The sequence below is a fragment of the Callithrix jacchus genome, chromosome 7, assembly GCF_049354715.1.
Source record: "Callithrix jacchus isolate 240 chromosome 7, calJac240_pri, whole genome shotgun sequence".
NCBI lineage: Eukaryota > Metazoa > Chordata > Mammalia > Primates > Cebidae > Callithrix > Callithrix jacchus.
Window position 1 is genome coordinate 512,159 of NC_133508.1, and position 72,089 is coordinate 584,247.

A 72,089-nucleotide genomic window follows, 5' to 3' on the forward strand; every position below is an offset into this window, starting at 1 on the left:
TCTAGGCGTTCCTACGTTATAAACAAAATTTCTCTGAATATAATCTGTCAGAAAAAATATACAATGCCCTTTCCTACTTTGTTTTGTAGTATATACACCAACTCAATATGCTCTCTCGTGTAAAATGGAGATATTCTAAATTTACATGAATCGAAAAAAATCTAAATATTATCTAGGCACCCCAATGTTAAAAGCAAAATTGCTCTGAATATAATCTGTCATAAAATGTATACAATGCCTTTTTCTACTTTGTTTTGGAGTATATGCACCAACTCAATATGCTCTTTCATTTAAAATACAGAAATTCTAATTATACGTGAATCGAAAAAAATCTAAATATTATCTAGGCGCCCCAAAGTTAATAGAAAATGGCTCTTAATATAGACTGTTAGAAAAAATATACAATGCCTTATATTACTCTGTTTTGGAGTATATACACCAACTCAGTATGCTCGCTCATGTAAAATACCGAAATTTTAATTTTACGTGAATCAAAAAAAATCTGAATAATATCTAGGCGCCCCAAAGTTAAAAGAAAATGGCTCTGAATATAGTCTGTTAGAGAAAATATACAATGTCTTATTCTACTTTGTTTTGCAGTATATACACCAACTCAGTATGCTCTATCATGTAAAATACAGAAATTCTAATTTTACCCAAATCGAAAAAATCTAAATATTATTTAGGCACCCCAATGTTAAAAACAAAATTGCTGTAAATATAATCTGTCAGATCAAATATACAATGCCCTATTCTAGTCTGTTTTTTGAGTATATACACCAATTCAATATGCTCTCTCATGTAAAATACAGAAATTCTATCGTTAAGCAAATCGAAAATATCTAAATATTAACTAGGCACCCCAATGTTAAAAACAAAATCGCTCTGAATATAATTTGTCAGAAAAAATATACATTGCCCTTTTCTACTCTATTTTTGAGTATATAAACACACTCCATATGCTCTCTCATGTAAAATACAGAAATTCTATATTTAAAAAAATAAAAAAAAATCTAAATATTATCTAGGCACCCCAATGTTAAAAAAAAATTTCCCTAAATATAATCTGTCAGAAAAAATATATAATGCCTTATTCTACTCTTTTTTGGAGTATATACACCAACTCCATTTGCTCTCTCATGTAAAATACAGAAATTCTATATTTAAGAGAATCAAAAAACTCTAAATATTATCTAGGCACCCCAATGTTAAAAACAAAATTGCTCTGAGTATAATCTGTCAGAAAAAAATATCCAATGCCTTATTATACTCTGTTTTGGAGTATATACACCAACTCCATATGGTCTCTCATACAAAATAGAGAAATTCTATATTTAAGCGAATTGAAAATAGTCTAAATATTATCTAGGCACCCCTATGTTAAAAGCAAAATTGCTCTGAATATAATCTGTCAGAAAAAATATACAATGCCCTTTTCTACTCTATTTTGGAGTATATACACCAATTCCATATGCTCTCTCATGTAAAATACAGAAATTCTACTTTTAAGGGAATCGAAAAAAATCTAAATAATATCTAGGTGCCGTAAAGTTAAAAGAAAATGGCTCTGAATAATATGTTAGAAAAAATATACAATGCCCTTTTCTACTCTGTTTTGGAGTATATACACCAACTCACTATGGTCTCTCGTGTAAAATACTGCAATCCTAATTTTACCTGAATCGAAAAAATCTAAATATTATCTAGGCACCCCAATGTATAAAGCAAAATTGCTCTTAATATAATCTGTCTGACAAAATATACAATGTTTTTGTCTACTTTGCTTTGGAGTGTATACACCAACTCAATATGCTCTCTAATGTAAAATACCGAAATTCTTATTTTATGCGAATCGAAAAAAATCTAAATAATATTTAGGCACCACAATGATAAAAAAAAATGCTCTGAATATAATCTGTCAGAAAAAATATGCAATGCCCTATTCTACTGTGTTTTGGAATATATAAAACAACTCCATATGCTCTCTCATATAAAATACAGTAATTCTATATTTAAGCGAATCAAAAACAATCTAAATATTATCTAGGCACCCTAGTGTTGAAAACAAAAATGCTCTGAATATAATCAGTCATAAAAAATGTACAATGCCCTATTCTACTCTGTTTTGGAGAATATACACCAACTCAATATGCTCTCTCATGTAAAATAGAAAAATTCTATATTTAAGCGATTCAAAGAAAATATAAGTATAATCTAGGCACCCCAATGTTAAAAGGAAAATTGCTCTGAATATAATCTGTCAGATAAAATATACAATGCCCTTTTCTACTCTGTTTTGGAGTATATACACCAACTCAATATGCCCTCTCTTGTAAAATAACGAAATTCTAATTTTACCCAAATCAAAATAATCTAAATATATTCTAGGCAACCCAATGTTAAAAGCAATATTACTCTGAATATAATCTGACAGAAAAAATATAAAATGTACTTTTCTACTCTCTTTTGTTGTATATACACCACCTCAATATGCTCTCTCACGTAAAATACAAAAATTCGAAATTTACGTGATTCGAAAAAAATCTAAATAATATCTAGGCGCCCCAAAGTTAAAAGAAAATTGCTCTGAATATAGTCTGTTAGAAAAAATATACAATGTCTTATTCTTCTCTGTTTTACAGTATATACACCAATTCAGTATGCTCTCTCATGTAAAATACCGAAATTATAATATTACCGGAATCGAAAATACCTAAATATTATTTAGGCACCGAAATGTTAAAAACAAAATGGCTCTGCATATAATCTCTCAGAAAAATTATAGAATTCCCTTTTCTACACTGTTTTAAACTATATACACCAACTCAATATGCTCTCTCATGTAAAATAGCGAAATTCAAATTTTACGTGAGTCGAAATTAATCTAAATAATATCTAGGTGCGACTCAGGGGCTGCTTAGTGAAAAGATAGGCAAGAGGAAAAAAAAGATAGCACCCAAGCAGCTAAGAGAGACAAAATATGACATGGCTATGTTAGCTTTAGATATTGGTAAAGAGATGGTAAAAATTAATTTTTAAAAATGTCCTCAGGGAGGGGACTCAAGATGGCGCTGTGAGAACAACCCAGGATTGGAGCCCGCGTTGAATTCGCAAACGGTGAGACAGTGCTGCATTTCCAGACTGATCTTTGTTGCCCACAGAACGGGGAAACTCCCAAGTATAAAAAGACACAGGACGCCAGGCAGTAGGTCTGCCTGGCGAAGCCGGCAGCCGGGGCGGCGGCGGCCGGCCCTAACCAGCAATCCCCACAGGGCGCGCTTGTCCGGGTGCCTTGTTGAACCGGCAACCTGAGACTTGAGAGGGCTGGACTTGAGACTGAACGAGACTTGCACAGTAGCCCAGCCCAGGGGATTGCAGAGACAGATCGTTTGGGATACCCAGTGGGACGAACAAAACCGCGATTTCAAACTATCCCGGGCAGACGGTCCGAGACGCTCTGTGGGGGAGGGGCGTCCACCACTACGGAGGCAACCTGCCCCAACTGATATACACGCCCACTGCTGAGGCAGCCAGCCGTTGCCGAGGCAACCCGCCCCAACTGAGATACACGCCCACTGCTGACGCAGCCAGCCGTTGCCGAGGCAACACGTCCCTACTGAGATACACGCCCACTGCTGACGCAGCCTGCCGTCGCTGAGGCAGCACGCTACAACGAAGAGACTCCGCCGCAGGGCGTGGCGGAGACCACAGCAGAGCCGGCAGGAACAGCGCGAATCACACAACAGCAGGGCGGAGCCTCGGCAGCCAAACAGTGGCTAGTCTGCCTTTGACCTGGGCAGGACACCTGATCGGACATCCAAAAATAAAGCCCAAACCCCTCAACACAGAGCATTTGAGAAAAAAAAAAGGGTTGTTTAATGAGCTGTGTTGCAGCAGAATCAAACATAGCAGCCTAACAGCCCTGAATGAACAACAGAGTGCACAGCTCAGCAATTAAACCCCTATAAAGTACAAACTGTCTCCTCAAGCAGCTCCCTGACCCCTCTATATCCAAAAGACTGTCATTAGGCAGGCATCATCCTGGGACAAAGAGAGCAGAAAAAGAAACTGGTAGCATCCCTCGCTGTGCCACGGCTACTAGAGGTGCACCCCAGACAAGCAGGGTAGGGAGCGGACCTCAACAGTCATACAGCGAAGGGGCTAGACTGGTAGAAGGAAAACCAAGCAACAGAAATACTTCATCATCAACATTCTGGGTGTCCACTCAGAGACCCAAACGAAAAGTCAGCAACTACGCAGACGACCAGCAGACAAATCCACAAAGATGGGAAGAAACCAGCACAAAAAGGAGGAAAACACCCGAAACCAGAACACATCGCCTCCTAGAAAGGACCAAGACTCCTCACCAGCAAGGGAACAAAGCTGGACGGAGAATGACTGTGACGAAATGACGGAATTAGACTTCAGAAGATGGATAATGAGAAACTTTTGTGAGCTAAAAGATCATGTATTAAATCAACGCAAAGAAACTAAGAACCTTGAAAAAAGATTTGAAAAAAGATTCGAGGAAATGATAACAAGAATGGATACCTTACAGAGGAATATGAATGAATTAAAGGAGCTGAAAAACACAATACGAGAACTTCACGAAGCAAACGCAAGTTTCAATAGCCGAATTGACCAAGCAGAAGAAAGAATATCTGAAGTCGAAGACCAACTCAATGAAATAAAACGAGAAACCAAGATCAGAGAAAAAAGCGCAAAAAGGAATGAACAAAGTCTCCAAGAAATGTGGGACTATGTGAAAAGACCTAACCTACGTTTGATAGGTGTACCAGAAGGGGACGAAGAGAATGAATCCCAGCTGGAAAATACTCTTCAGGACATCATCCAGGAAAATTTCCCCCACCTAGCAAGACAAGCCAACACTCAATTGCAGGAAATACAGAGAACACCACAAAGATATTCCGCAAGAAGAGCAACCCCAAGGCACATAATCGTCAGATTCAACAGGGTTGAAATAAAGGAGAGAATACTAAGGGCAGCCAGAGAGGAAGGTCGGGTCACCCACAAAGGGAAGCCCATCAGACTCACAGCAGATCTCTCGGCAGAAACACTACAAGCCAGAAGAGAGTGGGGGCCAATATTCAACATTCTTAAAGAAAAGAACTTTCAACCCAGAATTTCATATCCAGCCAAACTGAGCTTCAGAAGTGAAGGAAGAATAAAATCCTTTGCGAACAAGCAAGTACTCAGAGATTTTGTCACCACCAGGCCTGCTTTACAAGAGCTCCTAAAAGAGGCACTACACATAGAAAGGATCAATCAGTACCAGCCATTCCAAAATCACACTGAATGCTAAAGAGCTTCAACATAATGAAGAATCTACAACAACTAACAGGCAAAACAGCCACTTAGAATCAAAATGGCAGTATCAAATTCACACATAACAATATTAACCCTAAATGTAAATGGACTAAATGCACCAATCAAAAGACACAGACTGGCAAATTGGATAAAAATCCAAAACCCATCAGTGTGCTGTATCCAGGAAACCCATCTCACATGCAAGGATACACAAAGGCTCAAAATAAAGGGATGGAGGAAGATTTACCAAGCTAATGGAAAGCAAAAAAAAGCAGGAGTTGCAATTCTCATCTCTGATAAAATAGACTTTAAAGCAACAAAGATCAAAAGAGACAAAGAAGGCCATTACATAATGGTAAAAGGATCGATACAACAAGAAGAGCTAACGATCCTAAACATATATGGACCCAACACAGGAGCACCCAGATACATAAGGCAAGTTCTTAATGACTTACAGAAGGACTTAGACTCCCACACAATAATAGTGGGAGACTTTAACACTCCACTGTCAATACTAGACAGATCAACCAGACAGAAAATCAACAAGGATACCCAGGGCTTGAACTCAGACCTGGAGCAAGCAAACCTGGTGGACATTTACAGAACTCTCCACCCCAAATCCACAGAATACACATTCTTCTCAGCACCACATCACACCTACTCTAAAATTGACCACATAATTGGAAGTAAAGCACTGCTCAACAAATGCAAAACAACTGAAATCATAACAAACAGCCTCTCAGACCATAGTGCAATCAAGTTAGAACTCAGAATTCAGAAACCGACCCAGAACCGCACAGCTTCATGGAAACTGAACAACTGGCTCTTGAATGTTGACTGGGTAAACAACGAAATGAAGGCAGAAATAAAGAAGTTCTTCGAAACCAATGAGAATGAAGACACAACGTGCCAGAACCTCTGGGAAACATTTAAAGCAGTCTCTAGAGGAAAGTATATAGCAATAAGTGCCCATATGAGGAGAATGGAGAGATCCAAAATTGACACCCTATCGTCAAAATTGAAAGAGCTAGAGGAGCAAGATCAAAAAAACTCAAAACCCAGCAGAAGACAAGAAATTACTAAGATCAGAGCTGAGCTGAAGGAGATTGAGACACGTAAAACCCTTCAAAAAATCAATAAATCCAAGAGCTGGTTTTTTGAAAAGATCAACAAAATAGACAGACCACTAGCCAGATTGATTAAAAATAAAAGAGAGAACAACCAAATAGATGCAATAAAAAATGATAAAGGGGAAATCACCACAGATTCCACAGAAATTCAAACCATCATCAGAGAATATTACAAACAACTCTATGCACATACACTAGTAAAGCTGGAAGAAATGGATAAATTCCTGGACTCCTGTGTCCTCCCAAGCCTAAACCAGGAGGAAGCTGAAACTATGAATAGACCAATAACAAGGTCTGAAGTTGAGGCAGCAATTAAGAGCCTACCTCACAAAAAAAGCCCAGGTCCAGATGGGTTCACAGCCGAATTCTACCAGACACACAAGGAGGAGCTGGTACCATTCCTTCTAAAACTATTTCAAACAATCCAAAAAGAGGGAATCCTTCCCAAATCATTTTATGAGACCAACATCATCCTGATATCAAAACCCGGCAGAGACCCAACGAGAAAAGAAAACTTCAGGCCAATATCCATGATGAACATAGATGCAAAAATCTTCAATAAAATATTGGCAAGCCGATTGCAACAGCAAATCAAAAAAGTTATTCATCATGATCAAGTAGGATTCATCCCGGGGATGCAAGGCTGGTTCAACATACGCAAGTCTATCAACGTAATTCACCACATAAACAGAACCAAAAACAAAAACCACATGATTATCTCAATTGACGCAGAGAAGGCATTTGACAAAATTCAACAGCCCTTTATGCTAAAAACCCTCAATAAACTCGGTATCGATGGAACGTATCTCAAAGTAATAAAAGCTATTTATGACAAACCAACAGCCAATATCATACTGAATGGGGAAAAACTGGAAGCATTCCCTTTGAAATCTGGTACTAGACAAGGATGCCCTCTCTCACCACTCCTATTCAATATAGTACTGGAAGTTCTAGCCACAGCAATCAGGCAAGAAAAAGAAATAAAGGGTATTCAAATAGGAAAGGTGGAAGCCAAATTGTCTCTATTTGCAGACGACATGATAGGATACCTAGAAGACCCCATCGCCTCAGCCCAAAAACTCCTGAAACTGATAAACAACTTCAGCAAAGTCTCAGGATATAAAATCAATGTGCAAAAATCACAAGCATTCGTCTACACCAATAACAGACTTAAAGAAAGCCAAATCAAGAGCGAACTGCCATTCGCAATTGCTACAAAAAGAATAAAATACCTTGGAATACAACTCACAAGGAACGTAAGGGACCTCTTCAAGGAGAACTACAAACCACTGCTCAACGAAATCAGAGAGGACACAAACAGATGGAGAAACATTTCATGTTCATGGTTAGGAAGAATTAATATCGTGAAAATGGCTATACTGCCCAAAGTAATTTACAGAATCAACGCTATCCCCATCAAGCTACCATTGACTTTCTTCACAGAACTGGAAAAAACCACCATGAACTTCATATGGAACCAAAAGAGAGCCCGCATAGCCAAGTCAATTCTAAGCAAAAAGAACACAGCGGGGGGCATCACACTACCGGATTTCAAACTATACTACAAGGCTACAGTAATCAAAACAGCATGGTACTGGTACCAAAACAGAGATATAGACCAATGGAACAAAACAGAGGCACCGGAGGCAACACAACATACATACAACTATACAATCTTTGATAAACCAGACAAAAACAAGCAATGGGGCAAGGATTCCATGTTTAACAAATGGTGTTGGGAAAACTGGCTAGCCATGTGCAGAAAGCAGAAACTGGACCCCTTCCTGACACCTTACACTAAAATTAACTCCAGATGGATTAAAGACTTAAACATAAGACCTGGCACGATAAAAACCCTAGAAGGAAATCTAGGCAAAACTATCCAGGACATAGGAGTAGGCAAGGACTTCATGAACAAAACACCAAGAGCATTGGCAACAAAAGCCAAAATAGACAAATGGGACCTAATGAAACTCCACAGCTTCTGCACGGCAAAAGAAACAGTCACTAGAGTGGATCGGCAACCAACAGAATGGGAAAAAATTTTCGCAGTCTACCCATCTGACAAAGGGCTGATATCCAGAATTTACAAACAACTCAAGCAGATTTACAGGAAAAAAACAAACAAGCCCATTCAAAAGTGGGCAAAGGATATGAGCAGATACTTTACGAAAGAAGACATATATGAGGCCAACAATCATATGAAAAAATGCTCATCGTCACTGGTCATCAGAGAGATGCAAATCAAAACCACATTGAGATACCATCTCACGCCAGTTAGAATGGCGATCATTAAAAAATCTGGAGACAACAGATGCTGGAGAGGATGTGGAGAAAAAGGAACACTTTTACACTGTTGGTGGGAGTGTAAATTAGTTCAACCATTGTGGAAGTCGGTGTGGCGATTCCTCAAGGCCTTAGAAATAGAAATTCCATTTGACCCAGCAATCCCATTACTGGGTATATATCCAAAAGACTATAAATCGTTCTACTATAAGGACACATGTACACGAATGTTCATTGCAGCACTGTTTACAATAGCAAAGACCTGGAATCAACCCAAATGCCCATTGATAATAGACTGGATTGGAAAAATGTGGCACATATACACCATGGAATATTACGCAGCAATCAGAAATGATGAGTTTGTGTCGTTTGTAGGGACATGGATGAATCTGGAAAACATCATCCTCAGCAAACTGACACAAGAACAGAAAATGAAACACCGCATATTCTCACTCATAGGTGGGTGATGAAAAATGAGAACACATGGACACAGAGAGGGGAGTACTAAACACTGGGGTGTATTGGGGGGAAAAGGGGAGGGCCAGTGGGAGGGGGAGGTGGGGAGGGATAGCCTGGGGAGAAATGCCAAATGTGGGTGAAGGGGAGAAGAAAAGCAAAGCACACTGCCATGTGTGTACCTACGCAACTGTCTTGCATGCTCTGCTCATGTACCCCAAAACCTATAATCCAATAAAAAATTAAAAAAAAAAAATGTCCTCTAAAAATTAATAACTAAAGCTGTGCCTTTCCTCAGCATTGGGATCAAAAAGTTACATATAGGCATTGCGTTTCAAACTTGGGGAATTTAAAAGATGTGGAAAAGTCACTCATTCTTTCATCAAATAAAAGCAATATTCATATTAAAAAAAAATAATAATATCTAGGTGCCCCAAAGTTAAAATAAAATGGCTCTGAGTATAGTCTGTTAAAAAAAAAAAAAACAATGCGTGATTCTACTCTCTTTTGGAGTATATACACCAACTCATTATGCTCTCTCCCATAAAATAAAGAAATTCTTTATTTAAGCGAATCGAAAAAATTCTAAATATTATCTAGGCTTCCCAATGTTAAAAGCAAAATTGCTCTGAATATACTGTCAGAGAAAATATACAATGCCCTTTTCTACTCGGTTTTGGAGTATATACACCAACTCAATATGCTCTCTCTTGTAAAATAGCAAAAGTCTAATTTTATGTGAATCGAAAAATATCTAAATAATATCTAGGCGCCCCAAAGGTAAAAAAAAAGTCTCCGAATATATTCTGTTAGAAAAAATATACAATGCCTTATTCTACTCTGATTTCAAGTATATACACCAACTCTGTATGCTCTCACATGTAAAATACCGAAATTCAAATTTTACGTGAATCGAAAAAAATCTAAATGTTATCTAGGCACCCCAATATTAAAAGTCAAATGGCTCTAAATATAATCTGTCAGAAGAAATGTACAATACCCTTTTCTAATCTGTTATGGAGTATATACAACAACTCGATATGCTCTCTCATGTAATATACCGAAATTCTAATTTTACGAGAATAAAAAAAATCTAAATAATATCTAGGCATCCCTAAGTTAAAAGAAAATGGCTCTGAATATAGTCTGTTAGAAAAAATATACAATGCCTTATTCTACTCTGTTTTGGAGTATATAAACCAACTCAGTTTGTGCTCCCATGTAAAATACAGAAATTCTAATTTTACCCGAATCGAATAAATCTAAATAATATCTAGGCACCACAATGTTAAAAGCAAAATTGCTCTGAATATAATTTGTCAGAAAAAACATACAATGCCGTATTCTACCCTGTTTTGGAGTATATACACCAACTCCATATGCTCTCTCATGAAAAATACAGAAATTTTATATTTAAGCGAATTGAAAAAAATCTAAATATTATCTAGGCACCCCAATGTTAAAAGCAAAATTTCACTGAATATAATGGGTCAGAAAAAATATTCAATGTACTTTTCTACTATGTTTTTGAGTATGTACACCAACTCCATATGCTCTCTCATGTCAAATACTGAAATTCTATATTTAATTGAATCGAAACAAATCTAAATATTATCTAGGCACCCCAATGTTAAAAGCAAAATTGCTCTGAATATAATCTGTCAGAAAAAATATACAATGCCTTTTTCTACTCTGTTTTGAAGTATATACACCAACTCAATATGCTCTTTCATGTAAAATACGGAAATTCTAATTATACGTGAATCGAAAAAAATCTAAAAAATATCTAGGCGCCCCAAAGTTAATAGAATATGGCTCTTAATATAGACTGTTAGTAAAAATATACTATGCCTTATATTACTCTGTTTTAAAGTACATACACCAACTCAGTATGCTCTCCCATGTAAAATAACGAAATTCTAATTTTACACAAATCGAAAAAAATCTAAATAATATCTAGGCGGAACAAAGATAAAGAAAATTGCTCTGAATAGAGTCTGTTAGAGAAAATATTCAATGTCTTATTCTACTTTGTTTTGGAGTATATACACCAACTCAGTATGCTCTATCATGTAAAATACACAAATTCTAATTTTATTCAAATCGAAAAAATCTAAATATTGTCTAGGCAAACCAATGTTAAAAATAAAATTTCTCTGAATATAATCTGTCAGAGAAAATACACAATGCTTTATTCTACTATGTTTTGGTGTATATACACCAACTCCATATGCTCTCTCATGTAAAATACAGAAATTCTATATTTAAGCGAAGCGAAAAATATCTAAATATTATCTACGCACCCCAACGTTAAAAGCAAAAGTGATGTGAATATATTCAGTCAGAAAAAATATACAATGCCCTTTTCTACTCTGTTTTGTAGTATATACACCAACTCAATATGCTCTCTTATGTAAAATACAGAAATTATAGTTTTACCCGCATCGAAAATATCTAAATATAATCTAGGAACCACAATGCTAAAAGCAAAATTGTTGAATATAATCTGTCATAAAAATTATACAATGCCCTTTCTACTCTGTTTTGGAGAATATACACCAACTCCATATGCTCTCTAATATAAAATACAGAAATTCTATATTTGAGCAAATCAAAAAAAACTCAATATTATCTAGGCACTCCAATGTTAAAAACAAAATTGCTCTGAATATAATCTGTAAGAAAAAATATACAATGCCCTATTCTACTGTTTTAAAGTTTATACACCAACTCCATATTCTCTCTCATGTAAAATACAGAAATTCTATATTTAACCGAATCGAAAAAATTCTAGATAGTATCTAGGCACCCCAATGTGAAAAGCAAAATTGCGCCTAATATAATCTGTCAGATAAAATATACAATGCCCGTTACTTCTCTGTTTTGGAGTATATACACCAACTCAATATACTCTCTCATGTAAAATACAGAAATTCTAATTCTAGCCAAATCGAAAAAAATCTAAATATTATCTAGGCATCCTAATGTTAAAAACAAAATTGCGCTGAATATAATCTGTCAAAAAAAATATACAATGCCCTATTCTACTCTGTTTTGGAGTATATACACCAACTCCATATGCTCTCTCAGGTAAAATACAGAAATTCTATATTTATGTGAATCGAAAAAAATCTAAATATTATCTAGGCACCCCAATGTTAAAAGCAAACTTGCTCTGAATATAATCTGTCAAAAAAAATATACAATGCCCTATTCTACTCTGTTTTGGAGTATACACACCAACTCCATATGCTCTCTCATGTAAAATACAGAAATTCTATATTTAAGCGAATCGAAAAAAATCTAAATATTATCTAGGCACCGCAATGTTAAAAACAAAATTTCTCTGAATATAATCTGTCAGAAAAAATATACAACGCCCTATTCTACTCTATTTTGGAGTATATACACCAACTCCATATGCTCTCTCATATAAAAAGCAAAAATTCTATATTTATGCGATCGAAAAAAATCTAAATATTATCTAGGCACCCCAATGTTAAAAGCAAACTTGCTCTGAATATAATCTTTCAGAAAAAATATACAATGCCCTATTCTTCTCTGTTTTGGTGTATATACACCAACTCCATATGCTCTCTCATGTATAATACAGAAATTCTATATTTAAGCGAATTGAAAAAAATCTAAATATTATCTAGGCACCGAAATTTTAAAAGCAAAATCTCTCTGAGTATAATCTATCAGAAAAAATATACAATCCCCTATTCTACTTTATTTTGGAGTATATACACCAACTCAATATGCTCTCTCATGTAAAATACAGAAATTCTACATTTATGCGATCGAAAAAAATCTAAATATTATCTAGGCACCCCATTGTTAAAAGTAAAATTGCTCTGAATATAATCTGTCAGAAAAAATATACAATGCCCGATTCTACTCTGTCTTGGAATATATACACCAACTCCATATGCTCTCTCATATAAAATACCGAAATTCTAATTTTATGCGAATCGAAAAAAATCTAAATAATATCTAGGCGCCTCAAAGTTAAAAGAAAATGGCTCTGAATATAGTCTGTTAGAAAAAATATACAATGCCTTATTCTAATCTGTTTTGGAGTATATACACCAACGCAGGTTGCTCCCTCATGTAAAATACAAAAATTCTAATTCTACCCGAATCGAAAAAATATAAATATTGTCTAGGCATCCCAATGTTAAAAACAAAATTGCTCTGAATATAATCTGTCATAAAAAATATACAATGCCCTATTCTACTCTGTTTTGGAGTATATAAACGAACTCCATATGCTCCTCATGTAAAATACAGAAATTCTATATTTAATGGAATCGAAAAAAATCTAAATATTATCCTGGCACCCCAATGTTAAAATCAGTATCGCTCTGAATATAATCTGTCAGTAAAAATATACAATGGCCTTTTGTACTCTGTTTTGTTGTATATACACCAACACAGTATGGTAAGTCATGTAAAATACAAAGATTCTAATTTTACCCGAATTGAAAAAATCTAAATATTATTTAGGCAACCCAATGTTAAAAACAAAATATCTCTGAATATAATCTGTGAGAAAAAAATATACAATGCACTATTCTACTCTGTTTTGGAGTATATACACCAACTCCATATGCTCTATCATGTAAAATACAGAAATTCTATATTTAAGCAATTCGAAAAAAATCTAAATATTATCTAGGTACTCCAATGTTAAAAACAATATTACTCTGAATATAATCTCTGATAAAAAATATACAATGCCCTCTTCTACTCTGTTTTGAAGTATATACACCAACTCCATATGCTCTCTCAAGTACAATACAGAAATTCTAATTCTACCAGAATCGAAAAAATATAAATATAGTCTTGGCACTCCAATGTTAAAAACAAAATCGCTCTGAATATAATCTGTCACAAAAAAATATACAATGCCCTTTTCTACTATGTTTTGTAGTATATACACCAACTCAATATGGTCTCTCATGTAAAATACAGAAATTCTAATTTTATCCGAATCGAAAAAATCTAAATATTATGTAGGCACGCCAATGTTAAAGAAAAAATTGCTGTGAATATAATCTGTCAGAAAAAATATACAATGCCGTATTCTACTCTGTTTTCAAGTATATACACCTACTCAGTATGCTCTCTCATGTAAAATAACGAAATTCTAATTTTACCCAAATCAAAAAAATCAAAATATTATGTAGGCACCCCAATGTTAAGAACAAAATTGCTCTGAATATAATCTGTCATAAAAAATATATAATGCCCTATTCTACTCTGTTTTGGAGTATGTACACCAACTGAGTATGCCCTCTCATGTTAAATAACGAAATTCTAATTTTACGTGAATCGAAAAACATCTAAATATTATCTAGGCACTTCAATGATAAAAAAAACATTGCTCTGAATATAATCTTTCAGAAAAAATATACAATGCCCTATTCTACTCTGTTTTGGAGTATATACAGCAACTGGATATGCTCTCTCATGTAAAATACAGAAATTCTACTATTACGCAAATCGAAAAAAATCTAAATAATATCTAGGCGCCTCAACGTTCAACAAAAATGGCTCTGAATATAGTCTGTTAGAAAAAATATAAAATGCCTTATTCGACTTTGTTTTGGAGTATATACAGCAACTCCATATGCTCTCTCATGTAAAATACAGAAATTCTAATTCTATCAGAATCAAATAAATATAAATACTGTCTACGCACCCCAATGTTAAAAACAAAATTGCTATAAATATAATCTGTCCGAAAAAATATACAATGCCCTATTCTACTCTGTTTTGGAGTATATACACCAACTCAATATGCTCTCTCATATAAAATACTGAAATTCTACATATAAGGGAATCGAAAAAAATCTAAATATTATCTAGGCACCCCAATGTTAAAAGCAAAATTTCTCTGAATATAATATGTCAGAAAAAATATACAATGCCCTTTTCTATTCTGTTTTTTAGTATATACACCAACTCCATATGCTCTCTCATGTAAAATACAGAAACTCTAATTTTACCCGAATGGAAAAAATCTAAATATTATCTAGGCACCCCAATGTTAAAAGCAAAATTGCTCTGAATATAATTTTTCAGAAAAAATATACAATGCCCTATTCTACTCTGTTTTTGAGTATGTACACCAACTCAGTGTGCTCTCTCATGTAAAATACCGTGATTCAAATTTTACGTGAATCGAAAAAAATCTAAATATTATCTAGGCACCTTAATGTTAAAAGCAAAATTGCTCTGAATATAATCTGTCATAAAAAATATACAGTCTCCTTTTCTACTCTGTTTTGGAGTATATACACCAACTCAATAGGCTCTCTCATGTAAAATACAGAAATTCTAATTTTACAAGAATCGAAAGAATCTAAATAATATCTAGGCACCTCGAAGTTAAAAGAAAAGGGCTCTTAATATAGTCTGTTAGAAAAAATATACAATCCCTTATTCTACTCTGTTATGGAGTATATACACCAACTCAGTATGCTCTCTCATGTAAAATGCAGAAATTCTAATTTTACCTGAATCGAAAAAATCTCAATATTATTTAGGCAATCCAATGTTAAAAACAAAATTGCTCTGAATATAATCAGTCAGAAAAAATATACAATGCACTATTCTACTGTGTTTTAAAGTATATACATTAACTCCATATGCTCTATCATGTAAAATACAGAAATTCTATATTTAAGGGAATCGAAAACAATTTAAATATTATCTCGGAATGCCAACATTAAAAACAAAATTGCTCTGAATATAATCTGTCAGAACAAATATACAATGCCCTATTCTACTCTGTTCTGGAGTATATACACCAACTCCATATGCTCTATCATGTAAAATACAGAAATTCCATATTTAAGCAAATCGATAAAAATCTATATATCATCTAGGCACCCGAATGTTAAAATCAAAATTCCTCTGAATATAATGTGTCAGAAAAAATAAACAATGCCCTATTCTACTCTGTTTTGGAGTATGTACACCAACTCAGTGTGCTGTCTCATTTAAAATACAGAAATTCTAATTTTACGTTAATCGAAAAAAATGTAAATATTATATAGGCACCCCAATGTTAAAAGAAAAATTGCTCTGAATATAATCTGTCAGATAAAATATACAATGTCCGATTCTACTCTGTTTTGGTGTATATACACCAGGTCCATATGCTCTCTCATGTAAAATACAGAAATACTAATTTTATACGAATCGAAAAAAATCTAAATAATATCTAGGCGCCACAAACTTACAAGAAAATGGTTCTCAATATAGTCTGTTAGGGAAAATATACACTGTTTTATTCTACTCTGTTTTGGAGTATATACAGCAACTCAGTATGCTCTCTTATGTAAAATACAGAAATTCTAATTTTACCCGTATCGAAAAAGCCTTAATATTATTTAGTCAACCCAATGTTAAAAACAAAATTGCTCTGAATATAATCTGTCAGAAAAAATATTGTATGCCCTATTCTACTCTGTTTTTGAGTATATACACCGACTCCATATGCTCTCTCATCTAAAATACAAAAATTCTATATTTAAGTGAATCGAAAAATATCTAAATATTACCTAGGCACCCCAATGTTAGAAGCAAAATTGCTCTGAATATAATCTGTCAGAAAAAATATACCATGCCCTTTTCTACTCTGTTTTGGAGTATATACAGCAACTCAATATGGTATCTCACATAAAATACCTAAATTTTAATTTTACCCGAATTGAAAATATCTAAATATTATCTAGGCCCCCCAATGTTAAAAACAAAATTGCTCTGAATATAATCTGTCAGAAAAAATATACAATGCCCTATTCTCTGTTTTATAGTATATACACCAACTGAACTCAATATGCTCTCTCATGTAAAATACAGAAATTCTAATTTTACCCGAATCGAAAAAATCTAAATATTATCTAGGCCCCCCAATGTTAAAAACAAAATTGCTCTGAATATAATCTGTCCGAAAAAATATACAATGCCGTATTCTACTCTGTTTTGGAGTTTATACACCAACTCAGTGTGCTCTCTCATGTAAAATACCGAAATTCTAAATTTACGCGAATCAAAAAAAATCTAAATATTATTTAGGCACTCCAATGTTAAAAGCAAAATTGCTCTGAATATAATCTGTCAGAAAAAATATACAATGCCATTTTCTACTCTTTTTTGGAGTATATAAACCAAGTCAATATGCTCTCCAACGTAAAATAACGAAATTATAATTTTACGTGTATCGAAGAAAATCGAAATAATATCTAGGCACCCCAAAGGTAAAAAAAAATTGCCCTAATATAGTCTGTTATAAAAAATATACAATGCCTTATTCTACTCTGTTTTGGAGTATATACACCAACTCAGTATGCTCTCTCACGTAAAATACAGAAATTCAAATTTTACCCGAATCGGAAAAATCTAAATATCTAGGCACCCAAATGTTAAGAACAAAATTGCTCTGACTATAATCTGTCAGAAAAAATATACAATGCCCTATTCTACTTCGTTTTGGGGTATATACACCAACTCAGTATGCTCTCTCCTGTAAAATACCGAAATTCTAATTTAAGGTGAATCGAAAAAAATCTAAATATTATCTAGGCACCCCAATGTGAAAAACAAAATTTCTCTGAATATAATCTCTCAGAAAAAATATACGAAGCCTTATTCTACCCTGTTTTGGAGTATATACACCAATTCCATATGCTCTCTCATGTAAAATACAGAAATTCTATATTTAAGCGAATCAAAAAAAATCGAAATATTATCTAGGCACCCCAATGTTAAAAGCAAAATTGCTCTGAATATAATCTGTCAGAAAATATATACAATGCTCTTTTCTACTCTGTTATATAGTATATACACCAACTCAATATACTCTCTCATGTAAAAAACCGAAATTCAAATTTTACACTAATCGAATATAATCTAAATAATATAAAGGCGCACAAAAGTTAAAAGAAAATGGCTCTGAATATAGTCCCTTAGAAAAATCAGAAGTAATATACAATGCCATATTCTACCCTGATTTAAAGTACATACACCATCTCCATATGCCCCCTCATGTAAAATACAGAAATTCTATATTCAAGCGAATTGAAAAAAAATCTAAATATTATCTAGGCACCCCAATGTTAAAAGAAAAATTGCTCTGAATATAATCTGTCAGATTAAATATACAATGCCCTTTTCTACTCCATTTTGGAGTATATACACCAACTCAATATGCTCTCTCATGTAAAATACCAAAATTCTAATTTTACGTGAATCAAAAAAAATCTAAATAATATCTAGGCGCCCCAAAGTTAAAAGAAAATGGCTCTGAATACAGTCTCTTAAAAAAAATGTACAATGCCTTATTCTACTCTAATATGGAGTATATGCACCAACTAAATATGCTCTCTCATTTAAAATGCAGAAATTCTATGTTTAAGTGATTCTAAAAAAATCTATAAATATTATTTAGGCACCCTAATATGGAAAGCAAAATTGCTCTGAAAATAATCTCTCAAAATATATACAGTGCATTTTCTACTCTGTTTTGTAGTATATACATCAAGTCCATATGCTTTCTCATGTAAAATACCGAAATTGTAATTTTACGCATATCGAAAATAATCTAAATATTATCTAGGCACCCAATGTTAAAAGCAAAATTGCTCTGAATATAATCTATCAGAAAAAATATACAATGCCCTTTTCTACTCTGTTTTGTAGTATATACACCAACTCAATATGCTCCCTCATGTAAACTATAGAAATTTGAATTATACCCGAATCGAAAAAACCTAAATATTATCTAGGCTCCCCAATTGAAAAAAAAATTGCTCTGAATATAATCTGTCAGAGATAATATACAATGCCTTATTCTACTCTGTTTTGGAGTATATACACCAACTCCATATGCTCTCTCATGTAAAATACAGAAATTCTAATTTTACGTGAATCGAAAAAAATCTAAATATTATCTAGGCACCCCAATGTTAAAAGCAAAATTGCGCTAAATATAATCTGTCAGAAAAAATATACAATGCCCTATTCTACTCTGTTTTGGAGTATATACACCAACTCAATATGCTCTGTCATGTAAAATACCGAAATTCAAATTTTACGCAAATTGAAACCAATCTAAATAATATCTAGGCGCCAAAAAGTTAAAAGAAAATGGCTCTGTATATAATCTGTTAGAAAAAATATACAATGCCTTATTCTACGCTGTTTTGGAGTATAAACACCAACTCAGTATGCTCTCTCATGTAAAATACAGAAATTCTAATTTTACCCGAATCAAAAAATTCTAAATATTATCTAGTCACCCGAATTTTAAAAACAAATTTGCTCTGAATATAATCTGTCGGAAAAAAAATACAATGCCCTATTCTATGCTGTTTTGGAGAATATACATCAACTCAGTATGCTCTCAATGTAAAATACCGAAATTCTAATTTTACGTGAATCGAAAAATAACTAAATATTATCTGGTCACCCCAATGTTCAAAGCAAAATTGCTGTGAATATAATCTGTCAGAAAAAATATACAATGATTTATTCTACACTATTCTGGAGTATATACAACAACTCAGTATGCTCTCTAATGTAAAATACCGAAATTCTAATTTTACGCAAATCAAAACAAACCTAAATATTATCTAGGCACCCCAATGTTAAAAACAAAATTGCTCTGAATATAATCTGTCAGAAATAAAAGACTATGCGGTATTCTACTCTGTTTTGGAGTATTCACCAACTCCATATGCTCTCTCATGTAAAATACAGAAATTCTATATTTACGCGAAGTGAAAAACTTCTAAATTCTATCTAGGCATCCCAATCTTAAAAACAAACTTGCTGTGAATATAATCTGTCATAAAAAATATACAATGCCCGATTCTACACTGTTTTGGAGTATATACACCAACTCAATATGCTCTCTCATGTAAAATACCGAAATTCTAATTTTACATGAATCGAAAAAAATCTAAATTATATCTAGGCTCTCCAAAGTTAAAAGAAAATGGCTCTGAATATAGTCTGTTAAAAAAGATATACAATGCCTTATTCTACTCTGTTTTGCAGTATATACACGAACTCAGTAGGCTTTCTCATATAAAATACCGAAATTATAATTTTACGCGAACTAAAAAAATTCTAAATAATATCTAGGTGCCACAAAGTTAAAAGAAAATGGCTCTGAATATAGTCTGTTAGAAAAAATATACAATGCCTTATTCTACTTCGTTTGGGAGTATATACACCAACTGCATTTGCTCTCTCATGTAAAATATCGAAATTCTAATTTTAAGAGAATCGAAAAAAATGTAAATATCTATGCGCCCCAAATTTAAAACAAAATGGCTCTGAATATACTCTCTTATAAAAAATATTCAATGCCTTATTCCATTTTGTTTTGGAGTATATACACTAACTCAGTATCCTCTCTCATGTAAAATACAAAAATTCTAATTTTACCCAAATCGAAAAAATGTAAATATTATCTGGGCACCCCAATGTTAAAAACAAAATTGCTATGAGTATAATCTGTCATGAAAAATATACAATGCCCTATTCTACTCTTTCTTGGAGTATAAACACCAACTCCATATGCTCTCTCATGTAAAATACAGAAATTCTATATTTAAGCGAATCTAAAAATATCTAAATATTATCTAGGCACCCCAATGTTAAAAGCAAAATTGCTCTGAATATAATCAGTCATAAAAAATATAGAATGCCCTTTTCTACTCTGTTTTGGAGTATATACACCAAATCAGTATGCTCTCTCATGTAAAATACCAAAATTCTAATTTTACGCGAATCGAAAAAAATCTAAATAATATGTAGGCATGCCAAACTTAAAAGAAAATGGCTCTGAATATAGTCTGTTAGAGAAAATATACAATGTTTTATTCTACTCTGTTTTGTAGTATATACACCAACACAATATGCTCTCTCATGTAAAATACCGAATTTCTAATTGTACGTGAATTGAAAAAAATCTAAATATTATCTAGGCACCACAATGTTAAAAGCAAAATTTCTCTGAATATAATCTGTCAGAAACAATATACAATGACTTATTCTACTCTGTTTTGGAGTATTTACACCAACTCAGTATGCTCTCTCATATAAAATACAGAAATTATAATTTTTTCGAATCCAAAAAATCTAAATATTATCTAGGCACCCCAGTGTAAAAAACAAAACTGCTCTGAATGTAATCTCTCAGAAAAAAATATACAATACCCTATTCTACTTTGTTTTGGAGTATATAAACCAACTCCATATGCTCTCTCATGTAAAATACAGCAATTCTATATTTTAGTCAATCGAAAAAAATCTAAATATTATCTAGGCACCCGAATGTTAAAAACAAAATTGCTCTGAATATAATCTGTCAGAAAAAATATACAGTCCCCTATTCTACTCTGTTTTGGAGTATATACAACAACTCAATATGCTCTCTCATGTAAAATAAAAAAATTCTAATTTTACGTGAATTGTAACAAATCTAAATATTATCTAGGCATCCCAATGTTAAAAGAAAAATTTCTCTGAATATAATCTGTCAGAAAAAATATACAATTCCTTATTCTACTCCCTTTTGGAGTATATACACCAACTCAGTATGCCCTCTCATGTAAAATACAGAAATTCTAATTTTACCCGAATCGAAAAAATCCAAGTATTACCTAGGCACCCCAATGTAAAAAACAAAATTGCTCTTAATATAATCAGTCACAAAAAATATTCCATGCCCTATTCTACTCTGTTTTGGAGTATATACACTAACTCCATATGTTCTCTCATGAAAAATACAGAAATTCTATATTTAAGCGAATCGAAATAAATCTAAATAATATCTAGGCACCCAAATGTTAAAAACAATATTGATCTGAATATAATCTGTCAGAAAAAATATAAAAGGCCTTATTCTACTCTGTGTTGTAGTATATACACCAACTCCATATGCTCTCTCATGTAAAATACAGAAATTCTATATTTAAGCGAATCGAAAAATATCTAAATATTATCTAGGTACCCCAATGTAAAAAGCAAAATTGCCCAGAATATAATCTGTCAGAAAAAATATACAATGCTTTTTTCTACTCGGTTTTGTAGTATATACACCAACTCATTATGCTCTCTCATGTAAAATACAGAAATTCTAATTTTACCCGAATAGAAAAAATCTAAATATTATCTAGGCACCACAATGTTAACAACAAAATTTCTCTGAATATAATCTGTCAGAAAAAATATACAATGTCCTTTTCTACTCTGTTTTGGAATATATAAACCAACTCAATATGCTCTATGATGTAAAATACCGAAATTCTATATTTTAGCGAATCGAAAAAAATCTAAATAATATCTAGGCGCTCCAAAGTTAAAAGAAAATGGTTCTCAATATAGTCTGTTAGAAAAAATATAGAATACCTTATTCTACTATGTTTTGGAGTATATACACCCACTCAGTATGCTCTCTCATGTAAAATACGGAAATTCTAAATTTACGTAAATCGAAAAAAATATAAATATTATCTAGGCACCCCAATGTTAAAAGAAAAATTGCTCTGAATATAATCTGTCAGAAAAAATATACAATGCCGTTTTCTACTCTGTTTAGTGGTATATACACCAACTCCATATTTTGTGTCATGGAAAATACAGAAATTCTAATTTTACCCACATTGAAAAAATCTAAATATTATCTAGGCACCCCAATATTAAAAACAAAATTGCTCTGAATATAATCTGTCAGAAAAAATATACAATGCCGTATTCTAGGCTGTTTTGGAGTATATACACCACATCCATAAGTGCTCTCATGTAAAATATAGAAATTCTATATTTAAGCGAATCGAAAAAAATCTAAATATTATCTACGCATCCAAATGTTGAAAGCAAAATTGTACTGAATATAATCTGTCATAAAAAATAAACAATGCCCTTTTCTACTCTGTTATGTAGTATATACACCAACTCAATATGCTGTCCCATGTAAAATACCAAAATTATAATTTTTCACGAATCGAAAAAAATCTAAATCTTATCTAGGCGCCCCAAAGTTCAAAAAAATGACTCTGAATATAGTCTGTTAGAAAAATATACAATGCCTTATTTTACTCTGTTTTGAAGTATACACAACAATTCAGCATGCTCTCTCATTTAAAATACAGAAATTCTAATTTTACGTGAATCGAAAAAAATCTAAATATTATCTAGGCACCCCAATGTTAAAAGAAAATTGCTCTGAATATAATCTGTCAGAAAAAATATATAATGCCCTATTCTACTCTGTTTTGGAGTATATACATAAACTCAATATGCTCTCTTATGTAAAATACAGAAATTCTATATTTAAGTGAATCGAAAAAAATGTAAATATTATCTAGACACCCCAATGTTAAAAGCAAAATTGCTCTGATATAATCTGTCAGAAAAAATATACAATGCTCTTTTCTACTCTGTTTTGTATTATATACACCAACTCAATATGCTCTCTCCTGTAAAATACCAAAATTCTAATTTTACGTGAGTCGACAAAAATATAATTAATAGCTAGGCGCCCCAAAGTTAAAATAAATGGCTCTGAATATAGTCTGTTAGAAAATATATACAATGCCTTATTCTACACTTTTTTGGAGTATATACACCAACTCTGTTTGCTCTCTCATGTAAAATACCAAAATTCTAAATTTACGTGAATCAAAAACAATCTAAATATTATCTAGGCACCCCAATGTTAAAAACAAAATTGCTCTGAATATAATCCGTCAGAAAATATATACAATGCACTATTCTATTCTCTTTTGGAGAATATACACCAACTCAGTATGCTCTCTTATGTAAAATACCGAAATTCTAATTTTACGTGAATCAAAAAAAATCTAAATATCATCTAGGCACCCCAATTATAAAAGCAAAATTGCTCTGAATATAATCGGTCAGAAAAATTATACAATGCCCTTTCCTACTGTGTTGTGGAGTATATAAACCCACTCAATATGCTCTCTCATGGAAAATACCGAAATTAAAATTCTAAGCGAATCAAAAAAAATTTAAATAATATCTAGGCGCCCCAAAGTTAAAAGAAAATGGCTATGAATATAGTCTGTTAAAAGAAATATACAATTTCTAATTCTACTCTGTTTTGGAGTATATACACCATCTCAGTATGCTCTCTCATGTAAAATACCGAAATTCTACATTTACGTAAATTGAAAAAAATCTGAATATTATCTAGGCACCCGAATATTAAAAGCAAAATTGCTCTGAATATAATCTGTCAGAAAAAATATACAGTGCCCTTTTCTACTCTGTTTTGTAGTATATACACCAACTCAATATGCTTTCTCATGTAAAATACAGAAATTCTAATTTTACCCGAATTGAAAAAAATCTAAATATTGTCTACAACAACTCCATATGCTCTCTCATGAAAAATACAGAAATTGTATATTTAATCGAATCGAAAAAATTCTAAATATTATCTAGGCACCCAAATTTTTAAAAAAATTACTCTGAATATAATCTGTCAGAAAAAATATAAAAGGCCCTATTCTACTCTGTTTTGGAGTATATACACCAACTCCATATGCTCTCTCATGAAAAATACAGAAATTCAATATTTAAGCGAATCGAAAAAAATCTAAATATTATCTAGGCACCCCAATGTAATTAGCAAAATTGCTCTGAATGTAATCTGTCAGAAAAGATATACAATGCCCTTTTCTACTCTGTTTTGGTGTATATAAACCAACTCAATATGCTCTCTCATGTAAAATACCGAATTTCTAATTTTACGCAAATCAAAAAAATTTAAATATTATCTAAGCACCCCAAAGTTAAAGAAAATGGCTCTGAATATAGTCTGTTAGAATAAATATACAATGCCTTACTCTACTTTGTTTTGGAGTATATACACCAACTCTGTATGCTCTCACATGTAAAATATCGAAATTCTAATTTTACATGAATCGAAAAAACTCTAAATATTATCTAGGCACCGCAATGTTAAAAACGAAATTGCTCTGAATATAATATGTCAGAAAAAATATACAATGCCATTTTCTACTCTGTTTGGGAGTATATACACCAACTCCATACGCTCTCTCATGTAAAATACAGAAATTCTATATTTAAACGAATCGAAAAAAATGTAAACATTATCTAGGCACCCCAATGTTAAAAGCAAAATTGCCCTGAATATGATCTGTCAGAAAAAATATACAATGCCCTTTTCTACTTTGTTTTGTAGTATATACACCAACACAATATGCTTTCTCTTGTAAAATACCGAAATTCTAATTTTACCCAAATCGAAAAAATCTAAATATTATCTAGGCACCCCAATGTTAACAACAATATTGCTCTTAATATCATCTGTCAGATAAATATACGATGCACTTTTCTAGTTTGTTTTGTAGTATATACACCAACTCTATATGCCCTCACTTGTAAAATACTGAAATTCTAATTTTACTTGAATCGAAAAATTCTAAATATTGTCTAGGCTCCCAATCTTAGAAACTAAATTGCTCTGAATATAATCTGTCTGACAAAATATACAATGTCCTATTCTACTCGCTTTTGGAGAATATACACCAACTCAGTATGCTCTCTTATGTAAAATACCGAAATTTTTATTTTACGTGAATCAAAAAAAATCTAAATATTATCTAGGCACGCCAATGTTTAAAGCAAAATTGCTCTGAATATATTCTGTCAGAAAAAATATACAATGCCCTTTTCAACTTTGTTTTGGAGTATATACACCAACACAATATGCTCTCTCATGTAAAACACTGAAATTCTAATTTTACGTGAATTGAAATAAAATCTAAATATTATGTAGGCACCCCAATGGTAATAGCAAAATTGCTCTGAATAAATTCGGTCAGAGAAAATACGAAATGCCCTTTTGTACTCTGTTTTGGAGTATATAAACCAACTCAGTATGCTCTCTCATGTAAAATACAGAAATTCTAATTTTACCCGAATTGAAAATATCTAAATATTATCTAGGCACCCCAATGTTAACAACAAAATTGCTCTGAATATAATCCGTCAGAAAAAATATACAATGCCCTATTCTACTCTGTTTTGGAGTATATACACCAATTCCATATGCTCTCTCATGTAAAATACAGAAATTGTATATTTAAGCAAAACGAAAAAAATCTAAATATTATCTAGGCACCTTAATGTTCAAAGCAAAATTGCTCTGAATATAATCTGTCACAAAAAATATACAATGCCCTTTTCTACTCTGTTTTGTAGTATATACATCAACTCAATATGGTCTCTCATGTAAAATAAAGAAATTCTAATTTTACCCGAATAGAAAAAATCTAAATATTATCTAGGCACCCCAATCTTAAAAACAAAATTTCTCTGAATATAATCTGTCAGAAAAAATATACAATGCCCTATTCTACTCTGTTTTAATGTATGTACACCAACTCAATTACTTCTCTCATGTAAAATACCGAAATTCTCATTTTACGCGAATCGAAAAAATCTAAATAATATCTAGGCGCCTGAAAGTTAAAAGAAAATGGCTCTGAATATAGTCTGTTAGAAAATATATACAATGCCTTATTGTACTATGTTTTGGAGTATATACACCAACTCGGTATGCTCTCTAATGTAAAATACCGAAATACAAATTTTACGTGAATCGACAAAAATCTAAATATTATCTAGGCACCCCAATGTTAAAAACAAAATTGCTCTGAATATAATCTGCCAGAAAATATATACAATGCCGTATTCTACGCTGTTTTGGAGTATATATTCCAACTACATAAGCTCTCTCATTTAATATACAGAAATTCTATATTTAAGCGAATCAAAAAGAATCTAAATATTATCTAGGCACCTTAATGTTAAAAGCAAAATTGCTCTTAATATAATCTGTCAGAAAAAATAAACAATGCCATTTTCTACTCTGTTTTGTATTATATACACGAACTCAATATGCTCTCTTATGTAAAATACTGAAATTCTAATTTGACGAAAATCAAAAATAATCTAAATAATATCTAGGCGCTCCAAAGTTAAAAGAAAATGGTTCTCAAAATAGTCTGTTAGAAAAAATATACAATACCTTATTCTACTCTGTTTTGGAGTATATACACCAACTGAGTATGCTCTCTCATGTAAAATACCGAAATTCTAAATTTACGTAAATCGAAAAAAATCTAAATATTATCTAGGCAGCCCAATGTTAAAAGCAAAATTGCTCTGAAAATAATCTCTCAGAAAAAATATACAATGCCCTTTTCTACTCTATTTTGTAGTATATACACCAACTCCATATTCTGTGTCATGTAAAATACAGAAATTCTAATTTTACCAACATCGAAAAAATCTAAATATTATCTAGGGACCCCAATGTTAAAAACAAAATTGCTCTGAATATAGTCTGTCAGAGAAAATATACAATGCCGTATTCTATGCTGTTTTGGAGTATATACACCACGACCATTAGCTATCTCATGTAAAATACAGAAATCCTATATTTAAGCGAATCGAAAAAATCTAAATATTATCTACGCATCCAAATGTTGAAAGCAAAATTGTACAGAATATAATCTGTCAGAAAAAATAAACAATGCCCTTTTCTACTCTGTTATGTATTATATACACCAATTCAGTATGCTCTCTCATGAAAAATATAGAAATTCTAATTTTACGTGAATCGAAAAAAATCTAAATATTATCTAGGCACCCCAATGTTAAAAACAAAATTGCTCTTAATATAATCTGTCAGAGAAAATATAAAATGCCTTATTCTATTCTGTTTTGGAGTATATACACCAACTCAGTGTGCTCTCTCATGTAAAATACCAAAATTCTAATTTTACGTGAATCGAAAAAAATCTAAATATTATCTAGGCACACGAATGTTAAAATCAAAATTGGTCTGAATATAATCTGTCAGAGAAAATATACAATGCCGTATTCTATGCTGTTTTGGAGTATATACACCACGACCATTAGCTATCTCATGTAAAATACAGAAATCCTATATTTAAGCGAATCGAAAAAAATCTAAATATTATCTACGCATCCAAATGTTGAAAGAAAAATTGTACAGAATATAATCTGTCAGAAAAAATAAACAATGCCCTTTTCTACTCTGTTATGTATTATATACACCAATTCAGTATGCTCTCTCATGAAAAATATAAAAATTCTAATTTTACGTGAATCGAAAAAAATCTAAATATTATCTAGGCACCCCAATGTTAAAAGCAAAATTGCTCTGAATATAATCTGTCAGAAAAAGTAAACAATGCTCTTTTCTACTCTGTTTTTTAGTATATACACCAACTCTATATGCTCTCTCATGTAAAATACCGAAATTCTAATTTTACACGAATCGAAAAAAATCTAAGTAATATCTAGGCGCCCCAAAGTTAAAAGAAAATGGCTCTGAATATAGTCTGTTACAGAAAATATACAATGCTTCATTCTACTTTGTTTTGGAGTATATACACCAACTCAATATGCTCTCTCATGTAAAATACAGAAATTCTAATTAAACCTGAATCGAAAAAATATAAATACTGTCTAGGCATTCCAATGTTAAAAACAAAATTGTGCTGAAAATAATCTGTCCGAAAAAATATACAATGCCCTATTCTACTCTGTTTTGGAGTATATACACCAACTCCATATGCTCTCTCATGTAAAATACAGAAAACCTATATTTAAGGAAATCGAAAAAAATCTAAATATTATCTAGGCACCCCAATTTTAAAAGTAAAATTGCTCTGAATATAATATGTCAAAAAAATATACAATGCCCCTTTCTACTCTGTTTTGTAGTATATACACACACTCAATATGCTCTCTCCTGTAAAATACAGAAATTCTAATTTTACGTGAATCGAAAAAATCTAAATATTATCTAGGCACCCCAATGTTAAAATCGAAATTACTCTGAATATAATTTGTCAGAAAAAAATATACAATGCCTTATTCTACTCTATTTTTGAGTATGTACACAAAATCTGTATGCTCTCTCATGTAAAATACCATAATTCAAATTTTACGTGAATTGAAAAAAATCTAAATATTATCTAGACACCCCAATGTTAAAAGCAAAATTGCTCTGCATATATTCTGTCAGAAAAAATATACAGTGTTTTTTTCTACTCTGTTTTGGAGTACATACACCAACTCCATAGGCTCTCTCATGTAAAATACAGCAATTACAATTTTACAAGAATCGATATAAATCTAAATAATATCTAGGCACTTAGAAGTTAAAAGAAAATGGCTGTTAATATAGTCTGTTAGAAAAAATATACAATGCCTTATTCTACTCTGTATTGGAGTATATACACCAACTCAGTATGCTCTCTCATGTAAAATACAGAAATTCAAATTTTACCTGAATCAAAAAAATCTAAATATTATTTAGGCAACCCAATGTTAAAAGCAAAATTGCTCTGAATATAATCAGTCAGAAAAAATATACGATGTACTATTCTACTCTCTTTTGGAGTATATACACCAACTCCATATGCTCTATCGTGTAAAATACAGAAATTCTATATTTAAGCGAATGGAAAACAATTTAAATAGTATATCGGCACGCCAATGTTAAAAACAAAATTTCTCTGAATATAATCTGTCAGAAAAAATATACAATGCCCTATTCTACTCTGTTTTTGAATATATACACCTACTCAATATGCTCTCTCATGTAAAATACCGAAATTCTAATATTACGCGAATCGAAAAAAATCTAAATAATATCTAGGCCCTCCAAAGTTAAAAAAAAATGGCTCTGAATATAGTCTGTTAGAAAAAATACACAATGCCCTATTCTACTCTTTTTTGGAGTATATACACCTACTCAGTATGCTCTCACATGTATAATAATAAAATTCTAATTTTACGTGAATTAAAAAAATCTAAATATTATCTAGGCACCCCAATGTTAAAGGAAAATTGCTCTGCATAAAATCTGTAAGAAAAAATAAACAATGCCCTATTCTACTCTGTTTTGGTGTATGTACACCAACTCAGTATGCTGTCTCATGTAAAATACAGAAATTTTAATTTTACCCGAATCGAAAAAATCTAAATATTATTTAGTCAACCCAATGTTAAAACCAAAATTGCTCTGAATAAAATCTGTCAGAAAAAATATACAATGCCCTTTTCTACTCTGTTTTGTAGTATATACACCAACTCAATATGCTCTCTAATGTAAAATACAGAAATTCTAATTTTCCACGAATCAAAAAAAATCTAAATATCTAGGCGCCTCAAAGTTCAAAGAAAATGGCTCTGAATACAGTCTGTTAGAAAAAATATACAATGCCTTATTCTATTCTGTTTTCGAGTATATACACCAACTCAGGATGCTCCCTCAAGTACAATATAGAAATTCTAATTCTACCCGAATCGCAAAATCTAAATATTATCTAGGCCCCCCAATGTTAAAAACAAAATTGCTCCAAATATAGTCTATCAGAGAAAATCTACAACGCCCTATTCTACTCTGTTTTAAAGTATATACACCAACTCCATATGCTCTCTCATGTAAAATACAGAAATTGTATATTTAACTGAATCGAAATAATTCTAGATAGCATCTATGCACCCCAATGTGAAAAGCAAAATTGCTCCTAATATAATATGTCAGATAAAATATACAATGCCCTTTACTTTTCTGTTTTGTAGTATATACACGAAATCAATATACTCTCTCATGTAAAATTCAGAAATTCTAATTCTACCCAAATCGAAAATATCTAAATATTATCTAGGCACTCTAATGTTAAAAACAAAATTGCTCTGAATATAAACTGTCAGAATAAATATACAATGCCCTATTCTACTCTGTTTTGGAGAATATACACCAACTTTATATGCTCCCTCTTGTAAAATACAGAAATTCCATATTTAAGCGAATCAAAATAAATCTAATTATTATCTAGGCACCACAAGGTAAAAAGCAAAATTGCTCTGAATATAATCTGTCAGAAAAAAATATATATTGCTCTTTTCTACTCTGTTTTGGAGTATATACACCAACTCCATATGCTCTCTCATGTAAAATAGAGAAATTTTAATTTTACGTGAATCAAAATATATCTAAATAATATCTAGGCGCCCCTAAGTTAAAAGAAATTGGCTCTGAATATAGTCTGTTAGAAAAAATATACAATGCCTTATTCTACTCTGTTTTGGAGTATATACACCATCTCAGTATGCTCTCTTATGTAAAATACAGCAATTCTAATTTTACGTGAATCAAAAATAATCTAAATATTATCTACGCACCCCAATGTTTAAAAAAAATTGCTCTTAATATAATCTGTCAGAATAAATGTACAATGCTCTATTCTAATTTTTTTTAAAGTTTATACACCAACTCCATATGCTCTCTCATGTAAAATACAGAAATTCTATATTTAAGCGATTCGAAAAAAATCTAAATATTACCTAGGCACCGAAATGATAAAAAAAAAATCGCTCTGAATATAATCTGTCAGAAAATATATACAATGCTCTATTCTACTCTGTTTTTGAGTATATACACCAACTCCATATGCTCTCTCATGTAAAATACAGAAATTATTTATGCGAATCGAAAAGAATCTAAATGTAATCTAGGCACCCCAATGTTAAAAGCAAACTTGCTCTGAATATAATCTGTCAGATAAAATATACAATGCCCTTTTTTACTCTGTTTTGGAGTATATACACCAACTCCATATGCTCTCTCATATAAAATAGAGAAATTCTAATTTTACGTGAATCGAAATATATCTAAATAATATCTAGGCACCCCAAAGTTAAAAGAAATTGGCTCTGAATATAGTCTGTTAGAAAAAATATACAATGCCTTATTCTACTCTATTTTGGAGTATATACACCATCTCAGTATGCTCTCTTATGTAAAATACAGCAATTCTAATTTTACGTGAATCAAAAAAAATCTAAATATTATCTACGCACCCCAATGTTTAAAACAAAATTGCTCTGAATATAATCTGTCAGAAAAAATATACAATGCCCTATTCTAATCTGTTTTAAAGTTTATACACCAACTCCATATGCTCTCTCATGTAAAATACAGAAATTATAACGTTACCGGAATCGAAAATATCTAAATATTATCTAGGCACATCAGTGTTAAAAAAATTGCTCTGAATATAATCTCTCAGAGAAAATATACAATAACCTATTCTACTCTGTTTTGGAGTATATACACCAACCGGACATTCTCTATCATGTGAAATACATAAATTATATATTTAAGCGAATCGAAAAAAATCTAAATATTATCTAGGCACTCCAAGGTAAAAAACAAAATCTTTTTGAATATAATCTGTCAGAAAAAATATACCATGCCCTATTCTACTTTGCTTTGGAGTATATACACCAACTCCAAATGCTCTCTTATATAAAATACAGAAATTCTATATTTATGCGAATCGAATAAATCTAAATATTATCTAGGCATCCCAATGTTAAAAGCAAACTTGCTCTTAATATAATCTGTCACAAAAAATATACAATGCCCTATTCTACTCTGTTTTGGAGTATATACACCAACTCCGTATGTTCTCTCATGCAAAATACAGAAATTCTATATTTAAGCAAATCGAAAAAAATCGAAATATTATCGAGGCAACCCAATGTTAAAAGAAAAATTGCTCTGATAGGAATCTGTCAGAAAAAATATACAATGCTTTTTTCTACTCTGTTTTGTAGTATATACACCAACTCAATATGCTCTCTCATGTAAAATACCGAAATTCTAATTTTATGTGAATCGAAAAAAATCTAAATTATATCGAGGCGCTCCAAAGTTAAAAGAAAATAACTCTGAATATAGTATGTTAGAAAAATATACAATGCCTTATTCTACTCTGTTTTGGAGTATATATACCAACTCAGTATGCTCTCTCATGTAAAATACAGAAATTCTAATTTTACCTGAATCGAAATAATCTAAATATTATATAGGCATCCCAATGTTAAAAGCAAAATTGCTCTAAATATAATCTGTCAGAAAAAATATACAATGCCTTTTTCTACTTTGTTTTGTAGTATAGGCAACAACTCAATATGCTCTCTCATGTAAAATACAGAAATTATAATTTTATGTGAATCAAAAAAAAACTAAATATTATCTAGACAACCCAATGTTAAAAACAAAATTTCTCTGAATATAATCTGTCACAATAATTATACAATGCCCTATTCTACTCGGGTTTGGAGTATATACACCATCTCAGTATGCTCTCTCATGTAAAATACAGTAATTCTATATTTAAGCAAATCGAAAAAAATCCAAATATTATCTAGCCACCCCAATGTTAAAAGCAAAATTTCTCAGAATATAATCTGTCAGAAAAAATATACAATGCCCTTTTCTACTCTGTTTTGTAGTATATAGACCAACTCAATATGCTCTCTCATGTGAAATACAGAAATTCTAAATTTACCCGAACCGATAAAATCTGAATATTATCTAGGCACCCCAATGTAAAAAGCAAAATTGCTCTGAATATAATCTGTCAGAAAAAATATACAATGCCCTATTCTACTCTCTTTTGGAGTATATATACCAACTCCATATGCTCTCTCAGGTAAAATACAGAAATTCTATATTTAAGCGAATTGAAAAAAATCTAAATATTATCTAGGCACCGCAATGGTAAAATCAAAATCGCTATGAATATCATCTGTCATAAAAAATATACAATGTTCTAATCTACTCTATTTTTGAGGATATACACCAACCCAATATGCTCTCTCATGTAAAATACAGAAATTCTATATTTATGTGATCGAAAAAAATCTAAATATTACCTAGGCACTCCAATGTTAAAGCAAACTTGCTCTCAATATAATCTGTCAGAAAAAATATACAATGCCCTATTCTACTGTGCTTTAAAATATATACACGGACTCAGCATGCTCTCTCATGTAAAATACCAAAATTCTAATTTTACGTGAATCGAAAAAAATCTAAATATTATCTAGGCACCCCAATGTTAAAAACAAAATTGCTCTAAATATAATCTGTCAGAAAAATTATACAATACCCTATTCTACTCTGTTTTCGAGTATATACACCAACTTCATATGCTCTCTCATGTAAAATACAGATATTCTGTATTTAAGCGAATCGACAAAAATCTAAATATTCTCTAGGCACCTCAATTTTAAAAGCAAAATTTCTCTGAATATAATCTGTCAGAAAAAATATACAATGCCCTTTTCTACTCTGTTTTGGAGTATATAACGCAACTCAGTATAATCTCTCATGTAAAATACAGAAATTCTATATTTAAGCGAATCGAAAAAAATTTAAATATTATCTAGGCACCCGAATGTTAAAAGTGAAATTGCTCTGAATATAATCTGTCAGAAAAAATATACAATGCCTTTCTACCCTGTTTTTAGTATATACACCAATTCAATATGCTCTCTCATGTAAAATACAGAAATTCTAATTTTACCCGAACCGAAAATATCAAAATATTATGTAGGCACCCCAATGTTTAAAACATAATTGCTCTGAATATAATCTGTCAGAATAAATATAAAATGCCCTATTCTACTCTGTTTTGGAGAATATACACCAACTTTATATGCTCCTCCATGTAAAATACAGAAATTCCATATTTAAGCGAGTCGAAATAAATCTAAATATTATCTAGGCACCACAAAATGAAAAGCAAAATTGCTCTGAATATAATCATTCAGAAATAATATATAATGCCCTTTTCTACTCTGTTTTGTAGTATATACACCAAATCAATATGCTCTCTTAGGTAAATTACAGAAATTCTAATTCTACCCGAATCGAAAATATCTAAATATTGCCTAGGCACCCCAATGTTAAAAAAAAAATTGCTCTGAATATAATGTATCAGAAAAAATTAACAATGCCCTATTCTACTCTGTTTTGGAGTATATACACCAACTCAGTGTGCTCTGTCATGTAAAATACGGAAATTCTAATTTTACGTGAATCGAGAAAAATCTAAATTTTATCTATGCACCCCAATGTTAAAAGTAAAATTGCTCTGAATATAATCTGTCATAAAATATATACAATGCCCGATTCTACTCTGTTTTGGAGTATATACACCAACTCCATATACTCTCTCGTGTAAAATACAAAATTCTAATTTTACGCAAATCAAAATATATCTAAATAATATCTAGGCGCCCCAAAGTTAAAATAAATTGGCTCTGAATATAGTCTGTTAGAAAAAATAGCAAATGCCTTATTCTACTCTGTTTTGGAGTATATAAACCATCTCAGTATGCTGTCTTATATAAAATATAGCAATTCTAATTTTACGTGAATGAAAAAAAATCTAAATATTATCTACGCACCCCAATGTTTAAAACAAAATTGCTCTGAATATAATCTGTCAGAAAAAATATACAATGCCCTATTCTAATCTGTTTTAAAGTTTATACACCAACTCCATATGCTCTCTCATGTAAAATACAGAAATTCTAATTTTACTTGAATCGAACAAATCTAAATATTATCTAGGCACCTCAGTGTTAAAAAAAAAATTCCTCTGAATATAATCTCTGAGAGAAAATATACAATGCCCTATTCTACTCTGTTTTGGAGTATATACACCAACTCCACATTCTCTCTCATGTAAAATACAGACATTCTATATTTAAGCGAATCGAAAAAAATCCAAATATTATCTAGTCACCCCAAAGGTAAAAACAAAATCGATCTGAATATAATCTGTCAGAAAAAATATACAATGTCCTATTCTTCTCTGTTTTGGTGTATATACACCAACTCCATATGCTCTCTCATGCAAAATACAGAAATTCTATATTTTAGCAAATCGAAAAAACTCGAAATATTATCTGGGCAACCCAATGTTAAAAGAAAAATTTCTCTGATACTAATCTGTCAGAAAAAGTATACAATGCTTTTTTCTACTCTGTTTTGTAGTATATACACCAACTCAATATGCTCTGACATGCAAAATACAGAAATTCTAATTTTACCCGAATCGAAAAAATCTAAATATTATGAAGGCAGGCCAATGATAAAAACAAAATTGCTCTGAATATAATCTGTCAGAGAAAATATACAATACCGTATTCTACTCTGTTTGGGGTATATACACCAACTGCATATGCTCTCTCATGTAAAATAGAGAAATTCTATATTTAAGCGAATTGAAAAATATCTAAATATTATCTTGGCACCCCAATGTTAAAAACAAAATTTCTCTCAATATAAACTGTCAGAAAAAATACACAATGCCATTTTCTACTCTGTTTTGTATTATATAAACCAACTCAATATGCTCTTTCATGTAAAATACAGAAACTCCAATTTTACCCGAATCGAAAAAATCTAAATATTTTTTAGGCACACCAATGTTAAAAACAAAACTGCTCTGCATAAAATCTGTCAGAAAAAATATACAATACCCTTTTTATCTTCGTTTTGGGGTATATACACCAACTCCATATGCTCTGTCAAGTAAAATACCGAAATTCTAATTTTATGCAAATCGAAAAAAATCTAAATGATATCTAGATGCCCCGAAGTTAAAAGTTAATGGCTCGAAATATAGTCTGTTAAAAAAATATACAATGCCTATTCTACTCTGTTTGGGAGTAAATAAACCAATTCAGTATGCTCTCTCATGTAAAATAGAGAAATTCTATATTTAAGCGAATCGAAAAATAGTTAAATATTATCTAGGCACCCGAATGTTAAAAGAAAAATACCTCTGAATATAATCTGTCAGAAAAAATATACAAAGCCCTATTCTACTCTGTTTTTAGTATATACACCAACTCAATATGCTCTCTCATGTAAAATACAGAAATTCAAATTTTACTTGAATCGAAAATATCGAAATATTATCTAGGCACCCCAATGTTAAAAGTAAAATTTCTCTGAATAAAATCTGTCAGAAAAAATATACAATGCCATATTCTACTCTGTTTTGGAGTATATACACTAATTCAGTATGCTCTCTCAAGTAAAATAGAGAAATTCTATATTTAAGTGAATCGAAAAAAATTTAAATATTATCTAGGCACCCCAATGTTAAAAGCAAAATTGCTCTGAATATAATCTTTAAGAAAAAATATACAATGCCCTTTTCTACTTCGTTTCGTAGTATATACACCAACTCAATATGCTCTCTCATGTAAAATACAGAAATTAAAATTTTATCCGAATCGAAAAAATCTAAATATTATGTAGGCACGCTAACGGTAAAGAAAAAATTGCTCTGAATATAATCTGTCAGAAAAAATATACAATGGCCTATTCTACTCTGTTTTAAAGTATATACACCAACTCAGTACGCTCTCTCACTTAAAATACCGAAATTCAAATTTTACGTGAATCGAAAAAAATCTAAATATTATGTAGGCATTCCAATGTTAAAATCAAAATTTCTCTGAATATAATCTGTCAGAAAAAATATACAGTGTCCTTTTCTACTCTGTTTTGGAGTATATACAACAACTCCATATGCTCTCTCATGTAAAATACAAAAATTCTAATTTTACTCGAATCGAAAAAAATCTAAATAACACCTAGGCGCCTCGAAGTTCAAATAAAATGGCTCTTAATATAGTCTTTTAGAAAAAATATAGAATGCCTTATTCTACTTTGTTTTGGAGTATATACACCAACTCAGTATGCCATCAGATGTAAAATACTGAAATTCATATTTTACCCGAATTGAAAAAATCTAAATATGATTTAGGCAACCCAATGTTAAAAACAAAATTGCTCTGAATATTATCAGTCAGAAAAAATATACAATGCACTATTCTACTCTATTTTGGAGTATATACACCAACTCCATATGCTCTATCATGTACAATACAGAAATTCTATATTTAAGCGAATCGAAAACAATTTAAATATTATCTAGGCACCCCAATGTTAAAAACAAAATTTCTCTGAATATAATCTGTCAGAAAGAATATACAATGCCCTATTCTACTCTGTTTTGGAGTATATACATCAACTCCATATGCTCTCTCATCTAAAATACAAAAATTCTATATTTAAGCGAATCGAAAAATATCCTACTATTATCTAGGCACCCCAATGATAAAAACAAAATTGCTCTGAATACAATCTTTCAGAAAAAAAATACAATGCCCTATTCTACTCTGTTTTGGAGTATATACAACAACTCTATATGCTCTCTAATGTAAAATACAGAAATTGTAATTTTACACGAATCAAAAAAAATCTAAATAATATCCAGGCACCCCAACGATCAACAAAAATGGCTCTAAATATAGTCTGTTAGAAAAAATATACAATGCCTTATCCTACTTTGTTTTGGAGTATATGCACAACTCCATATGCTCTCTCATGTAAAATATAGAAATTCAAATTCTACCCTAATCGAAAAAATATACATATTGTCTAGGCATCTGAATGTTAAAAACAAAATTGCTCTGAATATAATCTGTCACAAAAAATATACAATGCCCTATTTTACTCTGTTTTGGAGTATATACACCAACTCCATACGCTCTATCCTGTAAAATACAGAAATTCTATATTTAAGGGAATCGAAAAAAATCTAAATTTTATATAGGCACACCAATATTAAAAGCAAAATTGCTCTGAATATAATCTGGCAGAAAAAATATAAATGCCCTTTTCTACTCTGTTTTGTAGTATATACACCAAGTCAATATTCTCTCTCATGTAAAATACAGAAATACTAATTTTACCCGAATCAAAAATATCTAAATATTATGTAGGCACCCTAATGTTAAGAACAAAATTTCTCTGAATATAATCTCTTAGAGAAAATATACAATGCCCTATTCTACTCTGTTTTTGAGTTTGTACACCAAATCAGTATGCTCTCTCATGTTAAATACTGAAATTCTAATTTTATGTGAATCGAAAGCAATATAAATATTATCTAGGCAGTTCAATGATAAAAAAAATTGCTCTGAATATAATCTGTCAGAAAAAAATATACAATGCCTATTCCACTCTATTTTGGAGTATATACAGCAACTCTATATGCTCTCTCATGTAAAATACAGAAATTCTAATTTTACGTGAATCGAAAACAATCTAAATAATATCTAGGCACCCCGAAGTTCAAAGAAAATGGCTCTTAATATAGTTTGTTAGAAAAAATATACAATGCCTTATTCTACTCTGTTTTGGAGTATAAAAACAAACTCAGTATGCTCTCTAATGTAAAATACAGACATTCTATATTTAGGCGAATTGAAAAAAATCTAAATATTATCTAGGCACACTAATGTTAAAAACAAAATTGCTCTGAATATAATCTGTCAGAAAAAATATACAATGCCCTATTCTACTCTTTTTTGGAGTATATGCACCAACTCCATATGCTCTCTCATGTAAAATACAGAAATTTTAATTTTACCCAAATAGAAAAAATCTGAATAATATGTAGGCACCCCAATGTAAAAAGCAAAATTTCTCTGAATATTATCTGTCAGAAAAAATATACAATGCCCTATTCTACTCTGATTTGGAGTGTATACACCAACTCAGTATGCTCTCTCATGTAAAACACCGAAATTCTAATTTTACGTGAATCGAAAATAATCTAATTAATATCTAGGTGCCCCAAAGTTAAAAGCAAATGGCTCTGAATATAGTCTGTTAGACAAAATATACAATGCCTTATTCTACTCTGTTTTGGAGTATATACACCAACTCAGTATGTGCTCTCATGTAAAATACAGAAATTCTATATTTAAGCGAATCGAAAAAAATCTAAATATTATATAGGCACCCCAATGTTAAAGCAAAATTGGTCTCAATATAATGTGTCATAAAAAATATACAATGCCCTTTTCTACTCTGTTTTGGAGTGTATACACCAACTCCATATGCTCTCTCCTATAAAATACGGAAATTCTGTATTTAAGCGAATCGAAAAAAATCTAAATATTATCCAGGCACGCCAATGTTAAAGCAAAATTGCTCTGAATATAATCTGTCCGAAAAAATATATAATGCCCTTTCCTACTCTGTTTTGTAGTATATACACCAACTCAATATGCTCTCTCATGTAAAATACAGAGATTCTAATTTTACCCGAATCGAAAAAATTTAAATATTATCTAGGCACCACAATGTTAAGAACAAAATTGCTCTGAATATAATCTGTCAGAGAAAATATACAATGCCCTATTCTGCTCTGTTTTGGAGTATACACACCAACTCCATATGCTCTCTCATGTATAAAAGCGAAATTCTAATTTTACGCTAATTGAAAAAAATCTAAATAATATCTAGGCGCCCCAAAATTAAAAGAAAATGGCTCTCAATATAGTGTGTTAGAAAAAATATACAATGCCTTATTCTACTTAGTTTTGGAGTATATACAGCAACTAAGTATACTCTCACATGTAGAATACCGAAATTCAAATTTTACATGAATTGAAAAATTCTAAGTATTATTTAGGCACCCGAAGGGCAATAGAAAAATTGCGCTGAATATAATCTGTCAGAAAAAATATACACTTCCCTTTGCTACTCTTTTTTGGAGTATATACACCAACTCAAAAAGCTCTCTCATGTCAAATACCGAAATTCTAATTTTACCCGAATCTAAAAAAATCTAAATAATATGTAGGCGCCCCAAAGTTAAAATAAAATGGCTCTGAATATAGTCTGTCAGAAAAAACATACAGTGCCTTATTCTATACTGTTTTGGAGTATATACACCAACTCAGTATGCTCTCTCATGTAAAATACCGAAATTCAAATTTTACGTGAATCGAATAAAATCCAAATATTATCTAGGCACCCCAATGTTAAAAACATAATTGCTCTTAATGTAATCTGTCATAAAAAATATACAATGACCTATTCTACTCTCTTTTAAAGTATATACACCAACTCCATATGCTCTCTCATGTAAAATACAGAAATTCTATATTTAAGTGAATCGAAAAAAATCTAAATATTATCTAGGGACCACAATGTTAAAAGCAAAATTAATCTCTATATAATGTCAGAAAAAATATACAATGCCATTTTCTACTCTGTTTTCGAGTATATACACCAACTCAATATGCTCTATCCTGTAAAATACAGAAATTCTAATTTTAGCCGAGTCGAAAAATCTAAATATTTTCTAGGCATCCGAATGTTACAAACAAAATTGCTTTGAATATTATCTATCAGAAAAAATATACAATGCCCTATTGTACTTCGTTTTGGAGTATATACACCAACTCAGTATGCTCTCTAGGGTAAAACAGCGAAATTCTAATTTTACGTGAATCGAAAAAAATCTAAATATTATCTAGGCACCCCAATGTTACAAAAAAATTGCTCTTAATATAATCTGTCAGCAAAAATAAACAATGCCCTATTCTACTCTGTTTTGGAGTATATACACCAAATCAGTATGCTCTCTCATGTAAAATACCAAAATTCAAATTTTACGTGAATCAAAATAAATCTATATAATATCTAGGCACCCCAAAGTTAAAAGAAAATGGCGCTGAATACAGTCTGTTAGAAAAAATATACAACGCCTTATTCTACTCTGTTTTGGAGTATATACACCAAATCAGTATGCTCTCTCATGTAAAATACCGAAATTCTAATTTTACGTGAATCAAAAAAAATCTAAATATTATCAAGGCACCCGAATGTTAAAAGTAAAATTGCTCTGATTAGAATCTGTCAAAAAAATATACAATGCCCATTTCTACTCTGTTTTGGAGTATATACACCAACTCAATATGTTCTCTCATGTAAAATACCGAAATTCTAATCTTACGTGAATCAAAAAAAATCTAAATATTATCTAGGCACCCCAATCTTAAAAACAATATTGCTCTGAATATAATCTGTCAGAAAAAATATACAATGCCCTATGCTACTCTGTTTTGCATTATATACACCATCTCCATAGGATCTCTCCAGTAAAATACAGAAATTCTATATTTAAGCGAATCGAATGAAATCTAAATATTATCTAGGCACCCCAATGGTAAGAGCAGAATTTCTCTGATTATAATCTCTCAGAAAAAATACACAATGCCCTTTTCTACTTTGTTTTGGGTATATACCCTAACTCAATATGGTCTCTCATGTAAAATACAAAAATTCTAATTTTACCCAAATTGAAAAAATCTAAATATTATCTAGGCTCCCCAATGTTAAAAGTAAAATTGCTCTGAATATAATCTGTGAGAAAAAATATACAATGCTTTTTTCTACTCTTTTTTGTAGCATATACACGAACTGAATATGCTCTCTCATGTAAAATAACGAAATTCTAATTTTACACGAATCGAAATAAATCTAAATAATATCAAGGCGCACCAAACTTAAAATAAAATGCCTCTCAATATAGTCTGTTAGAAAACATATACAATGACTTATTCTACTCTGTTTTGACTATATATATCAACTCAATATGCTCTCTCATGTAAAATACAGAAATTCTAATTTTACCCGAATCAAAAAAATCTAAATATTATCTAGGCTCTCCAATGTTAAAAAAAAATTGCTCTGAATATAATCTGTGAGAAGAAATATACAATGCTTTTTTCTACTCCATTTTGTACTATAGACACCAACTCAATTCGCTCTCTCATGTAAAATAACGAAATTCAAATTTTACATGAATCAAAAAAAATCTAGATAATATCTAGGAGATTCAAAATTAAAAAAAAAGTCTCTGAATATAGTCTGTTAGAAAAAATATACAATGCCTTATTCTACTCTGTTTTGGAGTATATACACCAACTCAGCTTGCTCTCTCATGTAAAATACCGAAATTATAATTTTACGCGAATCGAAAAAATCTAAATAATATCCTGGCGCCCCAAAGTTAAACGAAAATGGCTCTGAATATAGTCTGTTAGAAAAAATATACAATGCCTTATTCTACTCTGTTTTGGAAATATAGACCAACTCAGTATTCTCTCTCATTTAAAATACAAAAATTCTAAATTTACGTGATTCGAAAAAAATCTAAATATTATCTAGGCTCCCCAATGTTAAAATCAAAATTGCTCTGAATATAATCTGTCAGAAAAAATATACAATGTTCTTTTCTACTGTGTTTCAAAGTATATAAATCAACGCAATATGCTCTATCATTTAAAATACAGAAATTCTAATTTTACGTGAATCGAAAATTATCTAAATAATATCTAGGCACCCCAAAGTTAAAACAAAATGGCTCTGAATATAGTCTGTTAGAGAAAATATAAAATACCTCATTCTACCCTGTATTGGAGTATATAAACTAACTCAGTATGGTCTCTCATTTAAAATACGAAAATTCTAATTTTAAGCAAATCAAAATAAATCTAAATAATATCTAGGCACCCGAATGTTAAAAGCAAAATTGCTCTGAATATAATCTGTCAGAAAAAATACACAATGCCCTATTCTACTCTGTTTTGGAGTATATACACCAACTCAGTATGCTCTCTCATGTAAAATACCAAAATTCTAATTTTACGTGAATCGAAAAAAAATCTAAATATAATCTAGGCACCCCAATGTGAAAAAAAAAATTGCTCTGAATATAATCTGTCAGAAAAAATATACGAACCCCTATTCTACTCTGTTTTGGAGTATATACACCAACTTCATATGCTCTCTCATGTAAAATACAGAAATTCTATATTTAAGCGAATAAAAAAAAATCGAAATTTTATCTAGGCACCCCAATGTTAAACGCAAAATTGCTCTGAATATAATTTGTCAGAAAATATATACAATGCTCTTTTCTACTCTGTTATGTAGTATATACGCCAACACAATATGCTCTCTAATGTAAAAAACTGAAATTCAAATTTTACACTAATCGAAAAAAATCTAAATAATATAAAGGCGCACGAAAGTTAAAAGAAAATGGCTCTGAATATAGTCCCTTAAAAAAATTAGAAGAAATATACAATGCCCTTTTCTACCCTGATTAAAAGTACATACACCATCTCCATATGCCCCCTCATGTAAAATACAGAAATTCGGTATTTAAGCGAATCGAAAAAAATCTAAATATTATCTAGGCACCCCAATGTTAAAAGAAAATTTGCTCTGAATATAGTCTGTCAGATAAAATATACAATGCCCTTTTCTACTCTATTTTAAAGTATATACACCAACTCAATATGCTCTCTCATGTAAAATACCAAAATTCTAATTCTATGTGAATCGAAAAAAATCTAAATAATATCTAGGCGCCCCAAATTTAAAATAAAATGACTCTGAATACCGTCTGTTAAAAAAATGTACAATGCCTTATTCTACTCTGATTTGGAGTATATACACCAACTCACTATGCTCTCTAACGTAAAATGCAGAAATTCTATATTTAAGTGAATCGAAAATAATCTAAATATTATCTAGGGACCCCAATGTTAAAAGCAAAATTGCTCTGAATATAATCTGTCAGAAAAAATATACAACGCCCTTTTCTACTCTGTTTTCGAGTATATACACCAACTCAATATGCTCTCTCATGTAAAATACAGAAATGCAAATTTTACCCGAGTCGAAAAAAATCTATATATTATCTAGGCACCCGAATGATAAAAAAAAATTGCTCTGAATATAGTTTTTCAGAAAAAATATACAATGCCCTATTCTACTCTGTTTTCGAGTATATACACCAACTGACTATGCTCTCTCATATAAAATACCGAAATTCTTACTTTACGTGAATCGAAAAAAATCTAAATATTATCTAGGCACCCCAATGTTAAAAGCAAATTTGCTCTGAACATAATCTGTCAGAAAAAATAAACAATGCCCTATTCTACTCAGTTTTGAAGCATATACACCACCTACATATTCTCTCTCATGTAAAATACAAAAATTCTATATTTAGGGAAATCAAAAAATATCTAAATATTATCTAGGCACCCAAATGTTAAAACCAAAATTGCTCTGAATATAGTCTGTCAGAAAAAATATACAATGCTTTTTTCTACTCAGTTTCAGAGTATATACACCAACTGAGTATGCTCTCTCATGTAAATTACAGAAATTGTAATTTTACACGAATCGAAAAAATCTAAATATTATCTAGTCACCCGAATTTTAAAAAGAAATTTGCTCTGAATATAATCTGTCTGAAAAAATATACAATGCCCAATTCTACGCTGTTTTGGAGAATATAAACCAACTCAGTATGCTCCCTATGTAAAATAACGAAATTCTAATTTTACGTGAATCGAAAAATAACTAAATATTATCTGGGCACCACAATGTTAAAAGCACAATTGCTGTGAATATAATCTGTCAGAAAAAATATACAATGGTTTATTCTACACTATTTTGGAGTATATACAACAACACAGTATGCTCTCTCATGTAAACACCGAAATGGTAATTTTACGCAAATCGAAAAAATCTAAATATTATCTAGGCACCCCAATGTTAAAAACAAAATTGCTCTGAATATAATCTGTTATAAAAAATATACAATGCCCTATTCCACACTGTTTTGGAGTATATACACCAACCCAATATGCTCTCTCATGTAAAATACCAAAATTCTAATTTTACGTGAATCGAAAAAAATCTAAATAATATCTAGGCTCTTCAAAGTTAAATGAAAATGGCTCTGAATATAGTCAGTTAAAAAAATATACAATGCCTTATGCTACTCTGTTTTGCGGTATATACACCAACTCAGTATGCTCTCTCATGTATAATACGGAAATTCTAATTTAACGCGAACTGAAAAAATTCTAAATAATATGTAGGCACCCCAAAGTTAAAAGAAATGGCTATGAATATCGTCTGTTAGAAAAAATATACAATGCCTTATTCTACTCTGTTTTGGAGTACATACACCAACTCAGTATGTTCTTCCATGTAAAATACCGAAATTCTAATTTTAAGTGAATCAAAAAAAATGTAAATATCTAGGCGCCCCAAATTTAAAACAAAATGGCTCTGAATATACTCTGTTAGAAAAAATATACAATGCCTTGTTCCATTTTGTTTTGGAGTATAAACACTAACTCAGTATCCCCTTTCATGTAAAATACAGAAATTATATTTTTACCGAAATCGAAAAAATCTAAATATTATCTAGGCACCCCAAAGTTAAAAACCAAATTGCTCTGAGTATAATCTCTCAGAAAAAATATACAATGCCCTATTCTACTCTTTTTTGGAGTATTCACCAACTTCATATGCTCTCTCATGTAAAATACTGAAATCCTAATTTTACGTGAATCGAAAAAAATCTAAATCATATCTAGGCGCCCCAAAGTTAAAAGAAAATGGCTGTGAATATAGTGTGTTAGAAAAAAAATACAATGCCTTATTCTACTCTGTTTTGGAGTATATACACCAACTCAGTATGCTCTCTCATGTAAAATACAGAAATTCTAATTATACCCAAATCGAAAAAATCTAAATATTATCGTGGAACTCCAATGTTAATAAAAAAATTGCTCTGAATATAATCTGTCATAAAAATATACAATGCCCTATTCTACTCTTTTTTGGAGTATATGAACCAACTGAATATGCTCTCTCATGTAAAATATAGATATTCTATATTTAAGCGAATCGAAGAAATTCTAAATATTATCTAGGCACCACAATGTTAAAAGAGAAATTGCTCTAAATATAATCTGTGAGAATAAATATACAATGCCCTTTTATACTCTGTTTCGAACTGTGTACACCAACTCCATATGCTCTCTCATGTAAAATACCGAAATTCTATATTAAAGCGAATCGAAAAAAATCGAAATATTATCTAGAAACCCCAATGATATAAGCAAAATTGCTCTGAATATAATCTGTCAGAAAAAATACACAATGCCTTTTTCGACTCTGTTTTGTAGTATATACACCAAATTAATATGGTCTCTCATGTAAAATACCGATATTCTAATTTTATGCGAATCAAAAAAAATCTAAATTATATCTAGGTCCCCAAAGTTAAAACAAAATGGCTCTGAATATAGAATGCCTTATTCTACTCTGTTTTGGAGGAAATACACCAACTCACTATGCTCTCTCATGTAAAATACACAAATTCTAATTTTACCAGTATTGAAAATATCTAAATAATATCTAGGCACCCCAAAGTTAAAAGAAAATGGCTCTGAATATAGTGTGTTAGATAAAATATAGAATGCCTTATTCTACTCTGTTTTGGAGTATATACACCAACTCACTATTATCTCTCATGTAAAATACAGAAATTCTAATTTTACCCGAATCGAAAAAAATCTAAATATTATCTAGGCACCCCAATGTTAAAAACAAAATTTCTCTGAATATAATCTGTCAGAAAAAATATAAAATGCCCTATTCTACTCTTTTTGGAGTATATACACCAACTCCATATGCTCTCTCATGTAAAATACAGAAAGTCTATATTTAAGTGAATCGAGAATAATCTAAATATTATCTAGGCACCCCAATGATAAAAGCAAAATTGCTCTGAATATAATCTGTCAGAAAAAATATACCATGCCCTTTTCTATTCTGTTTTGTAGTATATACACCAACTCAATATGCTCTCTCAAGTAAAATACAGAAATTCTTATTTTACCCGAAAGAAAAAATCTAAATATTATCTAGGCACCCCAATGATAATAACTAAATTCCTCGAAACATAAACTGTCATAAAAAATATACAATGCCCTATTCTAATCTGTTTTGGAGTATATACACCAACTCAGTATGCTCTCTTGTGGAAAATACCGAAATTCTAATTTTATGTGAATCGAAAAAAATCTAAATATTATCTTGTCACCCCAACGTTAAAAGCAAAATGGCTCTGAATATAATCTGTTGGAACAAATATATAATGCCTTATTCTACTATGATTTGGATTATATACACCAACTCAGTATGCTCCCTCATGTAAAACACAGAAATTCTAATTTTATCCGAATCGAAAAAATCGAAATATAATCTAGGCACCCCAATGTTAAAAACAAAATTGCTCTGAATATAGTCTGTCAGAAAAAATAGACAATGCCCTATTCTACTCTGTTTTGAAGTATATACACCAACTCCATATGCTCTCTCATGTAAAATACAGAAATTATATATTTAAGCGAACCGAAAAAAATCTAAATATTATCTACGCACCCCAATGTTAAAACCAAAATTGCTCTGAATATAGTCTGTCAGAAAAAATATACAATGCCCTTTTCTACTCTGTTTCGTAGTATATACAACAACTCAATATGCTCTCTCATGTAAAATACAGAAATTATAATTTTACCCGAATAAAATATCTAAATATAATCTAGGGACCCACTGTTAAAAACAAAATTGCTCTGAATATAATCTGTCAAAAAATATACACAATGCTTTATTCTACTGTGTTTTGTGCTATATACACCAAATCAGTATGCTCTCTCATGTAAAATACCGAAATTCAAATTTTTCGTGAATCGAAAAAAATCTAAATAACATATAGGCGCCCCAATGTTAAAAGAAAATGGCTCTGAATATAGTCTGTTAGAACAAATATACAATGCCTTATTCTACTATGTTTTGAGGTATATAAACCAACTCACTATGCTGTTTCTTGTAAAATGCAAAACTTCAAATTTTACCCGAATCGAAAAAATCTAAATATTATCTAGGCAACCCAATGTTAAAAACAAAATGGCTATTAATATAATCTGTCAGAAAAAATATACAATGCCCTATTCTACTCTGATTTGGAGTATATACACCAACTCCATATGCTCTCTCATGTAAAATACAGAAATTCTATATTTAAGCGAATTGAAAAAATCTAAATAATTTCTAGGCACCCCAACGCAAAAAGCAAAATAACTCTGAATATAATCTGTCATGACAAATATACAATGCATTTTTCTAATCTGTTTTGGAGTATATACACCAACTCATTCTGCTCTCTCATGTAAAATAACGAAATTTTAATTTTATGTGAATAGAAAAAAATCTAAATATTATCTAGGTACCCCAATGTTAAAAGCAAAATTGCTCTGAATATAATCTGTCAGAAAAAATATACAATGCCCTATTCTACTCTGTTTTGGAGTATATACACCAACTCCATATGCACTCTCATGTTAAATAGAGAAATTCTATATTTATGCAAATCGAAAAAAATCTAAATATAATCTTGGCACCCAATAGGTAAAAGCAAAATTGCTGTTCATATAATCTGTCAGAAAAAATATACAATGCCCTATTCTACTCTGCTTTGGAGTACATACACCAAAACAATATGCTCTTTCATGTGAAATACCGAAATTTTAATTTTACGCAAATCGAAAAAAATCTAAATACTATCTAGGCGCCCCAAAGTTAAACGAAAATTGGTACGAATATAGTCTGCTAGAAAAATATACAATGCCTTATTCTACACTTTTTTGGAGTAAATACACCAACCCGGTATGCTCTCTCATGTAAAATACAGAAATTTAATTTTAACAGAATCGAAAAAATCTAAATATTATGTAGGCACTCCAATGTTTAAAACAAAATTACTGTGAATATAATCTGTCAGAAAAAATATACAATGCCCTATTCTACTCTGTTTTGGAGTATATACACCAACTCCATATGCTCTCTCATATAAAATAGAGAAATTCTATATTTAAGCGAACTGAAAAAAATTTAATATTATCTAGGCACCCCAATGTTAATAGCAAAATTGATCTGAATATAAACTGTCAGAAAAAATATACAATACCCTTTTCTACTCTGTTTTTTAGTATATACACCAAATCAATATGCTCTCTGATATAAAATACCGAAATTTTTATTTTAGGCGAATCGAATATAATCTAAATATTATCTAGGCACCCCTATGTTAAAAGCAAAATTGCTCTGAATATAATCTGTCTGACAAAATATACAGTGCCCTATTCTACTCTGTTTTGGAGCATATACACCAACTCAATATGCTCTCTCACGTAAAATACCGAAATTCTAATTTTACGTGATTCGAAAAAAATCTAAATAATATCTAGGCGTCCCAAAGTTAAAAGAAAATGGCTCTGAGTATAGCCTGTTAGAAAAAATATACAATGCCTTATTCTACTCTGTTTTGGATTACATACACGAACTCCATATGCTCTCTCATGTAAAATAACGAAATTCTTATTTTACGTGGATCGAAAAAAGTCTAAATATTATCTAGGCAACCCAGTGTTAAAAGCAAATTTGCTCTGAATATAGTCTGTCACAAAAAATATACAATGCCCTTTTCTTCTCTGTTTTGGAGTACATACACCAACTCCATATGCTCTCTCATGTAAAATACAGAAATTTTATATTTAAGAGAATCGAAAATAATCTAAATATTATCTAGGCAACCGAATGTTAAATCAAAATTGCTCTGAATATAATCTGTCACAGAAAATATACAATGCCCTATTCTACTCTGTCTTGGAGTATATACACCAACTCAATATGCTCTCTTATGTAAAATACCAAAATTCTAAATTTACACAAATCGAAATAAATATAAATAATATCTAGGCGCCCCAACGTTAAAAGAAAATTTCTCTGAATATAGTCTGTTAAAGAAATATACATTGCCTTATTCTACTCTGTTTTGGAGTATATACACCATCTCAGTATGCTCTCTCATTTTAAATAACGAAATTCAAATTTTTCACAAATCGAAAAAAATCTAAGTAATATCTAGGCGCCCGGAAGATAAAAGAATATGGGTCTGATTATAATCTGTTAGAAAAAATACACAGTGCCTTATTCTACTCTGTTTTTGAGTATATAAACCAACAAAGTATGCTCTCTCATGTAAAATACAGAAATTCTAATTTTACCCGAATTGAAAAAATCTAAATATTATCTAGGCACCCAAATGTTAAAAACGAAATAGCTCTGAATATAATCTGTCAGAAAAAATATACAATGCTTTATTCTACTCTTTATTGGAGTATATACACCAAATTCATATGCTCTCTGATGTAAATAAAGAAATTCTAATTTTACCCGAATCGAAATAATCTAAATATGATCTAGGAACCTGAATATTAAAAACAAAATTATTCTGAACAAAATCTGTCAGAAAAAATACACAATGACTTATTCTACTCTGTGTTGGAGTATATACACTACCTCCATATGCTCTCTCATGTAAAATACAGAAATTCTATATTTAAGCGAATCGACAAAAATCTAAATATAATCTAGGCACCCCAATGTTAAAAGCAAAATTGCTCTCAATATAATCTGTCAGAAATAATATACAATGCCTTATTCTACTCTGTTTTGGAGTATATACCCCAACTCATTATGCTCTCTCATGTAAAATACCGAAATTCTAATTTTACGTGAATCTAAAAAAATTTAAATAAAATCTAGGCATCCGAATGTTAAAAGCAAAATTGCTCTGAATATAATCTGTCAGAAAAAATATACAATGCCCTTTTCTACTCTGTTTTGTTGTATATACACCAACTCAATATGCTCTCTCATGTAAAATTCCAAAATTCTAATTTTGCGCGAATCGAAAAAAATCTAAATAATATCTAGGTGCCCAAAGTTGAAAGAAAATGGCTCTGAATATAGTCTGTTAGAAAAAACATACAACGCCTTATTCTACTCTGTTTTGGAGTATATGAACCAACTCCCTATGTTCTCTCATGTAAAATACCGAAATTCTAATCTCACGCCAATCAAAAAAAATCTAAATATTATCTAGGCACCCCAGTTTGAAAGAAAAAATGCTCTGAATATAATCTGTTACAAAAAATATACAATGCCCTTATCTACTCTGTTTTAAAGTACATACACCAACTCCATATGCTCTCTCATGTAAAATACAAAAATTCTATATTTAAGTGAATCGAAAATAATCTAAATATAATCTAGGCACCCCAATGTTAAAAACAAAATTGCTCTTAATATAATCTGTCAGAAAAAAAATACAATATGCTATTCTACTCTGCTTTCGACTATATACACCAACTCCATCTGCTCTCTCATTTAAAATACTGAAATTCTATATTTAAGCGAATCGAAAAAAATCTAAATATTATCTAGGCACCTTAATGTTAAAAGCAAAATTGCTCTGAATATACGCTGTCAGAAAAAATATACAATGCCTTGTTCTACTCTGTTTTGGAGTATATACAACAACTCAGTATGCTCTCTGATGTAAAATACCGAAATTCGAAATTTACGTGAATCGAAAAAAATCTAAATAATATCTAGGCGCCCCAAACTTAAAAAAAATGGCTCTGAATATAGTCTGTTAGAAAAAATATACAATGCCTTATTCTAGTCTGTTTTGGTGTATATACACCAACTCAGTATGCCCTCTCATGTAAAATACAGATTCTAATGCTACCCAAATCTAAAAAATCTAAATATACTCTAGGCACCCCAATGTTAAAATCAAAATTGCTCTGAATATACACTGTCAGAAAAAATATACAGTGCCCTATTCTACTCTGTTTTGGACTATATACACTAATTCAATATGCTCGCTCATGTAAAATACAGAAATTCTAATTATACGCGAATCAAAAAAAATCTAAATACCATCTTAGCACCCCAATGTTAAAATAAAATAGCTCTGAATATAATCTGTCAGAAAAAATATACAATGCCCTATTATACTCTGTTTTGGAGTATATACACCAACTCAATATGCTCTCTGATGTAAAATACCGAAATTCTAAATTTACGTGAATCGAAAGAAATCTAAATATTATTGAGGTACCCCAATGTTAAAACAAAATCGCTCTGATTATAATCTGTCAGAAATAATATACAATGCTTTATTCTACTTTCTTTTGAAGTATATACACAAACTCAATATGCTCTCTCATGTAAAATACCGAAATTCTAATTTTACGGGAATCGAAAAAAATCTAAATATTGTCTAGGAACCTTAATATTAAAAGCAAAATTGCTCTGAATATAACTTGTCAGAAATAATATACAATACCTTTTTCTACTCTGTTTTGGGGTATATATACCAACTAAATATGCTGTCTCATGTAAAATACCGAAATTCTAATTTTACGTGAATCGAAAAAAATCTAAATATGATCTAGGCACCACAATGTTAAAAGCAAAATTGCTCTGAATATAACCTCTCAGAAAAAATATACAATGCCCTTTTCTACTCTGTTTTGGAGTAAATACACCAACTCAATATGCTCTCTCAGGTACAATACCAAAATTGTAATTTTACGCTAATCGAAAAAAATCTAAATATTATCTAGGAACCCAATGTTAAAAGAAAATGACACTTAATATAACCTGTCAATCAAAATGTACTATTCCCTTTTCTACTGTGTTTTGCAGTATATACAGCAACAGAATATGCTCTCTAATGTAAAATACGGAAATTCTAATTTTACGTGAATCGAAATAAATCTAAATATAATCTAGGCACACCAATGTTAAAAACAAAATTGCTCTGAATATAATCTGTCAAAAAAATATACAATGCCCTATTCTCCTCTGTTTTGGAATATATACACCAACTCAGTATACTCTCTCATGTAAAATTCCGAAATTCTAACTTTACGTGTATCGAAAAAAATCTAAATATTATCTAGGCACCCCAATGTTACAAGCAAAATTGCTCTGAATATAATCTGTCATAAAAATTATACAATTCCCTTATCTACACTGTACGGGAGTATATACAGCAACTCAATATGCTCTCTAATGTAAAATACCTACATTCTAATATTACGTGAATTGAAAAAAATCTAAATAATATCTAGGCGCCCCAAAGTTGAAAGAAAATGGATCTGAATATAGTCTGTTAGAATAAATATACAATGCCTTATTCTACTATGTTTTGGAGTATATACACGAACTCAGTATGCTCTCTCGTGTAAAATAAAGATATTTTAATTTTACCCGAATTGAAAAAATCTAAATATTATCTAGGCACCCCAATGTTAAAAACAAAATTGCTCTGAATATAATCTGGCAGAAAAAATATACAATGCCCTATTCTAGTCTGTTTTTGAGTATATACACCAACTCTACCTGCTCTCTCATTTAAAATACAGAAATTCTATTTTAAGCCAATCGAAAAAAATCTAAATATTGTCTAGGCACCCCAATGTTAAAAGCAAAATTGTTCAGAATATAATCTGTCAGAAAAAATATACAAGGCCCTATTCTACTCTGCTTTGGAGTACATACACCAAATCAGTATGCTCTCTCATGTAATATCAGAAAATTCTAATTTTACGTGAATCGAAAAAAATCTAAATAATATCTAGGTGCCCCAAATTTACAAGAAAATGTCTCTGAATATAGTCTGTTAAAAAATATACACAATGCCTTATTCTACTCTGTTTTGGAGTATATACACCAACTCAATATGCTCTCTCATGTAAAATACAGAAATTCAAATTTTACCCGAATTGAAAAACTCTAAATATTATCTTGGCACCCCAATGTTAAAAACAAAATTGTTCTGAATATAATCTGTCAGAAAAAATATACAATGCCCTATTCTACTCTGTTTTGGAGTATATACACCAAATCCATATGCTCTCACATGTAAAATACAGAAATTCTATATTTAAGCGAATAGAAAAAAATCTAAATATTATCTAGGCACCCCAATGTTAAAAGCAAAATTGTTGTGAATATAATCTGTCAGAACAAATATTCAATGCCCTATTCTACTCTGTTTTCGAGTATATACACCAACTCCATATGCTCTCTCATGTAAAACACAGAAATTCTATATTTAAGCGAATAAAAAAAATGTAAATATTATCTAGGCACCCCAATGTTAAAAGCAAAATTGTTGTGAATATAATCTGTCAGAACAAATATTCAATGCCCTATTCTACTCTGTTTTCGAGTATATACACCAAATCCATATGCTCTCTCATGTAAAATACAAAATTCTATATTTAAGCGAATCGAAAAAAATCTATATATTATCTAGGCACCCCAATGTTAAAAATAAAATTGCTCTGAATATAATCTTTCAGAAGGAATATACAATGCCCTTTTCTACTTTGTTTTGGAGTATATACACCAACTCCATATGCTCTCTCATGTAAAATACAGAAATTCTATATTTAAGTGAATCGAAAATAATCTAAATATTATCTAGGCACCCCAATGTTAAAAACAAAATGGCTCTAAATATAATCTGCCAGAAAAAAAATACAATGCCCTATTCTACTCTGTTTTTGAGTATATACACCAACTCAATATGCGGGCTCACGTAAAATACAGAAATTATAATTTTAGCCGAATTGAAATAATCTAAATATAATCTAGGCACCCCAATTTTAAAAACAAAATTGCTCTGAATATAATCTTTCAGAATAAATACACAATGCCATTTTCTACTCCGTTTTTAGTATGTACACCAACTAAATATGCTCTGATATGTAAAATACAGTATTTCTAATTTTATCCGAATAGAAATAATCTAAATATTATGTAGGCACGTCAATGTTAAAAACAAAATTGCTCTGAATATAATCTTTCAGAAAAAATACACAATGCCCTATTCTACTCTGTTTTGGAGTATATACACAAACTCAGTATGCTCTCTCATGTAAAGTACCGAAATTCTAGTTTTACCCGCATCGAAAAAATCAAAATACTATGTAGGCAACCCAATGGTACAAACGATATTGCTCTGAATATAATCTGTCAGAAAAAATATTCCATTCCTTATTCTACTCTGTTTTGGAGTATATACACCAACTCAGTATGCTCTCTCATGTAAAATACCGAAATTCTAATTTTACGTGAATCGAAAAAAATCTAAATAATATCTAGGCGCCCCAAAGTTAAGGAAAATTGCTCTGAATATAGTCTGTTAGATAAAATATACAATGCCTTATTCTACTCTGTTTTGGAATATATAGACCAACAGATTATGCTCTCTCATGTAAAATACCGAAATTATAATTTTACCCAAATCAAAAAAATCTAAATATTATCTAGGCACTTCAATGTTAACAACAAAACTGCTCTGAATATAATCAGTCATAAAAATATACAATGCCGTATATTACTCTGTTTTGAAGTATATAGACCTACTCCATTTGCTCTCTTGTAAAATACAGAAATTCTATATTTAAGCGAATCGAAAGAAATCTAAATATTATCTAGGCACCCCAATGTTAAAAGCAAAACTGCTCGGAAGATAATCTGTCAGAAAAAATATACAATGCCCTATTCTACTCTGTTTTGTTGTATATACACAAACTCCATATGCTCTCTCAGGTAAAATACCGAAATTATAATTTTACGCGAATTGAAAAAAAATTAATAATATCTAGGCACCACAAATTTAAAAGAAAATGGCTCTGAATATAGTCTGTTATAAAAAACATACAATGCCTTATTGTACTGTGTTGGAGTATATACACCAACTCCATATGCTCTCACATGTAAAATACAGAAATTCTATATTTAAGAGAATCGAAAATAATCTAAAAATTATATAGGCACCGCAATGTTAGAAGAAAAATTGCTCTGAATATAATCTGTCAGAAAAAATATACAATGTCTTATTCTACTCTGTTTTGGGGTATATACACCAACTCAGTACGCTCTCTCATGTAAAATACCGAAATTCTAATTTTACGTGAATTAAAAAAAATCTAAATATTATCTAGGCATTCCAATGTTAAAAGCAAGATTGCTCTGAATATAATCTGTCAGAAATAATATACAATGCCCTTTTCTACTCTGTTATAAACTATATAAACCAACTCAATATGCTCTGTCATGTAAAATTCAGAAATTGTAAATTTACGCAAATTAAAAAATTCTAAATATTATCTAGGAACCCCAATGTTATAAGCAAAATTCTTCTGAATGTAGTCTGTCAGAAAAAATATACAATGCCTTTTTCTACTCTGTTTTGGAGTATATACACCAACTCAATATGCTCTCCCATGTAAAATACAGAAGTTCAAATTTTACACGAACCAAAAAAAATCTAAATATTATCTAGGCATTCCAATGTTAAAAGCAAGATTGCTCTGAATATAGTCTGTCAGAGAAAGAACACAATGCCCTCTTCTACTCTTTTTTGGAGTACATAAACCAACTCAATATGCTCTCTCATGTAAAATACAAAAATTCTAAATTTACTTGAATCAAAAAAAATCTAAATACTATCTAGGTACCCCAATATTAAAAGAAAAATTTCTCTGAATATAATCTGTCAGAAAAATATACAATGCATTTTTCTGCTCTGATTTGGAGTATATACACCAACCCAATATGCTCTCTCATATAAAATACAGAAATTCTAAATTTACGATAATCGAAAAAAATCTAAATATTATTTAGGCACCCAATGTTAAAAGCAAAATTGCTCTAAATATAATCTGTCAGAAATAATCTACAATTCCCTTTCCTAGTCTGTTATAAAGTATATACACCAACTCAATATGCTCTCTCACGTAAAATACCGAAATTATAAATTACGAAATTAAAAATATTCTAAAAATTATCTAGGCAACCCAATGTAAAAAGCAAAATTGTTCTGAATGTAATCTGTCAGAGAAAATATACAATGCCTTTTTCTACTCTGTTTTCGAGTATATACACAAACTCATTATGCTCTGCCATGTAAAATACAGAAGTTCAAATTTTACACAAACCTAAAAAAATCTAAACATTATCTAGGCATTTCAACGTTAAAAGCAAAATTGCTCTGAATATAGTCTGTCAGAGAAAATAAACAATGCCCTCTTCTACTCTTTTTTGGAGTATATAAACTAACTCAATATGCTCTCTCATGTAAAATACCGAAATTCTAATTTTACCTGAATCGAAAAATATCTAAATATTATCTAGGCACCCCAATGTTAACAGCAAAATTGCTCTGAATATAGTCTTTCAGAAAAAAATATACTATGCCCTTTTGTATTCAGTTTTGGATTATATACACCAACCCAATATGCTCTCTCATGTAAAATACCAAAATTCTAAATTGACACGAATCGAAAAAATTCTAAATATTATTTAGGCACCCAATGTTAAAAGCAAAATTGCTCTGAATATAATCTGTCAGAAAAAATATACAATTCCCTTTCCTACTCTGTTTTAAAGTATATACACCAACTCAATATGCTATCTATTGTAAAATACCGAAATTATAAATTTACACAAATTAAAAAAATTCTAAATATTATCTAGGCACCCGAATGTTAACAGCAAAATTGCTCAGAATGTAATCAGTCAAAAAAATATACAATGCCTTTTCCTACTCTGTTTTGGAGTATATACACCAACTCATTATGCTCTCCCATGTAAAATACAGAAATTCATATTTTACACGAACCGAAAAATCTAAATATTATCTAGGCATTCCAATGTTAAAAGCAAAATTGCTCTGAATATAATCTGTCAGAAAAAATAAACAATGCTTTTTTCTACTCTGTTTTGGAGTATATTCACCAACTCAATATGCTCTCTCATGTAAAATACCGAAATTCTAAATTTCCGCGAATCGAAAAAAATCTAAATATTTTCTAGGCCCCCCAATGTTAAAAGCAAAATTGCTCTGAATAAAATCTTTCAGAGAAAATATACAATGCCCTTTTCCATTCTGTTTTGGAGAATATAAACCAACCCAATATGCTCTCTCATGTAAAATAACAAAATTCTAAATTTACGCGAATCGAAAAAAATCTAAATATTATCGAGACACCCAATGTAAAAAGCAAAATTGCCCTGAATATAATCTGTCAGAAATAATATACAATGCCCTTTCCTACTCTGTTATAAAGTATATACACCAACTCAATATGCTCTCTGATGTAAAATACAGAAATTATAAATTGATGAAAATTAAAAAATTCTAAATATCATCTAGGCACCCCAATGTTAAAAGCAAAATTGTTCTGAATGTAATCTGTCAGAAAAAATATACAATGCCTTTTTCTACTCTGTTTTCCAATATATACACCAACTCAATATGCTCTCTTATGTAAAATACAGAAGGTCAAATTTTACACGAACCAAAAAAAACTAAATATTATTTACACATTCCAATGATAAAAGAAAAATTTCTCTGAATATAATCTGTCAGAAAAAATATACAATGATTTTTCTACTCTGTTTTGGAGTATATACACCAACTCAATATGCTCTCTCATGTAAAATACCAAAATTCAAATTTTAAATGAACAGCAAAAAGTCTAAATATTATCTAGGCATTCCAATGTTAAAAGAAAAATTTCTCTGAATATAATCTGTCAGAAAAAATATACAATGATTTTTCTACTCTGTTTTGGAGTATATACACTAACCCAATATGCTCTCTCATGTAAAATACCGAAATTCTAAATTTACGAAGATCGAAAAAAATCTGAATATTATCTAGGCACCACAATGTAAAAACCAAAATTTCTCGGAACAAAATCTGTCAGAGAAAATATACATTGCTCCTTTCTACTCTGTTTTGGAGTATATAAACCAACTCAATATGCTCTCCCATGCAAAGTACCGAAATTCTTATTTTACACGAACAGAATAAAATCTAAATATTATCTAGGAATACCAATGTTAAAAGCAAAATTGCTCTGAATATAATCTGTCAGAAAAAATATACAATGCCCTTTTCTACTTTGTTTTGGAGTATATACACCAACTCAATATGCTCTCTCATGTAAAATATCAAAATTCTAAATTTACGCGAATCGAAAAAAATCTAAATATTATCTAGGCACCCGAATAATAAAATAAAATAGCTCTGAATATAATCAGTCAGAAAAAATATACAATCCCCTTTTCTACTTTGTTTTGCAGTATATACCCCAACTCAATATGCTCTCTCATGTAAAATACCGAAATTGTAAATTTAGGCGACTCGAAAGAAATCTAAATATTTTTGAGGTACCACAATGTTAAAACCAAAATTTCTCTGAATATAATCTGTCAGAAATAATATACAATGCCCTATTCTACTCTGTTTTGATGTATATACACACTCAATATGTTCTCTCATGTAAAATACCGAAATTCGAATTTTACAAAAATCGACAAAAATCTAAATATTATCTAGGCACCCCAATGTTAAAGGAGAATGGCTCTGAATATAATCTGTCAGAAAAAATATACAATGCTTTTTTCTACTCTGTTTTGGAGTATACACACCAACTCAATATGCTCTCTCATGTAAAATACCAAAATTCAAATTTTAAATGAACAGCAAAAAGTATAAATATTATCTAGGCATTCCAATGTTAAAAGCAAAATTGTTCAGAATATAATCTGTCCAAAATAATATACAATGCCCTTTCCTACCCTGTTATAAAGTATATACACCAGCTCAATATGCTCTCTCATGTAAAATACGGAAATTCTAATTTTACGTGAATCGAAAAAAATCTAAATATTATCTAGGCACCCCAATGTTAAAAGCAAAATTGCTCTGAATATATGTCAGAAAAAATATACAATGCCCTTTTTTACTCTGATTTTTAATATATACACCAACTCAATATGCTCTCATGTAAAATACAGAAATTCTAATTTTACGCGAATCTAAAAAAATCTAAATTATATCTAGGCGCCCTGACGTTATAAGAAAATGGCTCTGAATATAGTCTGTTAGAAAAAATATACAATGCCTTATTCTACTCTGTTTTGGAGTATATACACTAACTCAGTATGCTCTCTCATGTAAAACACAGAAATTGTAATTTTACCCGAGTCGAAAAAATCTAAATATTATCTAAACACCCCAATGTTAAAAAAAAAATTTCTCTGATTTTAATCTGTCAGAGAAAATATACAATGACCTATTCTACTCTGTTTTGGAGTATATACACAAACTCCATATGCTCTCTCATGTAAAATACAGAAATTCTACATTTAAGAGTATCGAAAAAATTCTAAATAATATCTAGGCGGCCCACAGTTCAAAAACAATGGCTCTGAATATAGTCTGTTAGAAAAAATATACAATGCCTTATTCTACTCTGTTTTGGAGTATATACACCAACTCAGTATGCTCTCTCATGTAAAATACCGAAATCCTAATTTTACGTGAATCGAAAAAAATCTAAATATTATCGTGGCACCCCAATGTTAAAGTCAAAATTGCTCTGAATATAATCTCTCAGAAAAAATATACAATGTCCTTTTCCACTATGTTTTGTAGTATATAAACCAACTCAATATGCTCTCTCATGTAAAATACCGAAATCCTAAATTTACACGAATCGAAAAATATACAAATAATATCTACGCGCCCCAAAGTTAAATGAAAATGGCCCTGAATATAGTCTGTTAGAGAAAATATACAATGCCTTATTCTACTCTGTTTTGGATTATATACACCAAGTCAGTATGCTCTCTCATGTAAAACACTGAAATTCTAATTTTACGCAAACCAAAAAAAATCTAAATAATATCTAGGCGCCCCAAAGTTAAAAGAAAATGGCTCTGTATACAGTCTGTCAGAAAAAATATACAATGCTTTATTCTACTCTGTTTTGGTGTACATACACCAACTCAGTATGCTCTCTCATGTGAAATACAGATATTCTAATTTTACATGAATCGATAAAAATCTAAATATTTTCTAGGCACCCCAATGTTAAATACAAAATTGCTCTGAATATAATCTGTCAGAAAAAATATACAATGCCTTATTCTACTCTGTTTTGGAGTATATACACCAACTCCATATGCTCTGTCATGTAAAATACAGAAATTCTATATTTAAGCGAATCGAAAAAAATCTAAATTCTATCTAGACGCCCCAATGTTAAAAACAAAATTGCTCTGAATATAGTCTGTCAGAAAAAATATACAATTACCTATTCTACTCTGTTTTGGAGTATATATACCTACTAAATATGCTCTCTTTTGTAAAATACAGAAATTCTATATTTAAGCGAATCGAAAAAAATCAAAATAGTATCCAGGCGCCCCAAAGTTCCAAGAAAATGGCTCTGAATATACTCTCTTAGGAAAAGTATACAATGTTTTATTCTACTCTGTTTTTTAGTATATACACCAACTCAGTGTGCTCTCTCATGTAAAATACCGAAATTCTAATTTTACGTGAATAGAAAAAAACTAAATGTAATATAGGAACCCCAATATTAAAAGCAAAATTGGTCTGAATATAATCTGTCAGAAAAAATATGCAATGCCATTTTCTACTCTGTTTTGGGGTACATACACCAACTCAATATGCTCTCTCATGTAAAATGCCGAAATTCTAATTATACACGATTCGAAAAAAATCTAAATATTATCTAGGCACCCAAATGTTAAAAACAAAATTGCTGTGAATATAATCTGTCAGAAAAAATATACAATGCCTTATTCTACTCTGTTTTGGAGTATATACACCAACTCCATATGCTCTCTCATGTAACATACCAAAATTCTAATCTTACGTGAATCGAAAAGAATCTAAATAATATCTAGGTGCCACAAAGTTAAGAGAAAATGGCTCTGAATATAGTCTGTTAGAAAAAATATACAATGTCTTATTCTACTCTGTTTTGGAGTATATACACCAACTCAGTATGCTCTCTGATGTAAAATACATAAATTCTAATTTTACCCGAATTGAAAAAATCTAAATATTATCTAGGAACTTCAATGTTAAAAGGAAAATTGCTCTAGACATAATCAGTCAGAAAAAATATAAAATGCCCTATTCTACTCTGTTATGGGGTATATACACCAACTCCATATGCTCTCTCATGTAAAACACAGAAATTTTATATTTAAGCGAATCGAAAAAAATCTAAATATTATCTAGGCACCCCAATGTTAAAAACAAAATAGCTCTGAATATAATCTGTCAGAAAAAATATACAATGGCCAATTCTACCCTCTTCTGGAATATATACACCAACTCAATATGCTCTCTCATGTAAAATACAGAAATTCTAAATTTACGTGAATCGAAAAAAATCTAAATATTATCCTGGCACCCCAATGTTAAAAATAAAATTGCTCTGAATATAATCTGTCAGAAAAAATATACAATTCCCCATGCTTCTTTATTTTGGAGTATATAAACCAACTCCATATGCTCTCTCAGGTAAAATGCAGAAATTCTATATTTAAGCGATTCGAAAAAATTATAAATATTATCTAGGCACCCCAATGTTAAAAGCAAAATTGCTCTGAATATAATTTGTCAGAAAAAATATACAATGCCCTTTTCAACACTGTTTTGGAGTATATACACCAACTCAATATGCTCTCTCATGTAAAATGCCAAAATTCTAATTTTACGTGAATCAAAAAAAATCTAAATATCTAGGCGCCCAAAAGTTTAAATAAAATGGCTCTGAATATACTCTGTTAGACAAAATATACAATGCCTTATTGTACTCGGTTTTGGAGTATATACACCAACTCAGTATGCTCTTTCATGTAAAATACAAAAATTCTAATTTTACCCAAATCGAAAATATCTAAATATTATCTAGGCACCAAGATGTTAGAAAAATAATTGCTCTGAATATAATCTGTCAGAAAAAATATACAATGCCCTCATCTCCTTTGCCGTGGAGTATATACAACAAATCCATATGCTCTCTCATGTAAAATAAAGAAATTCTATATTTAAGCGAATCGAAAAAAATCTAAATATTATTTAGGCACCCCAATGTTAAAATCAAAATTGCTCTGAATATAATCTATCAGAAAAAATATAAAATGCCTTATTCTACTCTGGTTTGGAGCATATACACCAAATAAGTTTGCTCTCTCATGTAAAATACCGAAATTCGAAATTTACGTGAATCGAAAAAAATCTAAATATTATCTGGGCACCCGAATGTTAAAAGAAAAATTGCTCTGAATGTAGTCAATCAGAAAAAATATACAATGACCGTGTATACTTTGTTTTGGAGTATATACACCAAGTCAGTATGCTCTCTCATGTAAAATAATAAAATTCTAATTTTACGTAAATCGAAAAAGATCTAAATAATATCTAGGTGCCCCAAAGTTAAAAAAAAATGGCTCTGTATATAGACTGTTAGAAAAAATACACAATGCCTTATTCTACTCTATTTTGGAGTATATACACCAACTCAGTATGGTCTCCCATGTAAAATACAAAAATTCTAATTTAACCTGAATCGAGAAAAATCTAAATACTATCTAGGCACCCCAATGTTAAAAACAAAATTGCTCTGAATATAATCTGTCAGAAAAAATATACAATGCCCTATTCTACTCTGTTTTGGAGTATATACACCAACTACATATGCTCTCTCATTTAAAACACAGAAATTATATATTTAAGCGAATCGAAAAAAATCTAAATATTATCTGGGCACACCAAAGTTAAAAACAAAATTGCGGTGAATATAATCTGTCATTAAAAATATACAATGCCCTTTTCTACTCTGTTTTGGAGTATATACACCAACTCCATATGCTCTCTGAAGTAAAATACCGAAATTATAATTTTACAAAAATCGAAAAAATGTAAATAATATCTAGGTGCCCGTAAGTTAAAAAAAGAATGGCTCTGAATATAGTCTGTTAGGAAAAATATACAATGTCTTATTCTACTCTGTTTTCCATTATATACACCAACTCAGTGTGCTCTCTCATGTAAAATACAGAAATTCTAATTTAACCCGAATCGAAAAATTCTAAATATTATCTAGGCATGCCAATGTTATAAAAAAATTGCTCTGAATATAATCTGTCAGAAAATGTATACAATGCCCTATTCTACTCTGTTTTGGAGTATATACACCAACTTCATATGCTCTCTCACATAAAATACAGAAATTCTATATTTAAGCGAATCGAAAAAAATCTATTCTCTAGGCACCCCAATATTTAAAGCAAAATTGCTCTCTATATAATCTGTCAGAAAAAATATACAATGCCCTATTCTACTCTGTTTTGGAGTATATACACCAACTCAGTATGCTTTGTCATGTAAAACAGCAAATTCTAATTTTACGTGAATCCAAATAACTCTAAATAATATCTAGGCGCCCCATAGTTAAAAGAAAATTGCTCTGAATATAGTTTGTTAGAAAAAATACACGATGCCTTATTCTACTCTCTTTTGGAGTATGTACACCAACTCTCTATGCTCTCTCCTGTAAAACACCGAAATTCTAATTGTACGCGAATCGAAAAATATCTAAATAATATTTAGGCGCCCCAAAGTTAAAAGAAAATGGCTCTGAATATACTCTGTAAGGAAAAATATACAATGCCTTATTCTACTCTATTTTGGAGTATATACACCAACTCAGTATGCTATCTCATGTAAAATAAAGAAATTATAACTTTACGTGAATCGAAAAAAATCTAGATATTATCTAGGCACCCCAATGTTAAAAGCAAAATTTCTCCAAATATAATGTGTCAGAAAAAATATACAATGCCCTTTCTACTATGTTTTGGAGTATATACACCAACTCCATATGTTCTCTCATGTAAAATACCGAAATTCTAATTTTACGGGAATCGAAAAAAATCTAAATAATATCTAGGCACCCCAAAGGTAAAAGAAAATGACTCTGGATATAGTTTGTAAGAGAAAATATACAATGCCTTATTCTACTCTGTTTTGGAGTATATACACCAACTCAGTATGCTCTCTCATGTAAAATAACAAAATTATAAATTTACACGAAGCGTAATAAATCTAAATAATATCTAGGCAGCACAATGTTAAAAAGAGAATTGCTTTGAATATAATCTGTCAAAAAAAATTTACAATGACTTATTCTACTCTGTTTTGGAGTATATACACAAACTCAGTATGCTCTCTCATGTAAAATACCGAAATTCTAATTTTCCGTGAAGCGAAAAAATCTAAATACTATCTAGTCACCCGAATGTTAAAAGCAAATTTTCTCTGAATATAATCTGTCAGAAAAAATATACAATGCCCTTTTCTACTTTGTTTTGGAGTATATACACCAACTCCATATGCTCTTCATGTAAAATACCGAAATTCCATATTTAAGCGAATCAAAAAAAATCTAAATATTATCTAGGCACCCCAATGTTAAGAACAAAATTGCTCTGAATATAATCTGTCAGAATAAATATACAATGCCCTTTTCTACTCTGTTTTGGAGTATATACATCAACTCCATATGCTGTCGCATAAAAACTACAGAAATTCTATTTTGAAGCGAATCGAAAAAAATCTAAATATTATCTAGGCACCCCAATGTTAAAAGCAAAATTGCTCTGAATAAAATCTGTCAGAAAAAATATACAATGCCCTTTTCTACTCTGTTTTGAAGTATATACACCAACTCAATATGCTCTCTCATGTAAAATACGGACATTCTAATTTTACACGAATCGAAAAAAATCTAAATAATATCTAGGCGCTCCAAAGTTAAAAGAAAATAGCTCCGAATATAGTCTTTTAGAAAAAATATACAATGCCTTATTCTACTCTGTTTTAAAGTTTATACACCAAATCAGTATGCTCTCTCATGTAAAATACCGAAATTCTAATTTTACCCAAATCGGAAACTTCTAAATATTATCTAGGCACCCCAATGTTAAAAACAAAATTACTCTGAATATCATCTGTCAGAAAAAATATACAATGCCCTATTCTACTCTGTTTTCGAGTATATACACCAACTCCATATGATATCTCATGTAAAATACAGAAATTCTATATTTAAGCGAATCGTAAAAAATCTAAATATTCTCTAGGCACACCAATGTTAAAAGCAAAATTGCTCTGAATATAATCTGTCAGAAAAAAAATACAATGCCCTATTCTACTCTGTTTTGGATTATATACACCAACTCTGTATGCTCTCTCATGTAAAACAACAAATTCTAATTTTACGTAAATCGAAATAACTCTAAATAATATCTAGGCGCCCCATAGTTAAAAGAAAATTGCTCTGAATATAGTTTGTTAGAAAAAATATACGATGCCTTATTCTACTTTTTTCTGGAGTATATACACCAACTCTCTATGCTCTCTCATATAAAACACAGAAATTCTAATTTTACGGGAATCGAAAAATATCTAAATAATATTTAGGCGCCCCAAAGTTAAAAGAAAATGGCTCTGAATATACTCTGTAAGAAAAAGTATACAATGCCTTATTCTACTCTGTTTTGGAGTTTATACACCAAATCAGTATTCTCTCTCATATAAAATACCGAAATTGTAATTTTACCCGAATCGGAAACTTCTAAATATTATCTAGGCAGCCCAATGTTAAAAACAAAATTGCTCTGAATATAATCTGTCAGAAAATATATACAATGCCCTAATCTACTCCTTTTGGAGTATATACACCAACTGAGTATGCTATCTCAGGTAAAATACTGAAATACTAATATTACGTGAATCGAAAAATATGTAAATTTTATCTAGGCACCCCAATGTTAAAAGCAAAATTGCGCTGAATATAATCTGTCAGAATAAAATAAAATGCCCTTTTCTACCCAGTTTTGGGGTATGTACACCAGCTCATTATGCTCTCTCATGTAAAATACGGAAATTCTAATTTTACGTGAATCGAAAAAAATCTAAATATTATCTAGGCACCCCAAAGTTAAAAGAAAATGGCTCTGAATATAGTGTGTTAGAAAAAATATACAATGCCTTATTCTACTATGTTTTGGAGTATACACAACAACTCAGTAAGCTCTCTCATGTAAAATACAGAAATTCTAATTTTACGTGAATCGAAAAAAATCTAAATTATATCTAGGCAACCCAATGTTAAAACAAAATTGCTCTGAATATAATCTGTCAGAAAAAATATACAATGTCCTATTCTACTCTGTTTTTGAGTATATACACCAACTCCATATGCTCTCTCATTTAAAACACAGTAATTCTATATTTAAGCGAATCGATAAAAATCTAAATATTATCCAGGCACCCCAATGGTAAAAACAAAATTGCTCTGAATATAATCTGTAAGAAAAGTATACAATGCCCTATTCTACTCTGTTTTGGAGTATATACACCAACTCAGTATGCTCTCTCATGTAAAATACAGAAATTCTTTATTTAAGCGAATCGAAAAAATTCTAAATATTATCTCGGCACCCCAATGTTAAAAACAAAATTACTCTGAATATTATCTGTCAGAGAAAATATACCGTGTCATTTTCTACTCTGTTTTGGAGTACAAACACCAACTCAGTATGCTCCCTCTTGTAAAACATGGAAATTCTAATTTTACACAAATCGAAAAAAAATCTAAATATTATGTAGGAACCACAATGTTAAAAGCAAAATTGCTCTGAATATAATCTGTCAGAAAAAATATACGTTGCCTTTTTCTCCTCTGTTTTGGAGTATATACACCAACTCAATATTCTCTCTCATGTAAAATACCGAAATTCTAATTTTACGGAAATCGAAAATAATCTAAATAATATGTAGGCACCCCAAAGTTAAAAGAAAATGGCCCTGAATATAGTCTCTTAGAAAAAATATACAATGCCTTATTCTACTCTGTTTTGGAGTATATACACCAACATCTCTCATGTAAAATACCAAAATTCTAATTTTACGTGAATCGAAAAAAATCTAGATATTATGTAGGCACCCCAATGTTAAAAACAAAATTGCTCTGAATAAAATTTGTCATAAAAAAATATACAATGCTCTTTTCTACTCTGTTTCGGTGTATATACAGTAACTCAATATGCTCTCTCATGTAAATTACTGAAATTCAAATTTTACGTGAATCGAAAAAAATCTAAATAATATCTAGGGGCCCCAAAGTTAAAAGAAACTGGCTCTGAATATAGTCTGTTAGATAAAATATACAATGCCATATTCTACTCTGTTTTGGAGTATATACACCATCTCTGTATGTTCTCTCATGTAAAATACCGAAATTCTAATTTTACGTGAATCGAAAAAAATCTAAATATTATATAGGCACCCCAATTTGAAAAGCAAAATTGCTCTGAATATAATCGGTCAGAAGAAATATACAATTCCCTTTTCTACTCTGTTTTAGAGTATATACACCAACTCAATATGCTCTCTCATGTAAAATACAGAAATTCTAATTTTACACGAATCGAAACAATCTAAATATTATCTAGGCAACCCAATGTCCAAACAAAATTTCTCTAATTATAATCTGTCAAAAAAAATATGCAATGCCCTCTTCTAGTCTATTTTGGAGTATATACACAAACTCAGTATGCTGTCTCATGTAAAATACCGAAATTCTAATTTTACGTGAATCGAAAAAATCTAAATATTATCTAGGCACCCCAATGTTAAAAACAAAATTGCTCTGAATATAATCTGTCAGAAAAAATATACAATGCCCTTTTCTACTCTGTTTTTCAGTATATACACCAACTCAATATGCTCTCTCCTGTAAAATACAGAAATTCTAATATCACGCAAATCACAAAAAATCTAAATAATATCTAGGCGCCCCAAAGTTAAAAGAAAATGGCTCTGAATATAATCCGTTAGAAAAAATATACAATGCCTTATTCTACTTTGTTTTGGAGTATACACACCAACTCAGTATGCTGTCTCATGTAAAATACCGAAATTGTAATTTACGTGAATTGAAAAAAATCTAAATATTATCTAGGCACCCCAGTGTTCAAAGCAAAATTGCTCTGAATATAATCTGTCAGAGAAAATATACACTGCCCTTTTCTACTCTGTTTTGGAGTATATACATGAACTCAATATGCTCTCTCATGTAAAATACCGGAATTATAATTATACGCGAATGGAAAAAAATCTAAATAATATCTAGCACCACAATGTTAAAAGAAAATGGCTCTGAATATAGTCTGTTAGAAAAAATATACAATCATTTATTCTACTTTGTTTTGGAGTATATAAAACAACTCAGTATGCTCTATCATGTAAAATACCGAAATTTTAATTTTACATGAATCGAAAAAAATCTAAATATTATCTAGGCACTCCAATGATAAAAGCAAAATAGCTCTGAATATAATCTGTCAGAAAAAATATACAATGCCCTTTTCTACTCTGTTTTGGAGTATATACACCAACTCAATATGCTCTCTCACGTAAAATACCGTAATTCTAATTTACGCGAATCGAAAAAAATCTAATTAATATCTAGGTGCCCTAAATTTAAAAGAAAATGGCTCTGAATATAGTCTGTCAGAGAAAATATACAATTCCCTGTTCTACTCTGTTTTGGAGTATACACACCAACTCCATATTCTCTCCCATGTAAAATACAGAAATTCTATATTTAAGCGAATCGAAAAAAATCTAAATATTATCTATGCACCCCAATGTTAAAAGCAAAATTCCTTTGAATATAATACTTCAGAAAAAGTATACAATGCCCTTTTTTACCCTGTTTTGGAGTATATACACCAACTCAATATGCTCTCTCATATAAAATACAGAAATTCTAATTTTACGTGAATCGAAAAGAATTTAAATATTATCTACGTGCCCCAAAGTTAAAACAAAATGGTTCTAAATATAGTCTGTTAGAAAAAATATACAATGCCTTATTCTACTCTGATTTGGAGTATATACACCAACTAAATATGCTCTCTCATGTAAAATAAAGAAATCCTAATTTTACGTGAATCGATAAAAATCTAAATAATATCTAGGCACCCCAATGTTAAAAGCAAAATTGCTCTTAACATAATATTTTAGAAAAAATATACAATGCCCTTTTCAACTCTGTTTTGTAGTATATACATGAATTCAATATGCTATCTCATATAAAATGCCGAAATAATAATTTTACACGAATCGAAAAAAATCTAAATAATATCTAGGCACCGCAAAAATAAAAGAAACTGGCTCTGAATATAGTTTGTTAGAGAAAATATACAATGCCTTATTCTACTCTGTTTTGGAGTATATACACCAACTCAGTATGCTCTCTCATGTAGAATACCGAAATTCTAATTTTAAGTGAATCGAAAATATCTAAATAATATCTAGGCACCCCAACATTAAAAAAAATGGCTCTGAATATAGTCTGTTAGAAAAAATATACAATGCCTTATTCTACTTTGTTTTAAAGTATATACACCAACTCAGTATGCTTTCTTAGGTAAAATACAGAAATTCTAATTTTACGTGAATTAACAAAAATCTAAATATTATCTAGGAACCTTAATGATAAAAACAAAATTGCTCTGAAAATAATCTGTCAGTAAAATGTAAAGTGCCCTATTCTACTCTGTTTTGGAGTATATACACCAACTCCATATGCTCTCTCATGTAAAATACAGAAATTCTATATTTAAGCAAATTGAAAAAAATCTAAATAGTATCGAGGCACCCCAATGATAAAATCAAAATTGCTCAAAATATAATCTGTCAAAAAAATATACAATGCCATTTTCTACTCTCTTTTGTAGTATATACACCAACTAAATATGCTCTCTTATGTAAAATACAGAAATTCTAATTTTACCCGAATCGAAAAAATCTAAATATTATCTAGGCACCCAAATGTTAAAAACAAAATTGCTCTGAATATAATCTGTCAGTAACATTACAGAATCCCCTATTCTACTTTATTTTGGAGTATATACAACAACTCAGTATGCTCTCTCATGTAAAATAAAGAAAATAAAATTTTACCCGAATCAAAAAAATCTAAATATTATCTAGGAAGCCCAATGTTAAAAACAAAATTCCTCTGAATATAATTTGTCAGAAAAAAATATACAATGCCCTATACTACTCTGTTTTGGAGTATATACACCAACTCGATATGCTCTCTGATGTAAAATACAAACATTCTGTATTTAATTGAATCGAAAAAAATATAAATATTATCTATACACCGCAATGTTAAAAACAAAATTGCTCTGAATATAATCTGTCAGAAAATATATACAATGCCCTATTCTACTCTTTTTTGGAGTATATACACCAACTCCATATGCTCTTTCATGTAAAATACAGAAATTCTATATTT